General features: G+C 39.4%; 1 protein-coding gene across 1 annotated transcript; it reads right to left on the reverse strand.

The window, feature by feature from the left end:
• Positions 1–10,822: 10,822 nt before the first annotated feature.
• On the reverse strand, positions 10,823–59,816 carry CHCHD2 (coiled-coil-helix-coiled-coil-helix domain containing 2). The gene is made up of 4 exons (XM_053707450.1): positions 59,572–59,816; positions 51,443–51,689; positions 42,095–42,248; positions 10,823–11,127 (listed from the first exon to the last, which is right to left on the reverse strand). The coding sequence occupies exons 1-4, from the start codon at positions 59,619–59,621 to the stop codon at positions 11,117–11,119; spliced, it is 462 nt and encodes a 153-aa protein (XP_053563425.1). The 5' UTR covers positions 59,622–59,816; the 3' UTR covers positions 10,823–11,116.
• Between the last annotated feature and the right edge of the window lie 12,273 nt (positions 59,817–72,089).

Below are 72,089 nucleotides of genomic sequence, written 5' to 3' on the forward strand. Positions count from 1 at the left end.
GGCACAGGCCAGATTTATATTAGTTTGCAGGGTATTATTATCAGCATTTGTAATGCACCCACAATATTGTGAAGTTCCCAAAGCACATTGTTTTACTACTGCTTTTTCCTCAATGACTGCAAAAATGTCCTTTTATTTTTTTAAGCTAAAACCGGGCTAGATCAGTGAAACACATTCTGTGAACATTCACTGCCCTTACCCTGAACAAGAAATGATATGCCAGGAACACTCCCCAATACGTGTACCAGTGATTCTCTGCACATGGCTTTGAGTTTAACCATTACATACACTTGTGTACATTTATTACCCATGGACAGATAAGGCTAATCATAATAGTTAATTTCTATTAGTGACGCTTCAAGTTGAAACTACGCCAAGATAACTTACACAGATGTGCATTTATATACTATATAATGCCAGGTAATAATACTTGTAGCATATCAGGGACCCTCAATACTGAGTTTGTCAGACTGTTTCACACATTGGCACATCATGACCACACCCCTCGGTACACTGATTCCCATTCTGTCATTTGCTGCCATTTTCATCTCATTAGCAGGCAATCTCTGGGCTAGTGTGCAAAAAAAAAGGGGAGCCTGATGCTCAGCCAAGTTACCGACCAGTTTATCACCACATCGTGCACAGCTTAGTGATGCCAGCCCTTGCGTCATCTGTTGGCCTTCACTAGATTTGGCTACTCACCTTGTAATGACATTCATGTGGTGTTGCTATAGATCAGGCAAGTACTAATGTTTTTAAATCAAATTAAACATCCTTTTTACTGCAATTATTTTTCAAACCACTATTTGCCCCTGTCATAACATTAGGATGAAGTACATTGTTTTGCACTTATCTAATACAGCCAATTAGCCTTGAGAAGACAGCAGGATGCATTTTAAAGGACCAGTCAATACAGCAGATTTGCATAATCAACAAATGAATGATAAGAAGACAATGCAATAGCACTTAGACTGAACTTCAAATGAGTAGATTTTTTTTAAAATTAAATTACAAAGTTATGTCTATTTCCACTCCCCCTGTATCATGTGACAGCCATCAGCCAATCACAAATGCATATACGTATATGCAGTGAATTCTTGCACATGCTCATTAGGAGCTGGTGACTTAAAACGTGTAAATATTAAAAGACTGTGCACATTTTGTTAATGGAAGTAAATTAGAAAGTTGTTTATAATTGCTGCTGTATCTGAACCATGAAGTTTAATTGTGACTTGAGTGTCCCTTTAAAGGGACAGTCTACCATAGAATTGGTATTGTTTTAAAAGATAGATAATCCCTTTATTATCCATTCCCCAGTTTTGCATAACCAACACAGTTATATTAATGTACTTTTTACCTCTGTGATTACCTTGTATCTAGAAACCTTCTTCCAGCCCCCTGATCACATGACTGTGACTGTTTATTATCTATTGTCTTGCATTTATCATTGTTTTGTGCTAAATCTTAAATAACCCCCTGTGCCTGAACACAGTGTTATCTATATGGCCCACGTGTACTTTCTGTCTCTTTGTGTTGTAAAGAGATTTAAAAAGCAAGTGATAAAAGGCAGCCCTCAAAGGCTTAGAAATTAGCATATGAGCCTACCTATGTTTAGTTTAAACTAAGAATACCAAGAAAAAAAAGCAAATTTGATGATAAAAGTAAATTGGAAAGTTGATTAAAATTAAAAGTCCTATCTGAATAATGAAAGTTTAGTTTATTCTAGACTGTCCCTTTAAGTTCTGAGAACTAGACTCAATTTCCAGAGCTAAATTGCAAGGCGGGGGGGGGGGGGGGGGGGGGGATAAATAATGAGACGCATATTGCAAAGTTATTTATAACTAAACATTTTAGATCAAAATCACAAGGTGCTAACTGCCCTTTAACCCCTTAATGACCACAGCACTTTTCCATTTTCTGACCGTTTGGGACCAAGGCTATTTTTACATTTCTGCAGTGTTTGTGTTTAGCTGTAATTTCCCTCTTACTCATTTACTGTACCCACACATATTATATACCGTTTTTCTCGCCATTAAATGGACTTTCTAAAGATACCATTATTTTCATCATATCTTATAATTTACTATAAAAAAAATATAAAATATGAGGAAAAAATGGAAAAAAACACACTTTTTCTAACTTTGACCCCCAAAATCTGTTACACATCTACACCCACCAAAAAACACCCATGCTAAATAGTTTCCAAATTTTGTCCTGAGTTTAGAAATACCCAATGTTTACATGTTCTTTGCTTTTTTTTGCAAGTTATAGGGCAATAAATACAAGAAGAACTTTGCTATTTCCAAACCACTTTTTTTCAAACTTAGCGCTAGTTACATTGGAACACTGATATCTTCCAGGAATCCCTGAATATCCCTTGACATGTATATATATTTTTTTAGAAGACATCCCAAAGTATTGATCTAGGCCCATTTTGGTATATTTCATGCCACCATTTCACCGCCAAATACGATCAAATAAAAAAAATTGTTCACTTTTTCACACATTTTGTTACAAACTTTAGGTTTCTCACTGAATTTATTTACAAACAGCTTGTGCAATTATGGCATAAATGGTTGTAAATGCTTCTCTGGAATCCCCTTTTTTCATAAATAGCAGACATATATGGATTTGGTGTTGCTTTTTGGTAATTAGAAGGCCGCTAAATGCCACTGCGCACCACACGTGTATTATGCCCAGCAATGAAGGGGTTAATTAGGGAGCATGTAGGGAGCTTGTAGGGTTAATTTTAGCTTTATTGTAGTGTAGTAGACAACCCTAAGTATTGATCTAGGCCCATTTTGGTATATTTCATGCCACCATTTCAACGCCAAATGCGATTATATAAAAAAAAAAGTAAAATTTTTCACAATTTTAGGTTTCTCACTGAAATCATTTACAAACAGCTTGTGCAATTATGGCACAAATGGTTGTAAATGCTTCTCTGGGATCCCCTTTGTTGAGAAATAGCAGACATACATGGCTTTGGCGTTGCTTTTTGGTAATTAGAAGGCTGCTGCGCATCACACGTGTATTATGGCTAGCAGTGAAGGGGTTAATTAGGTAGCATGTAGGGAGCTTGCAGGGTTAATTTTAGCTTTAGTGTAGAGATCAGCCTCCCACCTGACACATTACACCCCCTGATCCCTCCCAAACAGCTCTCTTCCCTCCCCCACCCCACAATTGTCCCCGCCATGTTAAGTACTGGCAGAAAGTCTGCCAGTACTAAAAAAAAAAGCTATCCTTGATAAAAAATAAATTAAAAAAAAGGCATATTTACATATGCTGCTCTGGAGGATCCCCCCTTAGCCCCCAACCTCCCTGATACCCCCCAAACAGCTCTTTACCCATCCCCCTCTAACTTATTAGTAGCCATCTTTGGTACTGGCAGCTGTCTGCCAGTACCCAGTTTATAGTAAAACATGTTTTTATTATTTTTTTTAAATAATTTTCTGTAGTGTAGCTTGCCCCCCCCAAAAAGACCAGCCCACCACCCCTCCCAGATCTCTTAGATCGACATATATTTAAATATATTTGGCAATCACTGCCACTTTTCTCCCATCATTTTTCTGTAGTGTAGCGGTTCCCACCCGCTTCCTACCCGCGCGCGCACCCGGCGTTCCCACCCCCCTCCACATCATACGGCCCATCGATGGCCGCCCACCCGCCTCCCAGACTGGCTCCCACCCACCAACGAAACCGGCCATCGATGTCCGGTACAGAGAGGGCCACAGAGTGGCTCTCTCTGCATCGGATGGCCAAGGGGGGTTATTGCAGGATGCCTCGATGTTGAGGCATCACTGCAATAACCGGATCGCTTCCAGCTGCTTTCCAGACCAAGGACGTACGCCACACGTCCTCGGTCATTAACTGTATTTTTTTTGAGGACGTGTGGCGTACGTCCTTGGTCGTTAAGGGGTTAAAATAAGAGTGCCATTTCCCCCCTGGCCCACATCCTATATTTTTTAAAAGACCAGGTATGTTTGTCCGATGCAGCCATGCGCAGTAGAGTCTGCAGCGCGAGACAAACATAAAGGGACACTCAACACCAAAATGTTTGATTTTTTTTAAAAGATAGATAATCCCTTAATTACCCATTCACCAGTTTTGCATAACCAACACCGTTATAATAATACGTTTTACCTTTGTAATTACCTTGTATCTAAGCCTTTGCAGACTGCCCCCTTATTTCAGTTATTTTGACAGACTTGCATTTTAGCCAATCAGTGATCACTCCTCGGTAAATTCATGTGCATGAGCTCAATGTTATCTAAATGAAATACATGAACTAACACCCTCTAGTGGTGAAAAACTGTCAACATGCATTTGGAGGCGGCCTTCAAAGTCTAAGAAATTAGCATATGAACCTCCTAGGTTTATCTTTCAACAAAGAATACCAAGAGTACAAAGCAAAATTGGTGATAAAAGTACATTGCAAGTTGTTTAAAATGACATGCCCTATTTGAATCATAGGGAAAAAAATGGACTTGGCTGTCCCTTTTAAGACTAGTATATCATATTGGAGTAGTTTATTTTTAAATGCTTGTTCATACAATTAATACGTTTTTGCAATCATTTGCTGCCAATGATTGACATCCTTTGCTGCGATAAGTTAAAGGGACAGTCAACACCAAAATTTTTACTGTTTTAAAAGATAGATAATCCTTTTATTACCCATTCCCCAGTTTTGCATAACAAACACAGTTATAATAATAAATGTTTTACCTCTGTAGTTACCCTGTATCTAAGCCTCAGCAGACTGACCCTTATTTCAGTTAATTTGACAGACTTGCATTTTATCTCCTCGGTAAATTCACGTAAATTCTAGTGCTCACTCCTCGGTAAATTCACATGCATGAGCTCAATGTTATCTATTTGAAACACATGAACTAATGCCCTCTAGTGGTGAAAAACTGTGAAAATGCATTGAGATTAGAGGCAGTCTTCAAGGTCTAAGAAATTAGCATATGAACCTCCTAGGTTTAGCTTTCAACTAAGAATACCAAGAGAACAAAACACAATTGGTGATAAAAGTAAATTGGAAAGTTGTTTAAAATTACATTTCTTATTTAAATCATGAAAGTTTTTTTTTGGACTTGACAGGTTGTTCATCAAAAATGGGCCGGCATCTAAACTTACATTCTTGCATTTCAAATAAAGATAGGAAGAACATTTGATAATAGGAGTTAATTAGAAAGTTAAAGGAACAGTCTAGACCAGAGCTTTCCAAACTTTTCATGTTGGCGACACACTTTTTTTAGACCTACATCATTTCACGACACAGTAATTCAGTTGTACTAGCAACCAGGAGGTTAAACTAACTTGTTTTAAGAGATACGGACACATACATAAATTATATAACAAAATGTAATGCAAGTAACAGTAAGTATGTGCAAGAACTAAAAAAAAGTTTAATACCACCAATAGCAACTTACTATTTTAATAAAATGTATGAGGTTGATGGGATGAACACAGTTTCTGAATATTTGGTATATATTTCCATATATCAGGAGCAGTAATGCACTACTGGGAGCTAGCTGCAGGGAAAACAAAACCTTGACTTCTGATTTCAGCTCAGCATTTAAGCTGCCACCCATAGCAGTGCGGGCAGTAGTCAGTGCAACTTGCAGAGCTCTAACACACTGCTATCCCACTCACTGACTACATGTGCAGTCACAAGCCGATTGAGGAGACTACACGTGCAGTCACGAGCCAATGTGCAGTCAATGGGAATAGTCTCAGTTTCCACTGAGCTGCACCAATAGGTTAAGATGATCTGTGACGCACTAGGTATCAATCACGAGTCAACCATGTGATATGCGTAGCAAGCAGGCGCAAACAAAAAAAAAAAAAGTAAAAATAATTTTAAATTAAAAAAAAAATTGTGTTGAAGAAGGGACACACCTACACACTGCTGCCGACACACTAATGTGTCATGACACACAGTTTGGAAAACACTGGTCTAGACCCAATACTTGTTGTTTATTACTTGTTGTATACCAGACAAGAATCTTGCAACGGGTTCCACATATATAAGCTTGTAAGTAGTAGAAAACATTTAAATCTGTTAGCAGCCGAAAATGTCCTCTAAGCTCCGCCCACAGCTTTCTTCTTGTCCAGTTAGCGGTTTTCTTGGATGACAGTTTAGCAGTGCACATTTTTCTCTATAGCTATTTCAAATTGCACATGCACAAATCACTGTTTCAAAGTAAGAAAAAATTTTCATGAGTTGATCATGATTGGAGAAACTCAACATACCAAAATATACATGCAATAAGTGGGTGGAGCCTAGTGGCCATTTTCATCTCCTAACAAACAAATACTTAAAGGGATATGAAACCCACAATTTCTTTCATGATGCAGATAGAGCATGCACTAATTGGCTAAAATGCAAGTCAATAGAAAATAAAAAGTCGTGATCAGGGGACTGTCAGAAAATGCTTACATACAAGGTAATCACAGAGGTGTCTATCTTTTAAAAAGAATAAAGATTCTGGAGTAGACTGTACCTTTAAACAACTTTCTAATTTACATCTACAGTATTATCAGTTTTTCTTTGTTCTTTTGTTAAAAAGCACAGACGTATGCTAAGGAGCCAGCCCATTTCTAGAACATTATATGACAGCAGTTTTGCAAAAATACCAGATGCCTACCTAGGTATCTCTTCAATGCAGAATTTCAAGGGAATAGAGCAAATTTAAAAAACTTTGTTAAAATGATATGCTCTGTCTGAATCACAAAATAGTGTTTGTGTTTCATATCCCTTTAAATGTTTCATGTAGCTTATAAATGTGGGACCAGCTGTAGGATGCTTCTCTGGTATGTAATTAAAGGGACACTGAACCCAAATTTTTTCATTTGTGATTCATTACTCCTATTATCAATTTTTCTTTGTTCTCTTGCGATCTTTATTTGAAAAAGGCACCTAAGCTTTTTTGGTTCAGTACTCTGGACAGCACTTTTTATTGGTGGATCAATTTATCCACCAATCAGCAAGAACAACCCAGGTTGTTCATCAAAAATGGGCCGGCATCTAAACTTACATTCTTGCATTTCAAATAAAGATAGGAAGAAAATTTGATAATAGGAGTTAATTAGAAAGTTGCTTAAAATTTCGTGATCTATCAGAATCACGAAAGAAAAAAATGTGGGTTCAGTATCCCTTTAAGTAACCAAAATTATATTTTGGGTCTAGGCTGTCCATTTAAGTGATTGTTTTTTTGTTTTTTTTTAAAGATAAACACTTTCTGCAGCATTTTTTTATTTGTAGTTCGACACTAATGAGTCTATTTCTAACTCTATCCAGAGTCTATTGTGCATAACTACAGCTCCAGTGGTTGTGTAGCTTGGTAGGGAGATATATTAAGTCCTTTTATAGATAAGGGGGGAATCCATAACAATTTGATGCGCAATTGGGATTTTATAGATAGCTTTATTTTTGTAATTTAAAAAATGTATTCATAATTTAATTATATTAAATATGTGGTCATTATAAAAATCAGTTGATGATTTGATTGTTAGATGTCCTATATTTTGTGATGTTCATACTATAACTATCTAAAGCATTAAACCATCAACAATGAAAAAGGCCCGTATACAGGCTGAAATAAAAACCGTAAACAGATGCAGAGGTTCCAGATTATCAGTCGAGAATACTTGGAGGATGCGTCTCTGCGACCAACCTAGTTATGTATGAATGTCTGTATTTCTGTGCTGTGACTGACTCACATTTGATCAGGGTCTCTTGTGTGTAGTCGCAGATATTTTTTTTTTTTTTTTTTTTTAATTTATCTTTGTATCCCCACTGGCCTTTAAATATATTCCCACATAATTGATCATTCTTTTTAATAATCGATTATTGAAATACTTTTTAACTGTAGAAGATTGTGCCCCTTATCCTCCAATTCCCTTCTTTCCACTCAGATTTATTCTTTTTTTTCCTCTCCTCACCCCCTTTTTTTTCCCCACTTATTTGTTGGCGCTCTACAAATACCTAATGATAATAATAACACATATAGTAGGAGTGCAGCACCCAAAGGAATTTACCAGTTCTCTTCACTTCAATATACACAGTGCCAGTTATACTTACATTATTATATTTATTGCTGTGCAATAATACATTTTCTTAGTACTATAGTAGGTTAAAGATCTCTGTAGTTTTCAATACCATATAATTATTTGAGAATTAACAGTATTTTATTATCCTCTGCTGCTGTTATTTATTGCTGTGCAATAATACATAGTTTTTCTTAAAGGGACACTGAACCCAATTTTTTTTCTTTCGTGATTCAGATAGAGCATGCAATTTTAAGCAACTTACTAATTTACTCCTATTATCAATTTTTCTTTGTTCTCTTGCTATCTTTATTTAAAAAAAGAAAGTCCAGAACCTTGGACAGCACTTGTTTATTGGTGGATGAATGTATCCAGAAATCAGCAAGAACAACCCAGGTTGTTCACCAAATTGGGCCAGCATTTAAACTTACATTCTTGATTTCAAATGAAGATACCAAGAGAATGAAGAACATTTGCTAATAGGAGTAAATTAGAAAGTTGCTTAAAATTGCATGCTCTATCTGAATCACAAAAGTAAAAATTTGGGTTCAGCGTCCCTTTAAGGGATACTACAGTAGGCTAGATCTCTATAGTTAATTTCTGTTTTTAATAACAAATATTTCTCTCTGAGATAAGATTTTTATTTCCCCCATATGGGACACTACAATATACTTATTAATGTGCTGGATTTTTTTTAGGTTCTAGCAAAATGTTTCCCTCTATGTGATACGCTAATATTTTACGTATCTTTTGTGGGTTTTATTTATTGCTGTGCAATAACTTTTTCATTTTTGAGATATTTATTTAATAGATCTTATTGTTTGTCTCCATGCAGATGATATGGATTTTTCTCTTAACCATATATTGGGGGTTGTGGCATTCCAATCTTTTCCATACTTTTTGGATGACCTACAAACTTGTCCGTTTTTATGGCAGCACCCGTGCTTCGCTGTTCTTATTCTTTTATAGATAAAGACTGTTTGAGGATTCTTTTCATATTAGGTATTTTTTTAGGGGGATTTTCATTCTCTGGTGGTTTATTAATTTTACCAGTTCTTTCCATATTTGTTTTCCTCTTAGGAGGTTGGCATACCTTTTGGTTACTACAATATTCTGTCCCTGTCAGATTTGGTTTTCTTTGTATATGAAGCCCCATGTATGGTAGCTTTTCAACTTTACAGTGGTTACATATTCTGGATTTCATGTTTGGAAATAAAACAGATTGTGTTTTTATGTGTTCTTGCATGGGGCCTTTTGCCGTTTAAAGCTACTAGTTTTCTTATATCTAGTTGCAAGAACAAGCTTGGTATCTGTGATTCTCATTGATCCTGCGAGATTGTGCAGGTTTTGTTTTTCAGAGCTCGTGAGCATGTCTTCTGTTGCTCCCTGGAGATTGACTCAGAAGAGGGACCTTCTACTTCCAGGTCTGTTTTCGTTATAAAATAGCTCTCTGTAGCTGTCTGCGTGGAGATTGGACTAGTGTTTTCCAAGAGAGGGTTCTCTGCTATCTAGGAATTTCCAACAGTCTTCCTTTTCCTTTTGTGTAAGGTAAGCGCAAAGGTCAAAAGGCCTTTGACTACTCTTTCCTTTTGGTTGACAAGTCTCATTAAACTGGCGTATGTTGAGACAGGACAGCAGCCGCCTGGGATGATTTTGGTTTTTTCATCCTGGATAGCGTCTTCTTGGTAAGAAGCTTTTTTTGGAGCAGATTTGTAAGGCGGCTACCTATTCCTCTGCATATTTTTTTCAAAGTTTTACAAATTTGATGTTTTTGTCTCTGCAGAGGCTTCCTTTGGGAGTTAGGGCTTCAGGGGTGGTGCCTTCAGTTTAGGTCCGCCCTGCCTTATTTTCCTTCCCGATTCATTCTGTGTCCTCTCTAGCTTGGGTATTGGATTCCCAACAGTAATGAATACATTTGTGGATTGTCAGTGCCATTGCAAAGGAAACAAAAAATACATGCTTCCCTGATAAATTCTTTTTTCCTTGCAGGGAGAGTCCACAAACCCGCCTGATTGTATTTAAAGGGACATGAAACCCAAACATTTCCTGATTCAGACAGATAATGCAATTTTAAAACATCTTTCCAAATTACTGTTATTTAATTTGCTTCCTTCTCTTGCTATCCTTTGCTGAAATATTTATCTAGGCAAGCTCAGAAGCAACAAAGAACCTAGATTCTCGCTGCTGATTGGTGGATATAGATATATATATATATTTTACACACACAGATAGTCATTGGCTCATCCATGTGTTCAGTTAGAAACCATTAGTGCATTGCTGCTCATGCTACAAATGATACAAAGAATGAAACAAATTAGATAGAAGTAAATTAGAAAGTTGTTTAAAATTGTATTCTCTATCTAAATCATGAAAGATAATTTTTGGGTTTCATGTCCCTTTAAGGCAGCATTTTTTCCTTATCTTCTGGCACCTCTATACCCTTAGTGCTTCTCCTAGTTTTCCTTATTTCTTCGGCTGAATGACTGGGGGAGTAGGGGAAGTAGGAGAGATACTTATAGCTTTGGCTGAGGTGTCTTTGCCTCCTCCTGGTGGTCAGGTATTTAATTCCCAACAGTAATGAATGAATTCATGGACTCTCCCTGCCAGGAAAGAAAATAATTTAGTAGATGAGCATAATTTTTTTTATGTCCCTTTAATGCTAAATCCATTCTTGTGATTTTAGGCAGTTTCATTAAAGTATGTTAATATACTTCCAATTCAACCAATAAAAAATACAAAAAGAGGTGGGGGAAAAAAAAAACAATGATTCCTGGTATCACAGACAAATTTAATAAAATAAAATACAAATGATAATTGAAGGACAGAGTTTTAAATATTAATTTGTACATCTTCCTGTTTTCTCAATCTTCTGTATTTTTACCATATCTAATTCATTGTTAGCATAAAAGGGGTTTTTTTTTTTTTTTTTTAAACGTATAGTTTCAACAATATGATCCACTATTTAATTCAGATTAAATGTCTTCGGTCAGGTTTTCCAATTGTTCAAACAGTTCATCCAAAAAAAACTTGCAAATTCTCCTTGTATTCTGGAAGCAAATTTTTACTGTAAACCTAAAGAAAATAAAAGTAAAACAAAATTAAGTATAAACAGATTTTTAACATGAATCACATGTCTGTCCTGAGCAAGGAACCTTGTAGAGACAGACCACTACCTACCACTGTAGCCATGGGCGCTTTACTTAGCCAGTGATTAAACAGTCCCAGAGATTGTGTACAAATGTGTTATCCAGTAAGTTTAAAGGGACTTAGTCATTTTGGAAACAAAATGTTTAAAACTTACAATTGTCATGCATATTTTAACAATAGGCATCTTCATTTATGGTGTTTTAGAGTTATTTAAACTTCAAATGCTGAACCTTTTCAGTGCCCTCAGAATTTCAGCTTTAAATGTTCAATACGTACGACCATATAGCAGTCATACGCCCATCACAACTATGTGCCACATTTCTAGAGCCTGCAGCAGGATTCAGAGGCTGTGAGCAGTTGTATGTATGTATGTATGTATGTATGTATGTATGTATGTATGTATGTATGTATGGGGTACTTGTAAAGCACGGCTAATCACCCTTAAAGGGACACTGTACCCAAAAATTTTCTTTCGTGATTCAGATTGAGCATGAAATTTTAAGCAACTTTCTAATTTACTCCTATTATCAAATGTTCTTCATTCTCTTGGTATCTTTATTTGAAATGCAAGAATGTAAGTTTAGAAGCCGGCCCATTTTTGGTGAACCTGGGTTGTCCTTGCTGATTGGTGGATAAATCCATCCACCAATAAAAAAGTGCTGTCCAGAGTACTGAAACCAAAAAAAAGCTTAGATGCCTTCTTTTTCAAATAATGATAGCAAGAGAAGGAAGAAAAATTGATAATAGGAGTAAATTAGAAAGTTGCTTAAAATCGCATGCTCTTTCTGAATTACAAAAGAAAAACATTGGATACAATGTCCCTTTAAGGGTCTCAAGGCGAAGAAACTGCACCAATCAACAGAGGAGCTGTTCTCTGAATCAAGTACATGGCTCAGCCATTTCCTAGACAACAAGCAAGCCTCCTTTTGGTCCACAGCTCATAACCTGAGCAGATACAAGTGCAGTCAGTATAGTTGTGTGCTGGGGAGCAACAGCAGTGTATTCCTTTTCTTTTTTTCTAAACAAAGTTAAAAATGCTGCAGCTCTTAAAATAGAAAAAGCAAAGATCAAAGTACTGTCTGCCCACTTCCAAAATCAACTATTAAGGTGGCGGTTTGCAAAACTTGTTCCAGTTTAGGAAAACTTTTTTCAATGTTGTGTTGGTAGATGTTCTGTATAATTTTGTATGGGATGGGGGCTATAAGTAAAGCTGTATACACTCACTGACTCCTCTCACATATTGGTTTAATTTTTTTTTATCCCTTAGCTTCCTGAATCAGAGCACAAATGCCAAGAGTTTGAACGTTTACATAGCTTTAAAAACATCCGTGTAGTTGTGCAGAGCTATATTTTTCAATAGTGATAACAGCATTTAGTAAGATTTGTTTAAGAAATAAATGGAATCTAATGCTGCAGTTCTCACAAAAGAAAAAGCCAAGTTTATGCAGGTCTGCAATGCAGACAGGATTCCTTATTTCTTATTTCTTTGGCAAAGACATTTCTTAGTCGCCTAGGCAATTAGCTTGCCTCCCCCACTTGTCGCCATGGAGCTATGACGCAATGTACTACAGGGAGTGCAGAATTATTAGGCAAGTTGTATTTTTGAGGATTAATTTTATTATTGAACAACCATGTTCTCAATGAACCCAAAAAACTCATTAATATCAAAGCTGAATAGTTTTGGAAGTAGTTTTTAGTTTGTTTTTAGTTATAGCTATTTTAGGGGGATATCTGTGTGTGCAGGTGACTATTACTGTGCATAATTATTAGGCAACTTAACAAAAAACAAATATATACCCATTTCAATTATTTATTTTTACCAGTGAAACCAATATAACATCTCAACATTCACAAATATACATTTCTGACATTCAAAAACAAAACAAAAACAAATCAGTGACCAATATAGCCACCTTTCTTTGCAAGGACACTCAAAAGCCTGCCATCCATGGATTCTGTCAGTGTTTTGATCTGTTCACCATCAACATTGCGTGCAGCAGCAACCACAGCCTCCCAGACACTGTTCAGAGAGGTGTACTGTTTTCCCTCCTTGTAAATCTCACATTTGATGATGGACCACAGGTTCTCAATGGGGTTCAGATCAGGTGAACAAGGAGGCCATGTCATTAGATTTTCTTCTTTTATACCCTTTCTTGCCAGCCACGCTGTGGAGTACTTGGATGCCTGTGATGGAGCATTGTCCTGCATGAAAATCATGTTGTTTTCTTGAAGGATGCAGACTTCTTCCTGTACCACTGCTTGAAGAAGGTGTCTTCCAGAAACTGGCAGTAGGACTGGGAGTTGAGCTTGACTCCATCCTCAACCCAAAAAGGCCCCACAAGCTCATCTTTGATGATACCAGCCCAAACCAGTACTCCACCTCCACCTTGCTGGTGTCTGAGTCGGACTGGAGCTCTCTGCCCTTTACCAATCCAGCCACGGGCCCATCCATCTGGCCCATCAAGACTCACTCTCATTTCATCAGTCCATAAAACCTTAGAAAAATCAGTCTTGAGATATTTCTTGGCCCAGTCTTGACATTTCAGCTTGTGTGTCTTGTTCAGTGGTGATCGTCTTTCAGCCTTTCTTACCTTGGCCATGTCTCTGAGTATTGCACACCTTGTGCTTTTGGGCACTCCAGTGATGTTGCAGCTCTGAAATATGGCCAAACTAGTGGCAAGTGGCATCTTGGCAGCTGCACGCTTGACTTTTCTCAGTTCATGGGCAGTTATTTTGCGCCTTTGTTTCTTCTGTTAAGTGTGATCAGTCCACGGGTCATCATTACTTCTGGGATATTACTCCTCCCCAACAGGAAGTGCAAGAGGATTCACCCAGCAGAGCTGCATATAGCTCCTCCCCCCTACGTCACTCCCAGTCATTCTCTTGCACCCAAAGGATTGATGCTATAACTGAAATCTAACTTCTCTGAAGCTGACTGCTTGGAAATTGAACGCTTGATTTTATCAAAACGTGGTTTTTCTGAGTCAGTTATTGATACCCTAATACAGGCTAGGAAGCCTGTTACCAGAAGGATTTACCATAAGATATGGCGTAAATACATATATTGGTGCGAATCCAAAGGTTACTCTTGGAGTAAGGTTAGGATTCCTAGGATATTGTCTTTTCTACAAGAAGGTTTAGAAAAGGGTTTATCTGCTAGTTCATTAAAGGGACAGATCTCGGCTCTGTCCATTCTGTTGCACAAACGTCTGTCAGAAGTTCCAGACGTTCAGGCTTTTTGTCAGGCTTTGGCCAGGATTAAGCCTGTGTTTAAAACTGTTGCTCCGCCATGGAGTTTAAACCTTGTTCTTAACATTTTACAAGGCGTTCCGTTTGAACCCCTTCATTCCATTGATATAAAGTTGTTATCTTGGAAAGTTCTATTTTTAATGGCTATTTCCTCGGCTCGAAGAGTCTGAGTTATCAGCCTTACATTGTGATTCTCCTTATTTGATTTTTCATTCGGATAAGGTAGTTCTGCGTACTAAACCTGGGTTCTTACCTAAGGTAGTCACTAACAGGAATATCAATCAAGAGATTGTTGTTCCTTCTTTGTGTCCAAATCCTTCTTCGAAGAAGGAACGTCTTCTGCACAATCTGGATGTAGTTCGTGCCCTAAAGTTTTACTTGCAGGCAACTAAGGAATTTCGACAAACGTCTTCCCTGTTTGTCGTTTACTCTGGTCAGAGGAGAGGTCAAAAGGCTTCTGCTACCTCTCTTTCTTTCTGGCTTCGTAGCATAATTCGTTTAGCCTATGAGACTGCTGGACAGCAGCCTCCTGAAAGAATTACAGCTCATTCTACTAGAGCTGTGGCTTCCACTTGGGCCTTTAAGAATGAGGCCTCTGTTGAACAGATTTGCAAGGCTGCAACTTGGTCTTCGCTTCATACTTTTTCCAAATTTTACAAATTTGACACTTTTGCTTCCTCGGAGGCTATTTTTGGGAGAAAGGTTCTTCAGGCAGTGGTTCCTTCTGTATAAAGAGCCTGCCTATCCCTCCCGTCATCCATGTACTTTTGCTTTGGTATTGGTATCCCAGAAGTAATGATGACCCGTGGACTGATCACACTTAACAGAAGAAAACATAATTTATGCTTACCTGATAAATTCCTTTCTTCTGTAGTGTGATCAGTCCACGGCCCGCCCTGTTTTTTTAAGGCAGGTAAATATTTTTTAAATTATACTCCAGTCACCACTTCACCCTTGGCTTCTCCTTTCTCGTTGGTCCTTGGTCGAATGACTGGGAGTGACGTAGGGGGGAGGAGCTATATGCAGCTCTGCTGGGTGAATCCTCTTGCACTTCCTGTTGGGGAGGAGTAATATCCCAGAAGTAATGATGACCCGTGGACTGATCACACTACAGAAGAAAGGAATTTATCAGGTAAGCATAAATTATGTTTTTTCCACACGCTTCTTGCGACCCTGTTGACTATTTTGAATGAAACGCTTGATTGTTCGATGATCACGCTTCAGAAGCTTTGCAATTTTAAGAGTGCTGCATCCCTCTGCAAGATATCTCACTATTTTTGACTTTTCTGAGCCTGTCAAGTCCTTCTTTTGACCCATTTTGCCAAAGGAAAGGAAGTTGCCTAATAATTATGCACACCTGATATAGGGTGTTGATGTCATTAGACCACACCCCTTCTCATTACAGAGATGCACATCACCTATTATGCTTAATTGGTAGTAGGCTTTCGAGCCTATACAGCTTGGAGTAAGACAACATGCATAAAGAGGATGATGTGGTCAAAATACTCATTTGCCTAATAATTCTGCACTCCCTGTATTTTCTCCCTAAAAAGTTAAATCTTTATTAGTTATACTTGTTTAAATTGCTGTTTGAAAGCCATTCACATATACAGCATAAAATGTACATTTGCAAAAAAGGTACTTTTATTATAGAACCTTTAAACGCCAATGTAAACAGATTATAACTATTATAGGAATGAAGCATACACTTGAACAGGAAATATTGGTAGATTCTGGACCTTCTAGCTCTTATGTACCATCAAATGCTATGTGCATATTTTTTTTTTTTTTTTTAAAAAGGCAGGTCTAGTCATTTCATTCTTTTTTAGAAACATTTTACTCTAGTACTGCCACTAGGTGGAGGTATAAATTCGAAACTAATTTTTGGAGGTTGGCGTTGTAAAGCTGGTAAAAAAAAAAAGTCATAGTAAAAATAACTAAAAAAAAAATAATTTTACAAACATATGAAGCTTTTAATACTATGAAGCTTTTAATACTAATAAAGGAACAAGAAACTATTTTTCCCTTTCATAATTTACATAGAGCATTCAGTTTTAAATAACTTTCATATTTACTTCTATCTAATTTACTTTATTCTCTTGGTATCTTTTGTTGAAGGAGCAAAAATGCACTACTGGGAGGTAGTTGAATATATCTAGTGAAGCAATGAAAAACAAAATTTATGTTTACCTGATAAATTTCTCTCTTTCCGGGCATGGAGAGTCCACGATTCATTCCAATTACTAGTGGGATATTCAACTCCTGGCCAGCAGGTGGTGGCAAAGAGCACCCCAGCAAAGCTGTGAAGTGTCACTTAGCGATAACCCCCAGTCATTCGGCCAAAGGGAAATGGAAAAAGATGATAAGGGTATAGAGGTGCCTGAGGTTTGTACAAAAAAAATTTGGCATCTTAAATTTAAATAAGGGCGGGTCATGGAGTCTCCATGGCATGGAGAGTCCACAATTCATTCCAATTACTAGTGGGAATAACCAAGCTAGAGGACACAGAATGAAAGGGAGGGAGAAGACAGGCCTAAACAGAAGGCACCACCGCTTGAAGAACCTTTCTCCCAAAGGAAGCATCAGCCGAGGCAAAAGTATAAAATTTGTAGAATTTGGAAAAGGTATGCAGAAGACCATTTTGCCGCCTTGCAAATTTGCTCAACAGAAGCTTCATTATTGAAAGCGCAGGAAGAGGAGACAGCCCTAGTGGAATGAGCCGTATTTCTCTTAGGAGGCTGTTGTCCAGCTGTCTCAAGCTAACCGGATAACACTTCCAGAGAGAAAGTGTAGTAGAAGTGGCTTTACGCTTACCAGAGAAAACAACAAACAGGGCAGAAGATTGCCGAAAAGTTGCTTGAAGATAAAATTTTAGAGCACGCACAACATCCAAGTCATGCAAAAGACGTTCCTTCTGGAAAGGAGGACTGGGACGGAAAGAAGCCACAACAATTTAGTGATTAATATTGCGATCCGACACTACCTTATGAAGAAATCCCAGCTTAGTACGAAGGACCGCCTTATCCCCATGAAAAATAAGGTAAGTCGAAACCCCAGAAACTCTGCGAGCAGAAGAAACAAAACCTTCCAAGATAATCTAATATCAACAGAATGCATCGGCTGAAATGGAGCCGCCTGCTGCAAAACTTTTACTCCAAGGAGGAACAACAGGTTTAAACACTGGCCTGATTCTGACAGAGCCTGAACAAAAGATTAGACATCTGGCAGATCTGCCAGACTTTTGTGCAAAAGAATAGAGAGTACAGAAGTCTGACCCTTCAGAGTAATGACTGAAACCCTTCTCCAGGCCCTCATTAAGACAAAATTCTGGGTACCCTTACCTTGCTCCAAGAGAAACCCTTCGATTCACACCAATAAAAAGGTATTTGCGCCATACTTTATGGTAAATCTTGCGAGTAACAAGCATGGTATCAATGATCTTTTCAGAGAAGCCATGCCTAGCCAAAACTAGGCGTTCAAACTCCAAGCAGTCAGCTTCAGAGAACCCAGATTTGGGAGGAGAAAGGGACCCTTAAACCCAAACATTTTCTTTCATGATTCAGACAGAAAATATAATTTTAAACAAAATTCCAATTTACGTCTATTATCTAATTTGTTTCAATATTTAAATATCCTTTGTTAAAGAAATAGCAATGCACAAGGGTGAGCCAATCACATGAGGCAAATATGTGCAGCCACCAATCAGAATCTACTGAGCCTATATAGATATGCTTTTTAGGAAGGAATATCAAGAGAATTGTATTCTCTATCTGAATCATGAAAGAGAAAATTTGGGTTTAATGTACCTTTAAGTAGAAGGTCATTCCTCAGAGGTAACCTCCAAGTTGGAAGAGATGACATCTTCACTAGATCCGCAAACCAGACCCTGCGAGGCCAGACAGGAGCTATTAGAATCACAGATGCTTTCTCCTGTTTGATACGAGCAATGACTCATGGATGGAAAGCAAACGGAGGAAACCGAAGTTCCAAGGAACCGCCAGAGCATCTATTAGAACGGCTACTTTGGAAGTTTGGTGTTTTGACGCAACGCTATCAGATCCAACTCCAACTCCGGAACCCCCCACCTGAGGGTTATCATTGAGAAGATCTCCAGATCAAGAGCCCACTCCCCGGGATGAAAGGTCTGCCTGCTCAGAAAATCCGCTTCCCAGATGGCAGACAATCGTGAGATTCTGCCCACTGAAGAATGCAGGTCACCTTCATTGCTAAGGAACTCAAAGTTCCTCCCTGGTGGTTGATGTAAGTCACCAAGATGATGTTGTCCGATTGAAATCTGATAAATCAGACCAAGGCTAGTTGAGGCCAAGCTGTCAAGGCATTGAAAATTGCTCTCAACTCCAATATGTTTATGGGAAGAGAGGACTCCTTGAGTTCAAAGGCCCTGAGCTTTTAGGGAACCCCAAACTGCCCCCACAGCCTAACAGGCTGGCGTCCGTGGTCACAATCACCCAAGAAGGTCTAGGGAAGCATGTACCCAAAGGGGGGGGGGGCATAACTGCAGAGGTCTCAGATGGAACGGAGCAAAGGGAATGATGTCCATGGAAGCAAACATCAGACCAATCACCTCCATGCATTGAGCCACTGATGGACGGATAGAAGACCGAAATGAAAGGCAAAAAGCAAGAAGTTTGGATTTACCGACATCCATCAGAAAAAGTTTCATGGATAGAAAATCTAGAATTGTTCCCAAGAAACACACCCTTGTGTCTGGAACTAGGGAACTCTTTTCCAGATTCACTTTCCACCCGTGGGAACGTAGAATAGACAACATCTCTGTATGAGATCTTGCTAGTTGAAAAGATGACGCCTGAACCAAGATGTCATCCAAGTAAGGCGCTACCGCTATTCCTTGAGATCTGACGACTGCCAAAAGGGCCCCTAGAACCTTTGTGAATATTCTGGAAGCCGTAGCAAGGCCGAAAGGAAGGGCAAAAAAACTGGAAAGGCTTGTCCAGAAACGCAAAGCTTAGAAACTGGAAATGTTCCCTGTGAATGGAAACATGAAAATATGCATCCTTCAGATCTATGGTCGTCATGAACTGACCCTCTTGGACCAAGGGAAAAATGGAACGAATAGTTTCCATTTTGAAGGACAGAACCCTGAGGAATTTGTTGACACTTTAGGTCTAGGAAGGGACGGAAAGTTGCCTCCTTTTTGGGGACCACAAAAAGAATTGAATAGAATCCTTGACCCTGTTCCTCTAAGGGAACTGGAACAATCACTCCCAGGGAAGATAGGTCCTTAACGCAGTATAAGAAAGCCTCTTGCTTTACCTGGTTTGCAGATAACCTTGACAGGATAAATCTGCCCCTGGGGGGGGCAAGACTTGAATCCTATTCTGTAACCCTGGGATACTATGGCCAAGGCCCAAGGATTTGGGACATCGCTTATCCAAGCCTGCCGAAAAAAAGGAAGGCCTGCCCCCACTTGATCAGGGGCAGTCCCTTCATGCCGATTTAGAGGAAGGCGACTTTGGTTTGCTTCCCTTTATTCTAAGGCTGACTAGACCTCCGTGAGGTCCTGGATTGCTCTGGCTTGGAAGAGGAGCGGGAAGACTTCTTTCCTTTGAAGTTAGGAAAGGAACGAAAAATTGTGTCAACCCTTAGATCTATTCTTCTTGTCCTGAGGTAGGAAAGATCTCTTTCCTCCCATAATTTTGGAAAGGATCTCTGCAAGGCCAGGACCAAATAAAGTCTTGCCCTTATAAAGGTAAAGACAGGAGTTAGGACTTGGAAGATACATCTGCAGACCATGATTTTAATCACAGAGCCCTGCTATCTAGAACAGCAAGGCTAGAAATCTTGGCTCCCAGTCTAACCACTTGCATGTTGGCATCACAGATAAAAGTATTGGCCAGCTTAAGAGCCTTGATCCTATCCTGGATCTCTTCTAAAGTAGTCTCTTCTGAAATCAGGTCAGACAAGTCATCACACCAATAAGATGCTGCCCCCGCAACCGTGGCAATGCTTGCAACTGGTTGCCACTGTAATCCCTGATGAATGTACATCTTTTTTAAATAAGCCTCTAGCTTCTTATCCATGAAATCCTTGAAAGAACTATCCTCAATAGGAATAGTAGTTCTCTTGGCTAGAGTAGATAGCACTCCCTCTACCTTGGGCACTGTGCGCCACGAGTCATGTAGAGAGAGTCAGCAACAGGAAACTTTAAAAACAGGTTTAAAAGTAACTGGAGGTGTTCTAGCTTAAATCTAAAATGAACCTCCTCTGAATCTTTAGAATTTTCCAATATAGAGTCAGTCTCGAGATCTCGCCCTCAGAAGCTATGGAGGTTTCCTCTTCAGACAATGTAGATAGGCTGACTAACACAAGAGTCAGAACCGCTACAAAACAGAAATATTTTTAGATTTCTTCTTACACTTACCAGTAACAGGAAAAGCTGATAAGGCTGCAGAAACTGCAGAAGTTATTTGCGCAGCAAAATCCCCAGCTAAAAAAAATAAATAAAAAATCACCTGCCGGAGGTTGTTGAGAGGAACCGCAGGACACTGCATGAGAAACTGTAAAAGATTGGTACGTTTGAGGGGAAAGGTGAGGCATAGCTTGGACAACATTATCCTGAGAGACAAAAGGATCTGAGGGAGAAATATCATCTTTAAATAATAAAGTCTTATTTAAACAAGAGGAGCAAAGCTGCACAGATGGAACTACCTGAGCCTCCAAGCAAAACAAACATTTGTCAACTCACAAGATTAAAACTTTCATTGGTGTCCTTAACAAAACACAAAATTGAAGTTTGCAAGAAAAGTAAAACAAACTAGAACTCTTAGGATCCCAGACAAAGGCTCTACTTTTAGCTATAGAACTTAAAATTGGAAAACCAAAAATAAAAATAAAAACTAGCACCATAAACCTCAGGCTCTGCTGAGGGGCATGCTATACTGCTCCTTGGACCAGCAGAGAAAGTCTCACTAAGGAATCTTGAACTCTTTTCTAGCTGCAGATGAAACAGGAGACCGTAATATCTACCGCTGCAAAACGCCAGTCTGACACAGAAGCCGGATAGAGGAAGAGTGGAGAGCGGTCATGTGACCACCAACTGAAAATGGCGCAAAATAACTCCTTTTGTTTCACACAGATATAGCAGAAACAATCATATCAGTAAAGACCAAATCTTTCTAAAAAATTCTCCTATTAAAGTTCAAAAACCGCTGAACTATAACACCTCTCATAACTGTACAGGAGGAATCTATAGTTGTCCCAATTATAACAGATCCCAGGCAAACGTATAACACAACGTTATATCCTAAGTCCATTCTTTGTCAGCCTCATAAAATCTCTGCAGTGCCTCCAAGATCTGCCCTTTTTTAAATGAATAGGTCCTTATATAGACAAATTTCCCCTGAAGTAAGATCCTCAGAAATCCTTGTTTTATTAACACTTTAGAGTGCTGGTACCTTCTAACCTAGAAGGGAAAGCACTTACCTGTGAAAGTGGCTGTCAGGCAGAGAATAGCTTCTTAGGTGTGACCGATTTCTCCACTTCGGACATTGACCTGTAGAAAAAGAAAAAACAGAGTAACCAACTCTGGTTTTCTATAAAGGGGTAGCATTGTTATTAGTAATAAAGCAAGGACCACCTCGCCGCCTTCTAACTGCTAAAAGCCACCCTTACTCTTACTAAAGAGATTGACATGGACACAGAATAGCCCCAATCCTTGCTTGCAGGGAAAAGTACCCATTAAAGGATTAAATCTTCTCAGACACTCATCTTTGCCATCCTCTCGATCATAGAGGCAAATAATGACTGGGGGTTATGGGTAAGGGAAGTGACACTTAAAGGACCAGTCAACACTGTACATTTGCATAATCAACAAATGCATGATAAGACAATACAATAGCACTTAGTCTGAACTTCAAATGTGACATCCATCAGCCAATCACAAATGCATATACGTATATGCTGTTAATTCTTGCCCATGCTCAGTAGGAGTTGGTGACTCAAAGTGTAAATCTAAAAAGACTATGCACATTTGGTTAATGGAAGTAAATTGGAAAGTTGTTTAAAATTGCATGCTGTATCTGAATCGTGAAGTTTAATTTTGACTTGAGTGTCCCGTTAACAGCTCTGCTGTGGTGCTCTTTACCTCCTCCTGCTGTCCAGGAGTCAAATATCCCACTAGTAATTTGAATGAATAGTGGACTCTCCATGCCAAGGAAAAGAAAGAGGCATATTTGTGTAGACACCAATCAGCTATCCCCCAGTAATGCATTGCTCCTCCTGAGCATACCTAGGTATAAAGCAAATTAAAAAAAAAAAAAAAAGTACAAACTGGAGACAAATACTGTGTTATTTAATTTCATCCCGTTTCTGCAGCTCTTTTCAAATACGTTTGGTTTTAATAGCTTAAAAGTGCCATATACTCTTTACTTGTTATGTATATTTTCAACTGCTCTATCTACCCTGGCTAGTGAGACATTGGGTTAGATTATATTTGTAATCTACTCTTGTACATATATTTCACCCCATACGACCACGTGCCTGATATCTTAGCTAGATATTAAGCAGGCTGACGAATATATACCAGTTCTCCTTGCCACGTTATAGAAAAGGGCTTTCAGTTATTAGGATGTTATATATATATATATATATATATATATATATATCTTTGCTTTTGATGTTTTGCCTAGGGGCTAGATTCTATCTGCAAATTGCCCATCTACATAGCTCAGACCCCAAAGATCCACGGGCCCACAAATCTGCTAAGATTATACCAGGCTTTTGCTCAATTTGATTTTTCCCTGTATTTCCCTCATAAGCCTACTTGTTATCTTAGAAATTTTACTCCCCTATATGACAGCAGAGTTAATCACAGCGTGGTTATGCGTAAGTAATTTAGTACATGGGAAATTAATACGTATTATTGCAATCCTAGGCAAGGGTCACAACATACTATAGCTTAACACAGATAAGTTTAGCCTTATTTATTCGGACTACTAGAAATCTAAATATGAACCTCTCTGCCATTATCTGCTAGGTAACTCCTCAACTATTAATCCTTTTGGCTTTTAAACTTCAATTGCATGCACTTTATGTCCCACTATATATGCATCACTGAGTATATCTGCAACTCCCAAAAGAGGATTATATTCTGGTCTTCAGAGTCTATGCATTTACAAATCAATCTCGTGTGGAGACCACCCCCCACTGAAGCTTTTAGAAGGAGTCCACATGCCTGACATCCACCTTTTGGAGGCTATCTTGTTAGAATATAAGTAGTTTATTTGTTAACGGTGGCACATCCTTCTATTTGGTCAGAACATATTACAGACTGTACATATAGATGTGTAGATGCTTAGATCTAACTCCATACCACACCGTCCTATATCTTGATACCATTTATTATAATTTAACAATCCCTCTGACTGGTATAGCGACAGTCCGTACTATTTTCCAATTATGTTATTTACATCCATTACCCCTATTTGACCCCTCTCCTCCCTTTCCCGCTGGCATTTCTTTCCAGCGGGTCATATCCCTTCTCTTTTTCCCGCATTGCCTATAGCTGGCATATCCCCAGGAGAGGGGTTCATATAGTAGCCCCCCGCTTCCCATACATATTCAACTATCCCCCCCCTGATCCTCTTCTTAGGAAAATCTCTACCTCTACATTTCCTAGTTCGAATTCACTCATGACGTATATAGAGGCTTAAAACGACCCGGGCCAGCTTAAGAGGCGACATCCATATGAACCCCCACATAATATATGCCCAAGATGCATGGTATCGCCTGTTGGTCAATGTATGTATATATATATATATATATATATATATGTATATATATATATATATATATATATATATATATATGTATATATATGTATATATATGTATATATATGTATATATATGTATATATATGTATATATATGTATATATATGTATATATATGTATATATGTATATATATGTATATATATGTATATATATGTATATATATGTATATATGTATATGTATGTATGTATGTATGTATGTATGTATGTATGTATGTATGTATGTATGTATGTATGTATGTATGTATGTATGTATGTATGTATGTATGTATGTATGTATGTATGTATGTATGTATGTATATATATATATATATATATATATATATATATATATATATATATATATATATATAAATAACTATTTCTCCGATACTAAACTAGAGCCCCTTCAACTATTAAGATTAATAGCCCATTAGTCTATTTTTTTACCATACTAGCTGGCTCCGCCCTCCATTTCCCCCCCATTACGAGCGGCTCTTGTCCGCTGCACCCCCCGATATACTCAGGCCTTGGAGAGGTCAGATAAAAGTCTATTCCCTATCTCCTATTATTCTTGGTTTATACAGTATCTCTTTCTCGAGATAGGGAACATTAGCTATATAATATAAAAACTGAGGTTTCATTAACATATGTTCCAGTCACCTATGTTCCATATATATAGTTTTACATTTTCTTCTCATGATGAACTGCTCCACTAGCACATCAATGATCTAGTCCACATTTATTGCTTGCATGTGAAACGTATAAACGCTATTACTACTTTGGGTCCGTGCCTGGACATATTGTTTACTTTACTGTTATTACCTATTACCTCAATAAAAAGAATTTTTCAAAATTTGTACTGGGGGCTGCCACCTTAGAGCTCTGTGACAGAAGCAGTGCACACTCACAGATCAGATTGCCTATTTTTTTTACAGCTGTATAATGTGCTTCAGGTTAGTGTACATGATGAAAAGCAGGAGTTTTTTTGCCTAGGCTAAATTTTTCTATATTATTGCTAGGTGATTTTTAAATATATTTTGTGTATCTGTAAAACAGTGCAAAAACGTAAAGCTCACATGATGTATCATTCACACTAACCTGAAGCACGTTGTACAGCTGTAAAAGAAAGTGGACAATATCACTGAACTATGAGTGTGCACTGCTTTTGTTGCAGGCTGTGAGAATACCTGAGGTACCAAGATGGTGGCGTACAAAGAGGCGGTGCTTCAGTATCTGTCACCTTTAAGCTAAACAGGAGAATAGATTTGTAAAGAGCTGCAGAAACAGGATGATATGCAACATAGTGAGTAGTTAACTATTTTATAGTTGTGCACAGCAGTTCAACGTCCCTTTAAATAGAAGCAAACTGGAAAGTTGTTTAAAATAAAATGTTCTGTCAATCAAGAAAAAAAAAAAAAAAAAAAAATCATATAATGCTTACCAGATCATTTTCTTTCCTTCTGTATGGGTAGAGTCCACAGCTGCATTACTTACTTGTAGAAATACTGAACCTGGCCACCAGGAAAAGGCAAAGACACCCCAGCCAAAGGCTTAAATACCTTCTCCACTTCCTCATAACCCCATTCATTCTGCAGAGGGAACAAGTAACAGTAGGAGAATTATCAGGGTGAAAAAGGTGCCAGAACAAAAAATTTAAATTTAGGGTCTCCCATCGGAGAACACGGGCGCAAGCTGTAGACTCTTCCCATACAGAAGGAAATTATCTGGTATTTATGTTTTCCTTCTTAATATGGGAAGAGTCCACAGCTGCATTCCTTACTTGTGGGAAACATACCCAGGCTCTAGAGTACACGGAATGCTAACTGGAGTGAAAAGAGAGGCGGACCCTAATCTGAGGGCACCACAGCCTGCAAAACCTCTCTCCCAAAGGCTGCTTCAGCAGAAGCAAACACATCAAACTTGTAAAATGTGGAAAAAGTATGCAAGGAGGACCAGGTATCTGATCCATAGAGGCCTCATTTTTTAAGGCCCAAGGCAAAACCACTGCTCTCTTAGAATGAGCCGTAATCCTCAGAGGCGGCTTATGTCCCGCTGGCTCTATGCTAAATGGATGACGACACTCAACCAAAAAGATAAGGAAGTCGAAGGGGCCCTTTGACCCCTACACTTCCCGGAAAGGAGAACAAACAGAGAAAGAAGTTTGTATAAATTCCTTCGTGGCCTGAAGATAGAACTTCAAGGCCCAAACCACATCCAGAACTAAGTTGTTTACGACATAAGAAAGGTGCCATAATCTCTTGATTGATGTTGAAAATTGACACAACTTCAGGAAGAAAACTTAACATGGTTCCGATGAACAGCCTTATCAGCATGGAAAGCCAAATAAGGAGGGACGCATTGCAAGGCAGCAGATACTCTGCACGCAGAAGCAATAGCCAGTAGAAAAGGAAGCTTCCAAGAAAACAAGTTAATGCCTACTTCATATGCATAGGCTCCAACGGCACCCGTTGCAAAACTTTAAGAACAAGATTTAAACTCCAAGGAGGAGCATTAGATCTAAACACAGGCCTGATCCTAGCAGAGCCTTAACAAATGACTGCACACCTGGAAGCTCATCTTCGCAAACACTTGGGATGGAGAGACCATTCCCCCGGATGAAAGGATTGTCTGCTTAGGAAATCTGCTTCCCAGTTGTCTACATCCGGAATGTGTATCGCTGACGGCGAACAAATGTGGGTCTCCGCCCACTCCAGAATCCAAGATACTTCCCTCATAGCTAGGGAGCTTCTCGTTCCCCCCTGATGGAGGATTTAAGCCACCAAGATAATATTGTCTGATTGGTATCTGATAAACTGGGACAAACCCAGCAGAGGCCAAGCCTTCGGAGCATTGTATATTGCCCGAAGAGCCAAATGAGATCGGGAGGGATCTTTCCTCCTGAGTCCACAGGCCCTGTGCCTTCCTGGCACCCCAAACAACTCCCCATCCTAACAGACTCGCAACCCTAGTCACAATCACCCAGGGTGGTCTTAAGACGGACGTCCCTCAGGTCAAGTGAACCAGACAAAAACAGAGCAATTCTCTCGATCGCTTGTCCAGAGAAATCTGTTGAGACAGAGCCGAATGATCGCCGTACCACTGCTTCAGCATGCACAGTTGCAACAGTCTGAGGTGAAACCTGGCAAAGGAAATGATGTCCATGCTGGACACCATGAGACCAAACGCCTCCATACACGAGCCACAGATGCCCTTAAAGAGGTCTGGAGGGCAAGACATGTTGAAGCTAGCTTGCAATGCCTCTGGTCTGTTAGAAATAATCTCATTCTATTATAGTACCCGTGAATTCTACCCTGGTACTTGATACAAGAGAACTCTCTATATTTATCTTCCATCCATGGGATTGAAGACAGGAGAAATTCCGAATGGTCCACTCTTCAAAAAAATTTCTTAGAGCCGTAGCTCAACTAAAAGGAAGTGCAATAAACTGGTAAAAAAAACAGAATTTATGCTTACCTGATAAATTACTTTCTCCAACGGTGTGTCCGGTCCACGGCGTCATCCTTACTTGTGGGAATATCTCTTCCCCAACAGGAAATGGCAAAGAGTCCCAACAAAGCTGGCCATATAGTCCCTCCTAGGCTCCGCCCACCCCAGTCATTCGGCCGACAGGAGGAAAAATATAGGAGAAACCATATGGTACCGTGGTGACTGTAGTTAGAGAAAATAATTCATCAGACCCGATTAAAAAACCAGGGCGGGCTGTGGACCGGACACACCGTTGGAGAAAGTAATTAATCAGGTAAGCATAAATTCTGTTTTCTCCAACATTGGTGTGTCCGGTCCACTGCGTCATCCTTACTTGTGGGAACCAATACCAAAGCTTTAGGACACGGATGAAGGGAGGGAGCAAATCAGGTTACCTAAACGGAAGGCACCACGGCTTGCAAAACCTCTCTCCCAAAAATTGCCTCCGAAGAAGCAAAAGTATCAAATTTGTAACATTTGGCAAAAGTGTGCAGTGAAGACCAAGTCGCTGCCTTACATATCTGGTCAACAGAAGCCTCGTTCTTGAAGGCCCATGTGGAAGCCACAGCCCTAGTGGAGTGAGCTGTGATTCTTTCAGGAGGCTGCCGTCCGGCAGTCTCATAAGCCAATCGGATGATGCTTTTAAGCCAAAAGGAAAGAGGTAGAAGTCGCTTTTTGACCTCTCCTTTAACCAGAATAGACAACAAACAAAGAAGATGTTTGTCTGAAATCTTTTGTAGCCTCTAAATAGAATTTTAGAGCACGGACTACGTCCAAATTGTGTAACAAACGTTCCTTCTTTGAAACTGGATTCGGACATAAAGAAGGTACAACTATCTCCTGGTTAATAGTCTTGTTAGAAACAACCTTTGGAAGAAAACCAGGCTTAGTACGCAAAACCACCTTATCTGCATGGAACACCAGATAGGGCGGAGAACACTGCAGAGCAGATAACTCTGCAACTCTTCTAGCAGAAGAAATAGCAACCAAAAACAAAACTTTCCAAGATAGTAACTTAATATCTATGGAATGTAAAGGTTCAAACGGAACCCCTTGAAGAACTGAAAGAACTAGATTTAGACTCCAGGGAGGAGTCAAAGGTCTGTAAACAGGCTTGATCCTAACCAGAGCCTGAACAAATGCTTGAACATCTGGCACAGCTGCCAGTCTTTTGTGTAGTAAGACGGATAAAGCAGAGATCTGTCCCTTTAGAGAACTTGCAGATAATCCTTTCTCCAAACCTTCTTGTAGAAAGGAGAGAATCCTAGGAATCTTTATCTTATTCCATGGGAATCCTTTGGATTCGCACCAACAGATATATATTTTCCATATTTTATGGTAAATCTTTCTAGTTACCGGTTTTCTGGCCTGAACCAGAGTATCTATCACAGAATCTGAAAACCCACGCTTTGATAGAATCAAGCGTTCAATCTCCAAGCCGTCAGCTGGAGGGAGACCAGATTTGGATGTTCGAATGGACCCTGAACAAGAAGGTCCTGTCTCAAAGGTAGCTTCCATGGTGGAACCGATGACATATTCACCAGGTCTGCATACCAAGTCCTGCGTGGCCACGCAGGAGCTATCAAGATCACCGAGGCCCTCTCCTGTTTGATCCTGGCTACCAGCCTGGGAATGAGAGGAAACAGTGGAAATACATAAGCTAGGTTGAAGGTCCAAGGTGCTACTAGTGCATCTACTAGAGTCGCCTTGGGATCCCTGGATCTGGACCAATAGCAAGGAACCTTGAAGTTCTGACGAGACGCCATCAGATCCATGTCTGGAATGCCCCATAATTGAGTTAGTTGGGCAAAGATCTCCGGGTGGAGTTCCCACTCCCCCGGATGGAATGTCTGACGACTCAGATAATCCGCTTCCCAGTTTTCCACACCTGGGATGTGGATCGCAGATAGGTGGCAGGAGTGATCCTCCGCCCATTGAATTATTTTGGTCACTTCTTTCATCGCCAGGGAACTCCTTGTTCCCCCCTGATGATTGATATACGCAACGGTCGTCATGTTGTCTGATTGGAATCTTATGAATCTGGCCTTTGCTAGTTGAGGCCAAGCCCTGAGAGCATTGAAGATCGCTCTTAGTTCCAGAATGTTTATCGGGAGAAGAGACTCTTCCCGAGACCATAGTCCCTGAGCTTTCAGGGATTCCCAGACCGCGTCCCAGCCCACTAGACTGGCGTCGGTCGTGACAATGACCCACTCTGGTCTGCGGAAACTCATTCCCTGGGATAGATGGTCCAGGGTCAGCCACCAACGGAGTGAATCTCTGGTCTTCTGATCTACTTGAATCATTGGAGACAAGTCTGTATAGTTCCCATTCCACTGTTTGAGCATGCACAGTTGTAATGGTCTTAGATGAATTCGTGCAAAAGGAACTATGTCCATTGCTGCAACCATCAACCCTACTACTTACATGCACTGCGCTATGGAAGGACGTGGAACAGAATGAAGAACTTGACAAGTGCTTAGAAGTTTTGACTTTCTGACCTCTGTCAGAAAATTCCTCATTTCTAAGGAATCTATTATTGTTCCCAAGAAGGGAACTCTTGTTGACGGAGACAGAGAACTTTTTTCTATGTTCACCTTCCATCCGTGTGATCTGAGAAAGGCCAGAACGATGTCTGTATGAGCCTTTGCTTTTGACAGGGACGACGCTTGTATTAGAATGTCGTCCAAGTAAGGTACTACTGCAATGCCCCTCGGTCTTAGAACCGCTAGAAGGGACCCTAGTACCTTTGTGAAAATCCTTGGAGCAGTGGCTAACCCGAATGGGAGGGCCACAAACTGGTAATGTTTGTCCAGAAAGGCGAACCTTAGGAACTGATGATGTTCTTTGTGGATAGGAATATGTAGGTACGCGTCCTTTAGATCCACGGTAGTCATAAATTGACCTTCCTGGATAGTGGGTAGAATCGTTCGAATGGTTTCCATCTTGAACGATGGTACCCTGAGAAATTTGTTTAGGATCTTCAAATCCAAAATTGTTCTGAAAGTTCCCTCTTTTTTGGGAACTACGAACAGATTTGAATAAAATCCCATTCCTTGTTCTTTAATTGGAACTGGGTGTATCACTCCCATCTTTAACAGGTCTGCTACACAATGTAAGAACGCCTTTCTCTTTAATTGGTTTAAGGATAAGTGAGACATGTGGAACCTTCCCCTTGGGGGTAGTTCCCTGAATTCCAGAAGATAACCCTGAGAAACTATTTCTAGTGCCCAGGGATCCTGAACATCCCTTGCCCAAGCCTGAGCAAAGAGAGAGAGTCTGCCCCCTACTAGATCCGGTCCCGGATCGGGGGCTACTCCTTCATGCTGTTTTGTTAGCAGCAGCAGGCTTCTTGGCCTACTTACCCTTGTTCCAGCCTTGCATCGGTTTCCAGGCTGGTTTGGGTTGTGAGGCATTACCCTCTTGCTTAGAGGATGCAGAATTAGAGGCCGGTCCGTTCCTGAAATTGCGAAAGGAACGAAAATTAGACTTATTCTTGGCCTTGAAAGGCCTATCTTGTGGAAGGGCGTGGCCCTTTCCCCCAGTGATGTCTGAGATAATCTCTTTCAATTCTGGTCCAAATAGAGTTTTACCTTTGAAAGGGATGTTAAGCAATTTTGTCTTGGATGACACATCCGCTGACCAAGACTTTAGCCAAAGCGCTCTGCGTGCCACGATTGCAAACCCTGAATTTTTCGCCGCTAATCTAGCTAATTGCAAAGCGGCATCTAAAATAAAAGTTAGCCAACTTAAGTGCGTGAACTCTGTCCATAACCTCCTCATATGGAGTCTCTCTACTGAACGACTTTTCTAGTTCCTCGAACCAGAACCACGCTGCTGTAGTGACAGGAACAATGCACGAAATGGGTTGTAGAAGGTAACCTTGCTGTACAAAAATCTTTTTAAGCAAACGTTCCAATTTTTTATCCATAGGATCTTTGAAAGCACAACTATCCTCGATAGGAATAGTAGTGCGCTTGTTTAGAGTAGAAACTGCCCCCTCGACCTTAGGGACTGTCTGCCATAAGTCCTTTCTGGGGTCGACCATAGGAAATAATTTCTTAAATATAGGGGGGGGGGGGGAACAAAAAAGGTATGCCGGGCTTTTCCCACTCCTTATTCACTATGTCCGCCACCCGCTTGGGTATAGGAAAAGCGTTGGGGTGCACCGGAACCTCTAGGAACTTGTCCATCTTGCATAATTTCTCTGGAATGACCAAGTTGTCACAATCATCCAGAGTAGATAACACCTCCTTAAGCAGTGCGCGGAGATGTTCTAATTTAAATGTCACAACATCAGGTTCCGCTTGTTGAGAAATTTTTCCTGAATCTGAAATTTCCCCATCTGACAAAACCTCCCTCATGGCCACTTCAGATTGGTGTGAGGGTATGACAGAACAATTATCATCAGCGCCCTCCTGCTCTTCAGTGTTTAAAACAGAGCAATCGCGTTTTCTCTGATATGTAGGCATTTTGGATAAAATATTTGCTATGGAGTTATCCATTACAGCCGTCAATTGTTGCATGGTAATAAGCATTGGCGCGCTAGATGTACTAGGGGCCTCCTGCGTGGGCAAAACTGGTGTAGACACAGTAGGAGATGATGTAGTATCATGTTTACTCCCCTCATCTGAGGAATCATCTTGGGCAATTTCATTATCTGTGGCAGTACTGTCCTTACTTTGTTTGGACGCTATGGTACAATTATCACATAAATTTAAATGGGGAGACACATTGGCTTTCATACATATAGAACAGCTTATCCGAAGGCACAGACATGTTAAACAGGCTTAAACTTGTCAATAAAGCACAAAAAAACGTTTTAAAACAAAACCGTTACTGTCTCTTTAAATTTTAAACAGAAAACACTTTATTACTGAATATGTGAAAAAGTATTTAGGAATTGTTCAAAAATTACCAAAATTTCACCAGTGTCTTAAAGCATTAAGAGTATTGCACACCAATTTTCAGAGCTTTAACCCTTAAAATAACGGAACCGGAGCCATTTACAAATTTAACCCCTATACAGTCCCAGCTATAGCCTTTGCTGTGACCTAACCAAGCCCAGAGGGGAATACGATACCAAGTGACGCCTTCTACAAACTTTTCCAGCTACTTTCAGATCCTCACACATGCATCTGCATGTCTTGCTCTCAAAAACAACTGCGCAGTAATGGCGCGAAAATGAGGCTCAGCCTACAACTGGGAAGGCCCTCCCTGACTGGAAAAGGTGTCTAACAAAGTGCCTGCCGTTAAAAAACGTTCCCCAAGTTTATAAATGTGAATTATCAGCATAAACATGTATAAAATGCCCAAATAAAGCAATCGATTTAGCCCATAAAAGTGTCTACCATTTATAGCCCATATTAAGCCCTTTATTCGGTTTGCTTGACTAAGAAAATGGCTTACCGGTCCCCATGAGGGGAAATGACAGCCTTCCAGCATTACATGGTCTTGTTAGAAATATGGCTAGTCATACCTTAAGCAGTAAAGTCTGCTAACTGTTTCCCCCAACTTAAGTTACTTCATCTCAACAGTCCTATGTGGAAACAGCAATCGATTTTAGTCACTGTCTGCTAAAATCTTCCTCTCACAAACAGAAATCTTCATCCTTTTCTGTTTCAGAGTAAATAGTACATACCAGCACTATTTTAAAATAACAAACACTTGATAGAAGAATAAAAAAACAATTTATGCTTACCTGATAAATTCCTTTCTCCTGTAGTGTGGTCAGTCCACGGGTCATCATTACTTCTGGGATATTAACTCCTCCCCAACAGGAAATGCAAGAGGATCACCCAGCAGAGCTGCTATATAGCTCCTCCCCTCTACGTCACACCCAGTCATTCGACCGAGAACCAACGAGAAAGGAGAAGCTAAAGGGTGCAGTGATGACTGGAGTATAATTTAAAAATTTAGACCTGCCATAAAAAACAGGGCGGGCCGTGGACTGACCACACTACAAGAGAAAGGAATTTATCAGGTAAGCATAAATTATGTTTTCTCCTGTTAAGTGTGGTCAGTCCACGGGTCATCATTACTTCTGGGATACCAATACCAAAGCTAAAGTACACGGATGACGGGAGGGACAGGCAGGATCTTATACGGAAGGAACCACTGCCTGAAGAACCTTTCTCCCAAAAACAGCCTCCGAAGAAGCAAAAGTGTCAAATTTGTAAAATTTGGAAAAAGTATGAAGAGAAGACCAAGTTGCAGCCTTGCAAATCTGTTCAACAGAGGCCTCATTCTTAAAGGCCCAAGTGGAAGCCACAGCTCTAGTAGAATGAGCTGTAATTCTTCCAGGAGGCTGCTGTCCAGCAGTCTCATAAGCTAAACGTATTATGCTACGAAGCCAAAAAGAGAGAGAGGTAGCAGAAGCTTTTTGACCTCTCCTCTGACCAGAATAAACGACAAACAGAGAAGACGTTTGTCGAAAATCTTTAGTTGCCTGTAAATAAAATTTCAGAGCACGGACTACATCCAGATTGTGTAGAAGACGTTCCTTCTTTGAAGGATTAGGACACAAGGATGGAACAACAATCTCTTGATTGATATTCCTGTTAGTGACCACCTTAGGTAAGAACCCAGGTTTAGTACGCAGAACTACCATGTCTGAATGAAAAATCAGATAAGGAGAATCACAATGTAAGGCAGATAACTCAGAGACTCTCCGAGCCGATGAAATAGCCATTAAAAACAGAACTTTCCAAGATAACAGCTTGATATCAATGGAATGAAGAGGTTCAAACGGAACACCCTGTAAAACGTTAAGAACTAAATTTAAGCTCCATGGTGGAGCAACAGTTTTAAACACAGGCTTAATCCTGGCCAAAGCCTGGCAAAAAACCTGAACGTCTGGAACTTCTGACAGACGCTTGTGTAAAAGAATGGACAGAGCTGAGATCTGTCCCTTTAAGGAACTAGCAGATAAACCCTTTTCTAAACCTTCTTGTAGAAAGGATAATATCCTAGGAATCCTAACTTTACTCCATGAGTAACTCTTGGATTCGCACCAATGTAAGTATTTACGCCATATTTTATGGTAAATCTTTCTGGTAACAGGCTTCCTAGCCTGTATTAAGGTATCAATAACTGACTCCGAAAAACCATGCTTTGATAAAATCAAGCGTTCAATTTCCAAGCAGTCAGCTTCAGAGAAATTAGATTTTGGTGTTTGAAAGGACCCTGAATTAGAAGGTCCTGTCTCAGAGGCAGAGACCAAGGTGGACAAGACGACATGTCCACTAGATCTGCATACCAGGTCCTGCGTGGCCACGCAGGCGCTATAAGAATCACTGATGCTCTCTCCTGTTTGATTCTGGCAATCAATCGAGGAAGCATCGGGAAGGGTGGAAACACATAAGCCATCCCGAAGGTCCAAGGTGCTGTCAAAGCATCTATCAGGACCGCTCCCGGATCCCTGGATCTGGACCCGTAACAAGGAAGCTTGGCGTTCTGTCGAGACGCCATGAGATCTCTCTCTGGTTTGCCCCAACGTCAAAGTATTTGGGCAAAGACCTCCGGATGAAGTTCCCACTCCCCCGGATGAAAAGTCTGACGACTTAGGAAATCCGCCTCCCAGTTCTCCACTCCCGGGATGTGGATTGCTGACAGGTGGCAAGAGTGAAACTCTGCCCAGCGAATTATCTTTGATACTTCCATCATTGCTAGGGAGCTTCTTGTCCCTCCTTGATGGTTGATGTAAGCTACAGTCGTGATGTTGTCCGACTGAAACCTGATGAACCCCCGAGTTGTTAACTGGGGCCAAGCCAGAAGAGCATTGAGAACTGCTCTCAATTCCAGAATGTTTATAGGCAGGAGACTCTCCTCCTGAGTCCATGATCCCTGAGCCTTCAGAGAATTCCAGACAGCGCCCCAACCTAGTAGGCTGGCGTCTGTTGTTACAATTGTCCAATCCGGCCTGCTGAATGGCATCCCCCTGGACAGATGTGGCCGAGAAAGCCACCATAGAAGAGAATTTCTGGTCTCTTGATCCAGATTCAGAGTAGGGGACAAATCTGAGTAATCCCCATTCCATTGACTTAGCATGCACAATTGCAGCGGTCTGAGATGTAGGCGTGCAAAGGGTACTATGTCCATTGCCGCTACCATTAAGCCGATCACCTCCATGCATTGAGCTACTGACGGGTGTTGAATGGAATGAAGGACACGGCATGCATTTTGAAGCTTTGTTAACCTGTCTTCTGTCAGGTAAATCTTCATTTCTACAGAATCTATAAGAGTCCCCAAGAAGGGAACTCTTGTGAGTGGAAAGAGAGAACTCTTCTTTTCGTTCACCTTCCATCCATGCGACCTTAGAAATGCCAGTACTAACTCTGTATGAGACTTGGCAGTTTGAAAGCTTGAAGCTTGTATCAGAATGTCGTCTAGGTACGGAGCTACCGAAATTCCTCACGGTCTTAGTACCGCCAGAAGAGCACCCAGAACCTTTGTGAAGATTCTTGGAGCCGTAGCCAATCCGAATGGGAGAGCTACAAACTGGTAATGCCTGTCTAGGAAGGCAAACCTTAGATACCGGTAATGATCTTTGTGAATCGGTATGTGAAGGTAAGCATTCTTTAAATCCACTGTGGTCATGTACTGACCCTTTTGGATCATGGGTAGGATTGTCCGAATAGTTTCCATTTTGAACGATGGAACTCTTAGGAATTTGTTTAGGATCTTTAAATCCAAGATTGGTCTGAAGGTTCCCTCTTTCTTGGGAACCACAAACAGATTTGAGTAAAACCCCTGTCCGTGTTCCGACCGCGGAACCGGATAGATCACTCCCATTAGAAAAAGATCTTGTACACAGCGTAGAAACGCCTCTTTCTTTATTTGTTTTGTTGACAACCTTGACAGATGAAATCTCCCTTTTGGGGGAGAGGATTTGAAGTCCAGAAGATATCCCTGAGATATGATCTCTAACGCCCAGGGATCCTGGACATCTCTTGCCCAAGCCTGGGCGAAGAGAGAAAGTCTGCCCCCCACTAGATCCATTCCCGGATCGGGGGCCCTCACTTCATGCTGTCTTAGGGGCAGCAGCAGGTTTTCTGGCCTGCTTGCCCTTGTTCCAGGACTGGTTGGGTCTCCAGCCTTGTCTGTAGCGAGCAGCAGCTCCTTCCTGTTTTGGTGCAGAGGAAGTTGATGCTGCTCCTGCCTTGAAATTACGAAAGGAACGAAAATTAGACTGTCTAGCCTTAGGTTTGGCTCTGTCTTGAGGTAGAGCATGGCCCTTACCTCCAGTAATGTCAGCGATAATTTCTTTCAAACCGGGCCCGAATAAGGTCTGCCCTTTGAAAGGTATGTTAAGTAATTTAGATTTAGAAGTAACGTCAGCTGACCAGGATTTTAGCCACAGTGCTCTGCGTGCCTGAATGGCGAATCCGGAATTTTTAGCCGTAAGTTTAGTTAAATGTACTACGGCATCTGAAACAAATGAATTAGCTAGCTTAAGAGTTTTAAGCTTGTTTGAAATCTCATCTATAGACATTGAGTCAAGAGTCTCTTCCAGAGACTCGGACCAAAAAGCGGCCGCGGCCGTGACAGACGCAATACATGCAAGGGGTTGCAATATAAAACCTTGTTGCACAAACATTTTCTTAAGGTAACCCTCTAATTTTTTATCCATTGGATCTGAAAAGGCACAGCTATCCTCCACTGGGATAGTGGTACGCTTAGCCAGAGTAGAAACCGCTCCCTCCACCTTAGGGACCGTCTGCCATAAGTCCCATGTGGTGGCGTCTATTGGGAACATTTTTCTAAATACAGGAGGGGGGGAAAAGGGGACACCGGGCCTATCCCACTCCTTAGTTATTATCTCTGGAAGCCTCTTAGGTATAGGAAATACGTCAGTACTCGCCGGTACCGCATAGTATCTATCCAGCCTACATAATTTCTCTGGGATTGCAACGGTGTTACAATCATTCAGAGCCGCTAATACCTCCCCTAGCAGTACACGGAGGTTTTCCAGCTTAAACTTAAAGTTAGAAATGTCTGAATCCACTCTATTGGGATCAGAACCGTCACCTGCAGATTGAAGCTCTCCGTCCTCATGTTCTGCATACTGTGACGCAGTATCTGACATGGCCCTAATATTATCAGCGCACTCTGTTCTCATCCCAGAGTGATCACGCTTACCTCTAAGTTCTGGTAATTTAGACAAAACTTCAGTCATAACATTAGCCATGTCCTGTAATGTGATTTGTAATGGCCGCCCTGAAGTACTCGGCGTTACAATATCACGCACCACCCGAGCGGGAGATGCAGGTACTGACACGTGAGGCAAGTTAGTCGGCATAACTTTCCCCTCGTTGTTTGGTGAATGATGTTCAATTTGTACAGATTGACTTTTATTTAAAGTAGCATCAATGCAATTAGTACATAAATTTCTATTGGGCTCCACTTTGGCTTTAGCACATATAGCACAGAGATATTCCTCTGAGTCAGACATGTTTAACACACTAGCAATAAACTAGCAGACTTGGAAATACTTTTCAACTCAATTTACAAGTAATATGAAAAAACGTACTGTGCCTTTAAGAAGCACAGAAAAGTTATGACAGTTGAATAATAATGAACCGGAGAAATTATAAATTCAAATTCTTTCCGGTAAAAACACAATTTAGCAAAGGATTGCTCCCATAGTAATGAATAACAAACCCTTACATAGCAGAAAAAAAGTACATAATAAAAACGTTTTTTATCACAGTCAAAGCACAATCTCACAGGTCTGCTGTGAGTGATTACCTCCCTCAAAATAACTTTTGAAGACCCTTGAGCTCTGTAGAGACGAACCGGATCATGCAGGGAAGAAAACAGACTTGTGACTGAATTTCTGATGCGTAGCAAAAGCGCCAAAATAGGCCCCTCCCCCTCACACACATCAGTGAGGGAGATCAGTAAACTGTCTTAAATTAAATAAAACTACCGCCAAGTGGAAAAAACAGTGCCCAAAACAATTTTTCACCCAGTACCTCAGATAATTAAACGATTTAACATGCCAGCAAAACGTTTAACATCAATAAATGAAGTGTCATTAGAAAGCCTGTTGCTAGTCGTTCCCACTACAAGTTAAGCTAAAAAATGTTATGCATACAGTATTATCCCAGTGAAGTACCATTCCCCAGAATACTGAAATGTAAATATACATACATGACAGCCTGATACCAGTTGCTACTACTGCATTTAAGGCTGAACTTACATTATATCGGTATTGGCAGTATTTTCTCAGTCAATTCCATTCCTCAGAAAATAATATGCTGCTACATACCTCATTGCAGGTGAACCTGCCCGCTGTCCCCTGATCTGAAGTTTACCTCACTCCTCAGATGGCCGAGAACAGCAAAATGATCTTAACTACGCCGGCTAAAATCATACAACAACTCAGGTAGATTCTTCTTCAAATTCTACCTGAGAAGGAACAACACACTCCGGTGCTGTTTTAAAATAACAAACTTTTGATTGAAGATATAAAAACTAAGTATAATCACCACAGTCCTCTCACACATCCTATCTATTAGTTGGGTGCAAGAGAATGACTGGGTGTGACGTAGAGGGGAGGAGCTATATAGCAGCTCTGCTGGGTGATCCTCTTGCATTTCCTGTTGGGGAGGAGTTAATATCCCAGAAGTAATGATGACCCGTGGACTGACCACACTTAACAGGAGAAACTACATTTAAAGACCAAAAAACTCTTAACCATCTCCGTGGAGATGTTGCCTGTGCAACGGCAAAGAGAATGACTGGGGTGGGCGGAGCCTAGGAGGGACTATATGGCCAGCTTTGCTGGGACTCTTTGCCATTTCCTGTTGGGGAAGAGATATTCCCACAAGTAAGGATGACGCCGTGGACCGGACACACCAATGTTGGAGAAAAAGAATCCAATCCTGTCCCATTCAGTCTTAATGTTTGCCATCTAACAGGAGCATGGAAGGATAAGGTACCACCCTGTTCCTCAAACCTTTGATTCCTAAATTGGATTATCAGGCAATTTGGCCTCTGGAACCTCTTAATTCGCCAAAAACTTCCTTTAGAAGCGCAAATTCCTAAAACTAAAGTCTGGTTCCTCCGCAGCCGGTGGTTTAGAGGCAGCAGACTCCGACCCAGAATGTTCATACTCTGAAGTCTCAGAAAGAACTTCATCTTCGGATAACCCTATCAGTTAAATACAATACATTATCTGATGTACTCTGGGAATGTGTGCAATATGTAACCTTTCGTTTGTGCTTAGCAGGGCGAGGTAAAGCATTAAAGGCCGCAGACACTGCCGTCTGAACTGCAGATTGAGGATCAGCAATGCTACGGGAAACTGCATGTGTAGAGGGATAAGAATTAGGGTACGCACATCACTGGACGACAACTCCTCAGAGGTGGACAGCTCAGTGGTATCAAACATGCTTGATATTATCACATTATCAAGGCATAAGGAACATAATTGAGAGGGCAGATCTAAGGCCTCCTCAAAATATAAACAGGAATTACTCTTTAGGAATAGAGGGAGAACCATCTCTAGTAACAGAATTCATCGCTTGTGCAATAACCAGAGAACTATAGAAATAATTTTCTTTTTTTTTTAAACACAAAAAAAAAAAAACCACACAAACAGCACCTTATACCCCAATGGCTGAGGCACTCACCACCTCCTATGACCCAGACAGTACAAATATTTATGACACCTCTCTGATAGACACCCAGTCAGGAAAGAGGGAATGAATCACATGGTGCACAATGCAGGACCGTCCCTGCTAAGAGAAATAGTGCGCCAAGCTTGTAAGCTGCACAGCTCTCAAAGTGAAACCTGTATATTCCATGACAGCCTATGAGCTCATAACATCTCACACATAAAAGCAGCATAAAATCAAACATATAAGATTATTCCCCACTGTTCAATAATCCCCCTCAGGAGATATTAACTATACAGATAAAAGGATTCATACTGTGACCCTTTCTTCTTGCGTTATCATACATGTATAAAAAAAAATGAAACGATCTTACCAGAATCTATGCCGTGGAACAGTAACACGGTCCTTCAAGTTTGACAGATAGTAGCGTTGCTTCTGACATGGACTTGAGTGAAGAAAGCAGGCAGAGAAACTCGTCGTCAACGCCGATTGCTTATGGAGCTTTTAATATGAGTCAGGATGGTTTTTGCATCTCTGGACTCTAACTTTGATCCGTGCTCTCACTGAGAGGCTGACAGGACTACTTAAAACTCCAGTCCTATCTCGAAGAGTACTACCCTCCATAAGAGGCTACTCAGAAATCTTCTAACACTTCTCTGCCAACCTCCTGTGTCGAAAAGGCAAAGAATGACTGGGGTTATGAGGAAGTGGGTGAGGTATTTAAGCCTTTGGCTGGGGTGTGTCTTTGCCTCCTCCTGGTGGCCAGGTTTAGTATCTCAACAAGTAAGGAATGCAGCTGTGGACTCTTCCCATATGAAGGAAATTGGATTTCATGTCCCTTTATTAGGCAACTGTGAAATTTCGGAATTTGTCTGCAAAATGAATACCGAATATGTATTTGCACAAGTTGCTGTGTGGTGCACTTTACTGCCAAAAATAGCCGCATGCTGCTGCCATATTCCACCCATGCCTACTTTATATGTTAGTAAAATTACTTTAAAAACTAGACTTATAAAGCAAGGGGTTAATGAATCTCTGAACTTTAGCTACATTTTTTTTATAGGTAAAAGAGAACCAAATATTGGAAATTGTGTACACTTGTTCCAAGCATTAACTTAGTGCACTTATTCATTTCTCTAATCTTACAATATCTGCAAATAGTTGTATATACCTGTAAACCAATCTGCAGAAAACAGAGGCAATACATAATAGAGTTAGAGACTATGTATTTTTCAAAGATTGTAATCAGAGCTCACTCATTTTGCTCTGTATAAGGGGAGCTTATTCTGCTCTGTATATGGGCAGGTGGCATGGTTTCTAATTGGTTGTATTATAATCCAAGGGGGGTAGATCCAATACTAAGGGTGGCCGACAGCACTGTGTAAACAACAAGTACCCAAGCAGGTGATCAAAGGTTCCATTGGGAAAAGGGGAAAAAATGCGAGGCAATATGTAACTATTGCATAAAACAAACATACTTCTGACTGCATGTATAAACATTTTAAGGTTTACTGGTCCCATCTCTGAAATATGTAAATGTAGAGTCAGACTGCATGCACTCTAAGCATAAGTACATGCACAAGATTTGAAGCCTGACAATTTACTATCCACAATCTAAAGCTGATATGCATAGAATATAATTAAATTTACTAAGGCCCTAGGCCGATCTCAATAATAAAATCATAAAAGACCATTTTTTAGTATCCTACTATAACACAAATATCAACCTGAGAGAAAATACTTACCATTAGCAAAGCGACACTGTTTTAGTACCTCTCCAAAACCTTCACAGAGCTTTAGGTCACTCTGATTCTGAGCACATTCTATAAATTGTTTAAGCTCATACTGGCAGGGTGTGTACTGGGACTGCTGCTGCTGATACATAGGCTGTGCGGGTTCCTAAAGGAGAAACAATAAGTTACCAAAAAATAAAAAGCATTTTATACAAAAGACATTAATAGCACAAGCTTTTTTAGATATATTTACTATCACTCCATTAAAAAAATAAAATAAAAAAAAAAAGTTATTTCTGTTTAATTTACCTATCAAAGGTATTGGTATATACAGTGCCACCATTTCCCCGCCAAATTCAATAAAAAATAGGAAAGTCAAAATCAAACTTGCATGATTCAGATATAGAATGTAATTTTAAGAACCTTGCATTCACGTCTATTTTTGAATGTGCTTCATTCTCTTCATTTCCCTTGTTGAAAAAGAATATGCACATATCCTACACTAGCTGCTGATTGGTGCCTACACACATTTGTCTCTTGTGATTGGATAACTAGAGGTTTTCCGCTAGCTGCCAGTAGTGCAGTGCTGTTCATTCAGCAAAGGATAACAAGATAATTAAGCAAATTTGCTAATAGCAGTAAATAGGAAAGATGTTTAAAATTGCATGCTCTGTCCAAATCATAAGAAAATTTGGGGGTTTCCTGTCCCTTTAAAATTTTCACAAACTTTGGGTTTCTCATTGAAATTATTTAACATACTGCTTGTGCAATCATGGCACAAATGAATTTAAAAACTTCTGAGATCCCCTTTGTTCGGAAATATGCATGGCTTTGCCATTGGTTTTTGGCAATTAGGTCGCTAATTGCAGCTGCACACCACAGTTCTGAAATTCCCAGTAGAGAAGGGGTTAATTAGATGGCAAGAGAAATAATTTTCATATAACACTACCATAAAGAAAAATATGCACAGATACGGATATAAATATCCAGTATAAAAACCCTTTTAAAAACTTACTTAGAAGCTCCCAAGTTAGCACGGTTGATGAGGTTAGGCTGAAACACCCACTGAAAGGTGCCTGGAAAGCAGGAAGAGCAGACCCCCACCACCCGCATATGCAAAGACCCATTAGACAAACAGGAGCTATCAGGAATCTGCAGACATCGGTATAAATCTAAAAAAACTTAGGGGCTTTGTTAGGAGTCTGAAAATCTACACAATGTTATTAAAAAATAAGCAAAACTATACATTGTTGCAAAAACAGTCCTAGATGGGCTAGCCGCTATACAACTGATCAGCTGCAAAGTAAAATCTACTGTACAGTGTTATGTTTTTAATTTTGTTTTTTTATTTATTTCTGTAGTGGTCCCCCAACCTCCCCCATCCCCACAATTATGTAGGATTCCTCCAACCCCCCTTTTCTGTAATGCAGTGCACCATTCCTCCCTCTCCCTTTAAGTTTTTTTTTTTCTCTCTGAAGATAGGGTTCCCTTCTACTCCATCCTGCTGCTGGACCGCCCACCTGTCTTCCATCCCACTAGCACATGATTGTTAGACTGACAGTGTCACAGTCTATAACGATTAGGCTTCCATCTTCATAGCATCTCCATGTTACCATATGAAGAGAGACGCCTGCAGTTCAGCTCCCCAAAACTGCAACGTATATACACGCACGTTATGCAGTGCGATAGGCAATGTACCGCATGGCATATATATATACACTTTTTTTTTGTGTTTGAGAAGAAAAAAAAAAAAAAAAAAGTACTGAACTTTATGCTTGTAAGGCATGTTAATGTCCACTAATAAAGTAATTGGAATTCTATTTATTGGCCACGGAGGGACAGTAAGTACTTTGAGATTGTAATAAAATGTTTAATTATGTGTAATAAATAAAACTGCAGTATACTTTCATTATTTTCCAAACCCACCATTCCTATAATTTAAGTCTGAAAAGTGTGTTTTCCTGTTCTGAAAACTGAAGTGCACACTTAAAACATAACCCTGCCAAATATCTGCCTCCAAGGAAATTAATATAAATGCAAAACAATGGAACTTTTGCCAACAATGATTGTGGCTAGCCATGTCCATATTCCAGTAAAAAAAAAAAATCTGCATTGGCTCCTGCATGTAAGGGCAAGTGGGTGGTGTAGTTTAGCCACTGGAAAAAAAAAAAGAAAAAAAAATCATTTATAGTTGGGCATTTGGTTCTTTGGAATTCAAAAAAAACTGGCAAGCGCTCCAGATCCCCTGTCTTCTGCCCTGTGCTTTGAAGGAGACCGCCGTTTTTCGTCCTGCCACTTTCTCTGTACCGGAACAGCAGGGTATTCCTCACACTGTGTAAATGTGTCACTTCTTCAGGAGTCTCACGGGGAACAAAAGAGCACACAGAAAGGTGCCTCTTCAGCTGCAGGAGTCCTCACCAGCTCCCAATATCAATAAAGCAAAAATGGAATGCCATAGAGAAGAGTACTCAGTCCTCTCTGGGTGTAAGTATAAATGAAAAGCCAGATGTCTTATAATTAGACAAATTTATTAAAGGGAACCTCAACACCTGACTGACATATTCTAAACTAACTTTTTCTAATTGTGCAAAATAAACTAACAATGCTGTATGCAGTCTTTTCATCTTACTGCATTCTGTTTTTGCTAAAAGCTTTATCATTTAAACATTGATCATTTTATAAAGTAGGTTTCACAACACTGTGTCATGTGATGCACACGGCACCAGCTATTACTAAATCATAGTGAGCCCTGCAGTGTCTGACAAGAACGGCTTCAGGCACTTTTATGTTTATAAATAGAACGAGCACGGAAAGGAAGTGTGAGGGGGTGGAGAGGGAGGCACAGGGGGAAGAAAGGCTCCGGAGATCATATGTAAGGTAGAAGAATGTCTCGTTACAATTTTTATGCAGCCTGAGTTTGCTTTCTTTCCCCTGTGTCTCGCTCTCTCCACCTCTCCTCCCCCCTCGTGCTACTTATAAACATAACAATGCCTGAAGCCGTTCTTGTCAGACACTGCAGGGCTCACTATGATTTAGTAATAGCTGGCACCGTGTGCATCACGTGACACAGTGTTGTGGAACGCACGTTACAAGATGGCAGCTTGCATAGCACATCCAATGCTGCAGATCAACGTTTACATTGTAAAGCTTTAATCTACAATAGAATGCAGTAAGATAAAGACTGCATACAGCATTACAATCAGTTTATTTTGGATAATCAGTAAAAGTTAGCTTAAAGCATTTCCAGCAGGTGTTTAGGGTCCCTTTAAGTGGAATAAAGTTAAAAGAATGGTACAATTACAGGTCAAACATGTTTCGTTTGGTTACACTTTCTCAATGACCCATGTGACTGATACAAACCCTTATTTAAAGGGGAACAGACAAGTGTATGCCCTCAACTAATCAGAGTGAACACATTTGTTAATACTACATAATGACATAGCAACAAACTTAAAGGGACACTGTACCCAAAATTTTTCTTTCGTGATTCAGATTGAGCATGAAATTTTAAGCAACTTTCTAATTTACTCCTATTATCAAATTTTCTTCATTCTCTTGGTATCTTTATTTGAAATGCAAGAATGTAAGTTTAGATGCCGGCCCATTTTTGGTGAACAACCTGGGTTGTCCTTGCTGATTGGTGGATAAATCTATCCACCAATAAAAAAGTGCTGTCCAGAGTACTGAAACCAAAAAAAGCTTAGATGCCTTTTTCAAATAATGATAGCAAGAGAACGAAGAAAAATTGATAATAGGAGTAAATTAGAAAGTTGCTTAAAATTGCATGCTCTTTCTGAATTACAAAAAAAAAAAAATTGGGTACAGTGTCCCTTTAACTCCTAAAATATTATAGGTATTAATGATTACATATTTCAATGTTTGTTATTAAACATAGTCCATTTATATCTACCAACTACTGATTCCTAAATGTGAATATATGATCATCAACATATAATGTACTTACAATTTTAAATTTAAAGAGCCTATATGGACTATTATTCATCTTATTGTGTATTCTTTTACACTTTATGTATGATTCAACTTTAATTAATTTTAACACCATTCAAAAAAGTGGATTTAATACATAGATGAATGAGCCCTCATGAAGCATGCAAAAAAAATACACATCATAGATTACTACTTATTTCTCATGCAAAAAATTAAGCTCTATCATGTCAATATCTAAAGAGGTGAATAAAATAAATATATATACACACACGAATCATTTTAAGACATGCAAAATGGGGATACATGCATATCAAATTACTCCCTATTTAAAATATGCTACTGAATTGTAAAGTAAAAAAAGGGGAATATTACATTGCACATATAATAGCATTATAGGTGATAACTATTCCATCCCCAAGAATTTATGCTTCAATAATGAAATGTTAATCCACAAATAGTTTCACATCCCAATCTGAGTTTAATCCATTTGGAACCCTAGTTTCCAATTGGAATATCCAATAAACTTTTTGACTGAGAGTTTTGAGTCTATTGCCACCCCTAGCATGTCTCCCTACATGTTGTATACCCTGGAATTGCAAAAATTTGCTCTCACTATTATGTTGGTTATGAAAATGAAGGGCTACTTAATAAATATGTCTAATTTTAAGACATCTGACGTGTGTGTATACATACACATACATACAATATACATATATATATATACACATATATACATACACACACAAACCGCATATTTATTTTTTTGGAAAAAAATAATGTATAAAAGAGAAATAATTCACATTTAATGACCTGTAAACTCAAATATCATTCCACCGACTTTTGTAAAGTATTGTGCTTCAGCGTTGTGACGTGCAGAGTGGCTTGTACTGCCCTGCACGTCATAGCGTTTAGTTAACAAAATGGATTGACAGGCTTCATAAGAGATCTTTACTCAGTACACGTTCACAATAATTTACCGCACATGATCAAAACTCTTACATATCGTTCAAACCATTATAAATTTTCCATTATAACTATTAAAAAATGTGATTGTCCCTTATGCATTGGTTATACTCCCTTGTTAATGAAACGTGAATAAATGCTTTCCTCCTTCTTGACACAATCTTTCTGGATAGATTCCAAGTAAACAATGAATCGTAGTATTCAGTGTTTACTTAAATGTCACTTTGTGCTGCCCCGACCACTAACGCCCAAGTGTGAAAATAACGAGAAAGCGCATAAGGAGACATGAATATTATTGGACACTTCCATTGCTTGTAAAAGAACATTTTGCGCATGTGTGTATCAAGCCATATACTTTTACATAGGCTGTCAATTGACACACAATTTGATTGGATATAAACGAAAGGCTGTAGAGAAAAAAAAAAAAAAAAAAAGTACTGTTGAGTAAGGCCAGAGGGCGAACGGTGCTTAGAACATCCTACAGAGCAATATTGTAAGTAATAGAAGGTACAAAATAAAGGGGGGAAAATTAATAATGTTTATTTATAATCTGCTATCATTTGACACTTCAGCATTGTTTACCATCACTTTAACAGAAGAATGTCGTCAATCAACTGTATATATGTCAATGGAAAATGCATTTCAAAGACTATGTTATTTTGTTTTTCAAGACCAGAAGCCTCTCACGTATCTGTTTAAAAAGACTAACAAATTAGAATAGTTGAGTTCTGCATTAGAATGAGCATGTTATTTTTGTTTTAGTGTCCCTTGCTAACTATGCATTTAAAACCTGCAAAGGGTTATAAAGCATATACAGTATCCCACAAAAGTGAGTACACCCCTCACATTTTTGTAAATATTTTATCTGTATCTGCTCAATAGCTTTCCGCTTGAATGTATTAACATTCTTACAATGGAACTCCAAGAAGTGTCTGGAGAGTGTTGAGCAAGGTCTCTAACCTGTGATATAAGACAGGTGTTCTCGAATTCGGGTACCCACCTCTCCAGTGGTTCTACCCACATATGCCTTCTTACATTGGGTGCATTCAGTCAGGTAAATGACATACACTCTTGCGGTTTATACACCCCTTAGTAGGGAATTCTTCCCCTGTCAAATGTAATGTGAATGACTTGGAACCCTGTATGTAGTCACATGATGCACTTGTGTTTCTCCCACATCTATAGGTTCCAGAGTGGTGCAGCCAGGAACTCCCAGAAGATTTACTTTTTAAGAGACAGGGGGATAGTATAGGTTCCAGAGTGGTGCAGCCAGGAACTCCCAGAAGATTTACTTTTTAAGAGACAGGGGGATAGTATATTCCCTAGTGTGGCGTTACATTTTGCAGAAAAGGAACATCCCCTTTCCACTTGTTTTCTCAACTTCTTATCTCCCATTTATATGGGCAGCGTTATATTTATAATCTTTCAGACCTTGTCATATTGGTCTGAAAAATTGGTTACAAAGCTGGGTTGGGAGTATTCAGAGTGTTATTTCTTCTGTAAGCTCTTAGACTCGTCCAAAAGCATTATTTCACGATTCATGTGTAACTTCTTTATAGGCTCTATCAACCACTTTTCTCGGATAGCCTCTCTCTCTTCAACTGAGGTTTTCACTCTCTTGCTGGAAGGATACCTCCAGGGTACAATTACCTTTTGCTGCATAAATTGCCCTTTGGCTATGCCTCTAAAGACCAGCCCAGGATGAATGCTGCAGGCATGTAATAGGCTGTTCCCTTCAATAGGCTTCCTAAAGAGAGTGGAGACCACTTTTCCTGGTAAAGCTAACACTCTTAGGGACACATCCAGATAATTAATACTTTCCTTCTGCCACTCATAGGTAAAATGAATGCCCACAGTGTTTAAGTTTAAGCTGTCTACAAAACTTCTTGACTGATCTTGGTCAGACAACCAAACGATAAAGGAGGTCATCAATGTACCTGGATATATTTTATTATATGGTCCGTAGGTACGCCAGTACCTCCATAGATGTGGCACCTCTCCCACCAACCCATGAACAGGTTGGCGTATGATGGGGCAAATTTAGCTACCATTGCTGTGCCACGCCTCTGGAGGTAGTAGCGTCCCTGGAACATAAAAAAAATTGTTCCAGCAAAAACTTCAATCGTTTTAGTAAGGAATATTCTCATCTCATATGATAAATCTGTGTACAGGTCCAGAAAGTATCTAATGGCTGTTAGGCCATGTTGGTGAGGAATATATGAGTACAGGGAGACCACATCTATGGTAAGCCAACTTTACTCATCTCTCCAGTGGATACTCTCCATCACCTGTAGAGTATGGGTGGTGTCCCCTACATAACTAGGCAGTTTAAGTATGAGTGGCTATAGAAAGGAATCCACCCATTTTGACTAAGGCCCTAATACTCTCCAAAAATGTAAAGAACTAAAATTCATCAGATTCTACAAGAAAATAAAATCCCATACCGTTGGGGGTTCCTAGTTAGCATAATTGATACCAAAAAGGGAGAAACCGCAATATACTGAACACCAGACAGTAAGACATTCGGTCTGGATATAGCCTTCCCATCTGATTCATGCCTGCAGGACTCACTGCTTTTGGAGAAAACAACAACTGCAGAAGCAGATGACACCCCAAATCAACTACCAACCACAGGGACATTTGCCTTGTCAAAACGATGATCACAAGCCCTGAATAACTATCTTCTGCAGTTAAGGACAGATGAGTATATGAATTATAATACATATATGTTATATTAAGTAATCTTATTCTTATAGTTATGTTAAAATTTTTATCCTAGATAATATGTTTATAAAGTTCACAGTTGTATTGTTCCAAATATTCCCCCACCTATACATACCCTCCCCTTGTTACCCCACTCATAGTTATTCTTGAACAACCAATCACTAATATATAGCCATACCCACACCAAAAACCTCCCACCCAATATACATTACTACACCCTATATTTATCTACCCATCCCCTTTTCACCTCCATCCTCCCCTTTACGGATCATAAATTTCTCCCCCTTCTCTTTTCTTTCCCTTCCCCTCTCAGACCCCCACACCGCCTTGGCCACGAGACTTTAATATACAATCTTATTTGAATATATATTTAAATGTACAAGAAATAACTATGTTATACTTCTTGTTAAGATCATTTATAACACAAGGTATTCTTAGTTACAATGTTTATGACATGGACATTCTTAAATTGCTCACTGGACTGAAAGAAGTTCTCCCTTATGGGACATCCATCACTAAATCCGCTCTTAGACAGACTCTAAAAAGGAGAACTTTAACTGCTATAACTTAATGTTCTGTACCAATCCAATAACATCTATGTTCACGGTAAACAGTTTTACATCAAAAAAATGTAAATGTAAATGCCCTATTCATGAAAGTTTATTTTGGACTTTACTGTCCCTTTAATGCTACAGGATACAAGAGATATTTTTAGACAATTAAGTGCTTCCAAATTTGAGACAACAGTTTAGATATACTCTTTCCTGTTCCAGTATGAATCTGCTGCTGTGCACAGTGAGGTTCATGAAGACATGGTTTTTACAAAGTTTAGAACAGAAAGAACGAGTGGCCTGCACAGAGCCCTCACCTCAACCCCACTAAACACCTTTGGAATTAGATTGGAATGCAGATGGCTTCAGAGCCTGAGCTCACAAATGCTCTTTTGGTTCATACTCCACAATCTTGTGGAAAGCCTTCCCAGAATGGAGACATTTATAGCCGCAAAAGGTGGGGTGGGAGGCAAATCCATATTAATGCCCATGGTTATGTAATAAGATTCCAACAAGCTAATATAGGTGTGATGGTTAGGTGCCCACATACTTTTGGCCATATAGTGTATATTATACACAAATTGTTCTTCATCCCTAGAAAATCCCAGGCTTCTTTATTCAAACGAAAAATTAAAACAAAGTCTTACTTCTGTAGCAGTGTCGAACTGTTGCAGAATTCTCACTTTTTAAACTGATTAAAGGGATAGGAAAGTCAAAATTATACTTGCACGATTCAAATAGAGCATGGATTATCAAAACCCTTTTAAATGTACTTCTATTTTCAAATGCGCTTAGTACTCTTGGTATCCCTTGCTGAAAAAGAATATGCACATATCCACTAGTGGTAGCTAACCACTGATTGGTGCCTGCACACATTTGACTCTTGTGATTGGCAAACTAGATATGTTCAGATAGCTGCCAGTAGTGCAAAGCTGTCCCTTCAGCAAAGACTAACAAGCAAATTTGAGAATAGAAGTAAATTGAAAAGTTGCTTAAAACTAAGTTCTACCCGAATAATGAAATAAAATTTGGGGGGTTCCTGTCCTTTAATTTCCATATTATACTTTTTTATGGGGGGACATCACTCTCTATAAACACTTAATTAATGGTTTGTTAGTTTTTATACCTTGCATGGGAGTTCAACACATTAGTATTTTTCATATGCCGGTAGTACCTGGTAAGTGACGTCTGCTCTTGATGGCTCAGCACTGCTTCCTCCTCCAAAGCCTCCTGTGATAGCATGGCCTAAAGTGTGACCTACTGCAGAACCCACTGCCACTCCAGCAGCTGTGGTAGCCATCTGTGCCATCAGACCCGGCTGCCTGGGTGCTGCTGTTGGACCAAGTGAAGACGGAGGTGGTGCCATAGGGGCTGGTGGGCGTGCTGCAGGTGGTGGCGCTGATCTCATAACAGGTGCTCGGCTGTGGGAACAAGTGAAAAGCAAAAAGTAACTTCTTCAGGAATTGGCTACTTATTTCCAACAAGTTTATGTTCTCTGAATCACTGCCTTTAAAAATGAATGGTCAATGAGGTAATAAAAAGACAACCCACTTAAAAGCTTATCAATCATAGACCCTTCCTCAGAGATGCTGTCTTTTTGTAGGAACTCAAGGCTTTGTCTAAACCATAAATGCAAATTTGATAGCTATATTTTTTCCCTTAAATTGAAAATGTAATTTTTTCAAGCACATGGCACAATGTACAAATGTATAATGTCACAAAGCAGAAAAAAAAAATTAAATACATCCATGATTTTAAAGAGAGCTGTAGGTAAATAAGGAAATGGAATAGCATGGTGAGTAGTAATGTTACAACTACAGTAACATCGTTACTACTTACCATGCTATTCCATTTCCTTATTTACCTACAGCTCTCTTTAAAGGGACAGTATACTGTAAAATAGTTTTTCCCTTAATGTGTTTACAATTGCTTTTTTTACCAACTGCAGAGTAAAAATGTATGAAAATTAGCTTTTTAAGGCTTATTTCTGTATATTAAAGCTCTGATTTTGTGTTTTGAAGCCACAGCCTAATAAAATAGGTTGAGCTTGTAGGTATAATCGGATCTCATTACTGTATCACATTGTGCACATATACCTGCTTCTTTATCTTATATCTGTCCTTAAAACAATCACCAGTACTTTGAGAGAACAATGGAAAAATCAACATTTTATTACATTATCTCTGCTATATCGCACTGGGAGTGTAATTTCTTCTGCTGGCTGTGTTTACAAAGCTTATCTATAGCTGGTACGCGCGGCCACAAACTTTCAGAATAGGTGGGGATACCACATGCTAAATCAACAGTTTCAAATGCCAATATAAGGGTAAAGGAGATACTTGTAAACAATTTAATACACTCCAGCAGGTAAAGTGGATCATTGGGAACAAATTAAAGGGGAGAAAATTTTTGAGTAAACTGTCCCTTTAAAGTGGCTCTTATTTTAACTCACTACAGAATCCAGCTGCTAAAGCTCTGCATCTTTATACTGGGCACCGCATCTTGTAGCACACTTATTGTTGCATCCTGTGACAGAAGTAGTGCAGTTACACAGATCTCAGATCAGTGTTAAGATGCAGAGCTACACTGATAAATGTGAGTGGTTACAATTAGCAAACGACTTTGAAGACAGCTGCAGTCAAAGGAGTAAAGGCATGGTGAGTAGTAACCATGTTACATAGAAACATAGAATTTGATGGTAGCCAAGAACCAAAAGGCCCATCAAATCTGTCCATATTAAATTTTACTATATTCTTAGGATAGCCTTATGCATGTCCTAGGAATTATGTTACAGTCCCTGTGTTTACCACATCTATTGGAAGTTTATTCCAAGGACCCACCATCCTTTCTGTAAAAAAAAAAAAAAAAAAATGTTTCCTTATATTTCTTTTGAACCTGCTACCATCTAATTTGTGAGATTGTGACCCCTTGTTTTGGTATTTCTTTTTTGTGGAAAATGCTTTCGGGTTCTACTTTATTAAGTCCATTTATATATTTAAAGGTTTCTATCATGTCACTTCTTTTCCCTTCTCTATATATTTAGCACTGCTTACATGCCTCAGGTTCTCAAAGATAGTCATTATTTTGAAAAAAACATCTACACTTGTTACAAAATGATGAGATTTTAGCACCAATAAACACTGTAGATTTGTCAAAAAAAAAAACAAAACAAAAAAAACTTTGGGGTCAAAACTTTCCCCAAGTGTGATAACTGGCACTAGAACAGTGCAACACACTTGGCTACAGAGGAAATGTAATTATAAATGTAACTATCTGTGATGTCTTACATGTAAAACCATTAGAGTTGATGACAAGTTTCGGTACACTACTGGTGAAGTTTGACATATTCTCGCATTGCACATGTAGAACCAGATGGGTGATATATATGTTAGTGTAATGTGTCATCACCAATGGGACAAACCGATTGTTAACTGCGTGATAGAGTCAGGGAACATAAGAGATGTCAAGAACTTCAAGGACTCTGCAGTGGCTAAACATTTTAATAATGTGCATTTAATGAATGCGCCTAACTTTTCAACTCAAATCATAGAAGTAGTAAAAAAACACTACAGAGGTGGCGACAGTCATAACAATTTGACCAAAAGGGAACTATTTTAGATATTCAAATTGGGTACTAGATTCCCATACGGCATGAATTTTGAATGGGACATTTCATACTTCATAGAATAGATCAAAAAATATTTTTCTGTATAGATCTTAGTCATTTGTAGTAACATTTATAATAAAAAGTAGAATGAGTATAAATTACAATTGGGAACAACAAGTAGTAACGTAACTACAAAGTTTAATCATTAACTTGGGATCATTGTGTTTATTATCAATTTATGCTTCTGTAAATGCTCACTATTTTTTTTTTTTTTTTTTTAAGCTGTCATCATACAAAACTAATGTGAGGGAAATATTTAGGTTACAATTGGCACGTAACAATTTGAAAAGATAGTAGCAGGCTGCATTAACATGAAAATCAATGTCTTATGGTTCTGAATATTTACTCGCATTTAGTTAGGTTAGTTTACAAATTAAACTGAAAGAAATAAAATGTATTTGGAAATTTAATATGTATTCAAAGTTAGACCGTAAAGTCGAAATTAAACTTAAATGATTCATATAGAGTATGTTATTTTAAACAACCTTCCCATTCACTTCTATAATCAGATTTACTTTGTGTTTCTAGTATCCTTTGTTAAAGAGTAATTCTAGGTTGGTTCTTCATATGGGCGCAGGAGCATGAACGAGTCTTTACTGCTCTATGGCAGCAGTGTTTTGCAATATTGTATGTAAAGTAAATTGAAAGCTGTTTAACCCCATAACGACCCTAACGTACCCTGTATGTTGCTGGACGTTTAGGGATTGTTAGTGGCGAGACAACGCTAATAGAAAAGAGCAACCCCATAGACGTACAGGGTACTTCGCCGGTCATTAACCCCTTAATGACCGCAGCACTTTTCCATTTTCTGTCCGTTTGGGACCAAGGCTATTTTTACATTTCTGCTGTGTTTGTGTTTAGCTGTAATTTTCCTCTTACTCATTTACTGTACCCACACATATTATATACCGTTTTTCTCGCCATTAAATGGACTTTCTAAAGATACCATTATTTTCATCATATCTTATAATTTACTATAAAAAAAATTATAAAATATGAGGAAAAAATGGAAAAAAAAACACTTTTTCTAACTTTGACCCCCAAAATCTGTTACACATCTACAACCACCAAAAAACACCCATGCTAAATAGTTTCTAAATTTTGTCCTGAGTTTAGAAATACCCAATGTTTACATGTTCTTTGCTTTTTTTGCAAGTTATAGGGCCATAAATACAAGTAGCACTTTGCTATTTCAAAACCACTTTTTTTCAAAATTAGCGCTAGTTACATTGGAACACTAATATCTTTCAGGAATCCCTGAATATCCCTTGACATGTATATATTTTTTTTTAGAAGACATCCCAAAGTATTGATCTAGGCCCATTTTGGTATATTTCATGCCACCATTTCACCGCCAAATGCGATCAAATAAAGAAAATTGTTCACTTTTTCACAAACTTTAGGTTTCTCACTGAAATGATTTACAAACAACTTATGTAATTCTAGCATAAATGGTTGTAAATGCTTCTCTGGGATCCCCTTTGTTCAGAAATAGCAGACATATATGGCTTTGGCTTTGCTTTTTGGTAATTAGAAGGCTGCTAAATGCCACTGCGCACAATACGTGTATTATGCCCAGCAGTGAAGGGGTTAATTAGGGAGCATGTAGGGAGCTTCTAGGGTTAATTTTAGCTTTAGTGTAGTGTAGTAGACAACCCCAAGTATTGATCTAGGCCCATTTTGGTATATTTCATGCCACCATTTCACCGCCAAATGCGATCAAATAAAAAAAAAAACGTTAATTTTTTCACAATTTTAGGTTTCTCACTGAAATTATTTACAAACAGCTTGTGCAATTATGGCACAAATGGTTGTAAATGCTTCTCTGGGATGTCCTTTGTTCAGAAATAGCAGACATATATGACTTTGGCGTTGCTTTTTGGTAATTAGAAAGTCGCTAAATGCTGCTGCGCATCACACGTGTATTATGGCTAGCAGTGAAGGGGTTAATTAGGTAGTCTGTAGGGAGCTTGCAGGGTTAATTTTAGCTTTAGTGTAGATATCAGCCTCCCACCTGACACATCCCACCCCCTGATCCCTCCCAAACAGCTCCCTTCCCTCCCCCACCCCACAATTGTCCCCGCCATCTTAAGTACTGGCAAAAAGTCTGCCAGTACTAAAATAAGTTGTTTTTTTTTGTTTTTTTCTAAAAGAAAAAAAAAAAAAAGCATATTTACATATTCTGTGTTTAGGATCCCCCCAACCTCCCTGATCCCCCCAAAACAGCTCTCTAAGCCTCCCCCTCTGCCTTATTGGGGGCCATCTTGGGTACTGGCAGCTGTCTGCCAGTACCCAGTTTGCACACAAACAAATGTTTATTTTTTTTTTTATTTTTATTTGCAGGGCACCCCACGGTCCCCCACGGACCAACCCCCACCACCTAAATGACTCCTAAGGTTTTTTTTTACATTCTAAGTCCCACTTTTATTTTGTTTTGGGACACATTTTTCTGTAGTGTAGCAGTTCCCACCCGCTCCCTCCCCGTGCACGCGCCCGCCCCCTCGTGCACGTGCGCGCGCCCGCTCGCGCCCCCGGACTCCCCCGCCCACGATCCACATGACCAGGGCCATTGATGGCCGCCACCCACCTCCCACACCGGCTCCCACCCACCAACGATACCGGCCATCGATGTCCGGTGCAGAGAGGGCCACAGAGTGGCTCTCTCTGCATCGGATGGCCGTAGAAGGTTATTGCAGGATGCCTCCATATCGAGGCATCACTGCAATAACCGGAAAGCAGCTGGAAGCGAGCAGGATCGCTTCCAGCTGCTTTCCACACCGAGGACGTGCAGGGTACGTCCTCAGGCATTAACTGCCTTTTTTCTGAGGACGTACCCTGCACGTCCTCAGTCATTAAGGGGTTAAGCAGTTAAAATTGCATATTCTACCTAAACGATAAAAGTTTAAAGGGCCAGTAAACACACCAAATAATGTTATATAATTCTGCACAGAATTATATAACACTAACCTAGCGGCAGCTTTCTAAAGCAAAGTATTAGGTTAAAAAAAAAAAAAAAAAAAAAGGACACGCTCAGAACCAGGAGCAGCGGTCTGTAAATTTAATTTTCGTAGGTAAATATCTCTGAAATACTTTGCTTTAGAAAGCTGGCGCTAGGCTAATGTTATACAATTCTGCACTATGTGCAGAATTATATAACATTATTCGGTGAGTTTACTGGCCCTTAAAATGCCACAAGACTCAAAAGTTAAAGCAACCAATAGATGCTCAATATACTTTAACAAGTTGTCTCAAGTAAAACATACATTTTAAAAATGACAAAACTAGAATGTGCCCAATATCACCAGTGTTAAAATTATCCTACTGATGTTAACAGACAATTTATAGTTTAAAGGGACAGTCTACACCAGGATTTTCATTGTTTTCTAAGATAGATAATCCCTTACCCATTCCCCAGTTTTGCATAACCAACACTGTTATATTAATATACTTTTTACCTATGTGATTACCTTGTATCTTCTGACAGCCCCCTGATCAAAAGACATTTTATTTGTTATTATCTATTGACCTGCATTTTAGCCAGTTAGTGCAGTGTCTGCCACATCCCACGGGAGTGATCACAATGTTATCTATATAGCTCACATGAACTAGCACCCCACTGTTGTGAAAAGCAAATAAAAAAGCATGTGATAAGAGGTAGGCCTTCAAGGACTTATAAATTATCATATAAGCCTACCAAGATTTAGCTTTGAACTAAGAATGCCAAGAGTACAAAGCACATTTGATGATAAAAGTAAAATTGGAAAGTTCTTTAAAATTACATGCGCTATCTGAATCATGAACGTTTATTTTTTACTTGACTGTCCCTTTAAGAATACATATCTTTTGGTAGACTCCTCCAAACGCACCACTAGCCATTACACATAGGCCGTGTTTGACAAGCGCTCAGAGCCAGCACCGGGCACATCTGCTCCATCGATGACGTGGCGCTAGGAGACGTCACAAGTAAGGGAGGTTAGAAAAAATGTTTGCATGCGCAAAGGGATCTGCTGCACAATAATGGAATACACATATATAATTCATATGTGAGACGCTTCAATTTGCATGCAATATTTCTAATACCTTTTAAGTATTAGAAATATTGCATGCAAATAGAAGCGTCTCACATATGAATTATATATGTGTACTCCATTATTGCGCAGATCACTTTGCGCATGCGAACGTTTATTATAAGCTCCCTTACTAGTGAAAGTTATTACATTTACAACACTATAAATATACACATATATACAGTATATATATATATATATATATATATATATATATATATATATATATATATATATTTTATTTATTTATTTTATTGTAAACATGGCAGCCTCCACAAGCAACACGTGTGTGTATGTAATATATATATATATATATATATATATATATATATATATATACACACACACATACATGTTGCTCGTGGAAGCCGCCATGTTTACAAGCGTCTGAGCTTGCTCTAAAAAAGCTGTCGCCAACCAGTGGTCCATGAGAAGAAGATGGTGGTCCTTGACACCATCAAGCAGGAATTAATCTCCTCTGATGATGTCACCCCCATCGCACCGCAACTACCTACAGTGCCTGACTGGACATCAGTGAAAACCGACGGAGAAGTTAAATTACAATCTCTGTACGCACATTGCGTAGTATTGTTAGATTAGCTAGATTGTATTTTTAACTCCTCCCGCCCGGAGTGCTACTCAGAGAAAAATGTTTCCAATCTAAAGCCAGCAGAGGTTAGTATAGTCTTGGCTTGAAATAGTGGAATTAAAGTATATAAAAAAGAAAATCTTAAAAAAAAAACTATTTCTCTCTAATAAACACATAGAGGTTTGTACCTTTTTTTAAAAAATTCATGTTAATGGTCCACGGGATTCAAAATTGTGAGTTTAGTGGTCCCTGAGGTCTGAAAGGTTGGCGACCCCTGCTCTAAAAAGTCTCAGCTTTACCAGCAAACTTTGAAGTGTTCTCAAAACGCTCCAAGCAAGCTCTGAGTTCGCTTCGAGAGCTTGCAGAACGCGGCCTATATAGTATGTACTGCAGCAAATAACTGTTAGACCATCTTTGGATTGGCTGCAAATAAGCTGATCTACAGATAATACAGAGTAGCGTACATCTGGGGTCCAATAGAAAGCTTTTACAATAAAATACCTCTCCAGAAAGGCATGCATTTTTTATACTAAATAATTAAATCATTAAAGTGATATCAAATTTATTATAAACTTTTTTTTTTTTAAATCTCAATAAGGAATCCTTCCGGGTTTAAAAAAATATTATAGATTCTGAATATGAATAATATTCAATCAGTATAATTTACTGAAGTCAATGTGCTTTCTCCAGAAGATTGTTTTCAATTACTACAAGAACCCCTTTTAATACTTGACAGTGCAGATGATAGTTTCATTTATCGGTTTTATGAAGTTCATTTACATTACTTTAATCCGTGTAAAATAAGTGTCACTACGTCTAAATGGGTTCATAGCTCTGCAATGTTCTCGCTACTACAACAAAATAAATAATACCTACATATTACAAAATTATTGTCTGACCGTACCAGGCCTTAACATACACACAACTCAATATGACTATACATGATTATTGATGCCCTACCACGCCAGACGACTACTCACCTAGCAGGCGGTGCCACCCGTGAAGTACGGCTTCTGCTTCCCCTCGGCATGGCTTACTTTCTGTAAAAGCTGTGCTCAGAAAGAACCCGGTCTCAACGAAAGCAATGAAGGACTAATTGCGTCACTGAAAGTGGCCTCAGCTTTTATAACCTTGGATAGCAATTAAACCAAATTGACGCGCTAGCTAGATGTTTCTTCAGATTTCTAGTGGGACTGTGTGAAGGTCACCGCCGTGACGCAGCAAAAGCGCCTTACGTAATGATATCACGTGACTGCAATCAGCCACATGCATGATGGAACTTGTAGTGAAGTGAACAATGTGCAAACGCTGAATAACGGAGTACTTGTATTTCATTATATATTATATTATTTACGGTATACAATTTTTATACCAAGTTATTATATACAGCTGGTCGAAAATAGTTCTGAGCGAAACCGGAAGGTGGGGAAAAAATAATGTCACCAGGAAAATAATTTAGCACACTGTCGACATATTATATAACCATTAGAGGCCAACATTTAAAAAATAAAAAAAAAGTCCAGGGACACTTTGCAGCTATCAATTACCTGCATGAAAATGTTTACCACACTCCCTACCCTAAAGTCCCGCCCACTTTGACAAACCCACATAATTAGCATTATTTAGCACCCCCTATTATGTTTTTTTTTTTTTAACTTGACTGTCCTTTTAACCCTTTGATGACAGGGTTAATTTGTCTAAATCGGAACAACGTTTAAATCCTGCGATCGTGCACTTGATCGCAAGATTTCAATGATGGGATCGGGTCAGGGGGGCGTCCCTGTGACGCTAGGCACGCCCTCCAGACCGCAATCACATCATCTGAAGTGCATTTGGCTTTAGGACAGCCAACGGTTATGACATTCTATTCCGTCGTAACGGCACTAAAGCCCAGTTACTAGAACGGAATAGAACGGCATAACGGTGATAAAAGGTTAAGGCCCAGTTGCATTGACATATGCTTCCGTTTAGCGTCTAGATCAAAATAAACAACTTTACCATTTATACAGTGAATTTTTGTATGCTTTATAGGAATGTAGATTTTGTTTTCCTTTTTACTGTAGTATGCTTATTGTTTTGTTGAGTCTTAGTGAAAAAAATGTGTTTAAAGGGACAGTAAACGTTTAGAATAATGTTATATAATTCTGCACACCGTGCAGAATTATATGACATTGTTCTAGCGGTAACTTCAAAAATTAAAAGTATTTCTAGATTTCAAAGTGTAACGTTGGACTCCGCTCCAGGATCTACTGAGTGGGTCTTGGATATCCAAAGCGCTTTGCGGGCTTGCTGGCTTGTCAAAGCGCTTTGCGGGCTTGCTGGCTTCGCTATTGGACTAAATGTAGCTTGCTCCTGCTTGAAGACCAGAGCGGGAGCAAGCTACATTTAGTCCAATAGCATGACCGGGCGTGCTGTGACTAGCCAGCAAGCCTGCAAAGCGCTTTCAATTAGGGACAGTAGGGAGGTCTGTTTTATGTGTGCATATATATATATATATATATATATATATATATATATATATATATATATATATACACAGTATATATATATATATATACTATATTATTATTAAAGGCCAGGTATGTTTGTCCGATGCAGTCATGCACAGTAGAGACTGCAGTGCGAGATAAACATACTTGGCCGTAAGGATCAGTGACTGCCGACTGGGATGCGTACGAGACAATGCGCAAGATGACCAGCGCCGGGGGGGTTAGGAGGGAGGCGGGTGGGCGGAACCTTGCTGGAGGGGGGCGGGAGCGGGTGGGACCATTACGCTACAGAATTTTTTTTTAACATACCAGTGCCGGGAGGGTTAGAAGGAAGGCGGCTACAAACAAGCCTGACACATTTTGGCCCGTGTACACAGGCTTTAACCCCTGACCGACGACGTGCAGGGTATGTCCTCCAGAAAAATACAGTTAACGACCGAGGACATACCCTGTACGTCGTAGGTCTTTGAAAGCGGTGGAAGCGATCCTGATCGCTTCCAGCCGCTTTCCTGTTATTGCAGTGATGCCTTGATATTGAGGCATCCTTCAATAACAGTTTTTAGCAGTTCAATGCAGAGAGAGCCATTCTGAGGCCCTCTCTGCATTGGCCATTGATGGCTATGTTTGTTGGAGGGTGGGAGCTGATCCAGGGAGGCGGGTGGGCGGCCATCGGTAGAGGAGGGGGGCAGGATTGCGTGTGGATGCGAGTGCGTGCACGTGTCCGGGAGCGCACGGGCGGGTGGGAACCCTACACTATGGAACAAGTTTAAGGTGGGACTCGGTGGGAGAGAGGGTGGGAATAAAAAATATTAAGCGATCGGGGAGAGGGTGGGGGGTTGGGTGTTGAGGGGGGGCAGCTACAGTACAGAAAATGTTTTTTTGTTTTTTTAAATTAAAAATAAAAAACAAAACATACTTGATTTCAAACTGGGTACTGGCAGACAGCTGCCAGTACCCAATATGGCGCACAATAAGGCAGAGGGGGGGGATCCTACACAGCAGAATTATTATTTAAAAAAAAAAAAACTTTTATTTTAGTACTGGCAGACTTTCTGCCAGTACTTAAGATGGCGGGGACAATTGTGGGGTGGGGGAGGGAAGAGAGCTGTTTGGGAGGGATCAGGGGGTGTGATGTGTCAGGTGGGAGGCTGATCTCTACACTACAGCTAAAATTAACCCTACAAGCTCCCTAATTAACCTCTTCACTGCTAGACATAATACATGTGTGATGCGCAGCGGCATTTAGCGGCCTTCTAATTACCAAAAAGCAATGCCAAAGCCATATATGTCTGCTATTTCTGAACAAAGGGGATCCCAGAGAAGCATTTACAACAATTTGTGCCATAATTGCACAAGCTGTTTGTAAAAAATGTCAGTGCGAAACCTAAAGTTTGTGAAAAAGTGAAATGGTGGCATGAAGTATACCAAAATGGGCCTAGATCAATACTTTGGGATGTCTTCTTAAAAAAATATATACATGTCAAGGAATATTCAGGGATTCCTGAAAGATATCAGTGTCCCAATGTAACTAGCGCTAATTTTGAAAAGAAGCGGTTTGGAAATAGCAAAGTGCTACTTGTATTTATTGCCCTATAACTTGCAAAAAAAGCAAAGAACATATAAACATTGGGTATTTCTAAACTCAGGACAAAATTTTGAAACTATTTAGCATGGGTGTTTTTTGGTGGTTGTAGATGTGTAACAGATTTTGGGGGTCAAAGTTAGAAAAAGTGTGTTTTTTCCCTTTTTTCCTCACATTTTATATATTTTTTTTATAGTAAATTATAAGATATGATGAAAATAATGGTATCTTTAGAAATTCCATTTAATGGCGAGAAAAACGGTATACAATATGTGTGGGCACAGTAAATGAGTAAGAGGAAAATTACAGCTAAACTCAAACACCGCAAAAATGTAAAAATAGCCTTGGGGGACTTCCGGTGGGCGGACCTAGAAGATGGCAGCAGGAACCCTTAGCTCTGCAGAAATCCTCAGCTAATATCTGCAAATCTGCCTTCTTTCTACGCCATCTGCATCTCACTTGACAGGCAAGCTGTCCGTGAACCTTAAGCAGATAGAGGCCTCTCTATCGCTTCTCCCCTGGAAGTCAATTGACTTGACTAAATTAAAGTCCTTGAGGGACTGTTGCCTGATACAGATTCTCCGATATAGCTCCAATGACAGTAACTATGCTAACTGGGGATGACCAGGTACAAGATGTACTCTCTACTCTAAAGACCCTTCTCCTTCCAGGGCTCACTAGACTGGATGCAGCCATGCAGCGCTTACTGTTTGAGACGCAGGCTTCTAAGCCGCCATCTTTGGGGGCTGACCGCCATCACCTTACAGAGCCTCTACAGCGCAGAGATGGTTCGAGTGAAACGCAGGCACCTACAAACCTAGAGCAAGGCAGGCAAGAAGTGGAAACTGCTGCTGGGTTCTTTAAAAAAATGAGTGTACCTATTATCTTGGGCACGCAAATAAACAATAGCTTACAAGATGATATCGCACCACAATATGGAGGACAGCATCTCTGGCGGAAAGATAGTGATCTGCGGAAAATGGCTGTGGCCTCTCCCTCGCTGCATTTGCGAACCTCACGCTGCTACCTTGCCCTATTCAATGAGCTTCTCACTACTCCTTACAGACCCAAAGCTGCTTACAGGAGCAGACGCGATCCCCACATACCCGAAACCGGACAACAGCCCGCCCAAACAACCGGTATGTTGGGAACAAACAGGCTGGTTCAAACACAATTTATTAGAGGGAGTCGGCTGGGCCTCCGCTGTCCTACTGGAGTCGGTTGACGCACGGTCTTACGGAGGTGACGCTGGTGGCACAGTATTAGGCCATATGAGATTTCTCTTCATAGTCACTGCTGGACTTGGCTCTGTTGCAGACGGTTAACACCTATGTGAATCTGAACTCGCAGTGGCACTTGACTCTGGCCCGGTTGGCCACCTGTTTTGTTTAAAACTGTTCTAAATTGTTTTACGGTACCCGCAGCAGAGCCAGGTCTATGTAGACACATGTGTTTATTCCCCTTTTGCGCGCATACGAGTAACATTGTGGACACAGTGGGGATTGTTCAAAACGGGACATTGAATACTGCCACCTATACTAACTTTGAACTACATAATTCTCCTATGCTATATAGACGCTGCAGCTCTCCCAATATTTGCCGCAAAGCTATGTTTATTCAGTCTTGCTTGTATGTGAAACAAATTATATGCATTTCTTGTGTGGGCAGATGGTTTTTAGTTAAAGGCACTGCAATTATTTCTGACAGTTTTTCTGTTTATTGCCAACGTTCACATCGCAGTATGTTTTCTCATTTACTTATTCTATTTTATATATTCAGTCTTGTCAATGTTACAGCCCAGGTTGCTTGTATATATAAACTTGGAATCGTGTCCTTACTCAGATAGTGGATGTACTGCTTGTTAGAAGCATTTTGTTTTTATTATATTCTAACAGCTGACAATTTAGCTATTTTCAATACTATGCTTACCAGCCATATCATTGGGAAGGTGCAGCACATTAGCAAGTTGTTGTTTAGTAGATTTCCACTAACAAGATCCCAATTTTAGGTTACAGTTTATTTGTATCGTACCTTTAGGTGGTTTACATCTCACTCACACAAGTTTACTAACAACATGGCCCCTCCTAATTTTGCTTTTACTGGACATTAATGTGCAGAATATAAGGTTTAAACATTGTACTAACTAGGGGTTGAATTGGTCAATCCAAATGCACCCTGGTAGATTAGAGATTCATCCACATCTATGTGTAATTCAGTAACAAATGGTTATTTATTCTTAACAACATACATTGCCCTATTGATCTCTTGTTATGGTTATCTTATATATGCCCTGATTGCCCCCAGGGAAGTGAAATACGGCAAATATTGCAAACCACATGTGGTGCAATCTATACAAGACAATTCACCCCCATTGTAACTAAGTCTTGCTCATGTTTCTCAGTAAAAGCATACTTGGGCTGACAATACGAATATCGCCAATATCATTCCTCTCAGACATTTCTAGGAAATTAAAACATCTTTGAAAAACCCATTCAACTGTCAAGTTATACAAGTCACTTCACTCTAAATAGACGGGGACCCTCACATATTATATCACACAGTTATATCTTCTAATTTAAATGCTGACCCACTGTTCACTGTAAAATGTTATACAAGGTAACTAAGCTTTTAGTATGACTATCCCACATGGGTCCTGGTTATCCCCAGTGGCGTGATCTTTTGTGCATGTTGTATACTATTTCCAGTACAATCTACACGCGATAGTCGCAATACACCCCCACTGCAAGTTAGCCTTTCCTATTTCTTCTAGAAAAATCATATTTAGGTTGATGGTGTGTATATCGCCAATATCTCTTCCCTCAGATATAGCCAAACAACTAACCCATTCCTGGAATAACCCATTCCAACAATAAGCCATATAAATGATTTATCTCACTCTAAGCGGGTTAGGGCCCTCACATATCACTTTGCACAGTCATATCCTCTTATCTAAGTGCTGGCCCGCTATTTGTGGAGGGTAAACTATTAGACAAGACAACCTATTAATAGAATCAGGCGTGTCTCTCTAAGGAAACTATTATTAATGGAGCTTTGGCAGACCCTCTATCACTTTAAACGCATAAGCTTGTTTATTTCGCATTGCTGGGTGGCATATACGTTATCAGCTCGTCCACATACCTACAAAAGGGAAGACGTACCTATCAAATTTGAAAGTCAACTGGGATTGTGTTTAGAATATGTATTTAGTTTGGATAAGTTGTTTTGTTTATTGTTTGTTTGTTTGTTTGTTTGTTTGTCTGTCTGTCTGTGTGTCTGTTTAAAGAAAAATTAAGGAACTCAGGTGACCTTATTATGGGTTGCTCAGGTATTTTAATTCTCAGTATATGTTGAAAGCATTACTTCCACTCATAAAAAGTGTATCCCATAACCATGCCAACCTTGAATCTAGTGGAACTGTATATATCTCACATGTTTTAGTAATCTGCACATTTAATGGATCCTGCAGCTCTACAAGTTGTAATAACTCACCCTGTAATGTTATCTCCTTGCATGTGCATTTGACCTAATGGTTGCTCTATGCTCTTCACTGATTTATGTATTGTGACTATATTTGCTTTTGTATTGCACCTGTGTTCCTTGAATAAAAAGAATTTAAACAAAAATAGCCTTGGTCCCAAACGGTCAGAAAATGGAAAAGTGCTGTGGTCATTAAGGGGTTTCCTTTTGTGATTCAGATAGAGCATGCAATTTTAAGCAACTTTCTAATTTACTTGTATTATCAATTTTTCTTTGTTCTCTTGCTATCTTTATTTGAAAAAGAAAGCATCTAAGCTAAGGAGCCAGATCATTTTTGGTTGAGTACCCTGGACAGCACTTGTTTATTGTTGGGTGAATTTATCCATCAATCAGCAAGAACAACCCAGGTTGTTCACCAAAAAACTTACATTCTTGCTTTTCAAATAAACATACCAAGAGAATGAAGACAATTTGGTAATAGGAGTCAATTAGAAAGTTGCTTAAAATGGCATGCTCTATCTGAATCACAAAATAAAAAATTGGATTCAGTGTCCCTTTAAGACTAGTATGTTATACTTTATGGTTTAATGTCATGTATCCTTTTGCTGAGTCAGCAGCTCTGGCAGGGTGTTTCTAAAGTAGATACGTCTATTTCCAAATTATACAAATTCTGGTTCCTTGAAAAGATTGTTCTTCTTTGAAAGTTCACATGCCAAGAAAATTCTGATTATCCTAGCCTTAGTATAGGTATAATCTGAATTTTATTACCAGACCGTCTAAAGCCAACTAATAAATGAAAGAAGAAGAGGCATGTGAAATAGGTTTGAAGTAAAATTGTGGAAAGGTGGTATGAGAATACAAATCTGCAGAGTTAAAGGGACATAATACTCATATGCTAAATCACTTGAAACTGATGCAGTATAACTAAAAAAAGCGGACAGGAAAATATCGTCTGAGCATCTCTATGTAAAAAAAGGAAGATATTTCCACGGCACCAATACGCTCGCCTAACATTGCGACCGCGGACCTGAATACAATCTCCATATTTATAAACAAGCCGTCAAAAAGCCGCACCAAGTACGGGGAAATGAGGAGCAGACTGTTGTTAACTAACAGTCATCGATCTTGCTGCTATTCGGCTTTTTACCAACTTTATTTATACCCTGTCACTAAACACCGCCACTATACTAAAATGTTTAAACCCTATTCCGCCGCTCCCGGACCCCACCGCAACTAAATAAAAGTATTAATCCCTATCCCACCGCTCCCGGACCCCACCGCAACTAAATAAAAGTATTAACCCCTAAACCCTAAACCCCTGGCCTCCCACATCACTACCACTAACTAAACCTATTAACCCCTAAATCGCCAGCCCCCCACATCGCCATAAACTAAATTAAGATATTAACCCTTTAACCTAATAACCCGCTAACTTTACATTAAAATTACAACATCCCTATCTTATAATAAATTTAAACTTACCTGTAGAATTAAAATAAACTATATTAAACTATGAATTAACCTACCCTATTATACTAAAATTACATTAAACTATATTAAACTATTAATTAACCTACCCTATTATACAAAAATTAAATTAAACTACCGTAAATTAAACTATTAATTAACCTACCCTAACTATTATACTAAAAATACATTAAACTACCAATTAAATTAACTATATTACATATTTAAAAACCTAACCCTAATCAAATTATTTAAATCTACAATTAAAAATTTCTTTTTTTTTTTTTTAAATATTTATTTATTTAACACACAATAAGTGTACTCATAACAAAAATCCACCTCTTTCTGCCACGCAGGGCTGGGTATAACATGATATAAAAATAAAACAAAACAGTTAACAAAACAAAGTTGATTCATTTTGACAAATTACCAGCCCCCTTGTAGGAAATATAGTACACTAATCTGCGTCATCATTTCCAAACTTTTCCTTTTTCTCTACCTTCCCTCTTTTTAACTCAATTCTTGAATAACACCTATTGTACAACAACCTAACTAAATATGCAATCTAACCAAAGCACAAAATATCCCTAAAAAGAAAGTCACATAAAATAAAAATATTGCAAAACAAAGACAAAAGAAGAGAAAAAAAAAAAAAAAAAAAAAAGGGAAAAGGATTGCTCCCCTGCCGGACCCTATCTCCCCCCACCCTAATCAATCCCTATCCCGTATTATACCAAATTTGGGGAAAATGACCAGCCAATACCTGGAGTTGCATATATGAGGTTTCCCTGAAAGGTTTGACCAGCCTAACCTGTACTTCAACTGGAAGAGAAAAAATGAATGGTCCCCAATGCTTAAAGAACTTGGCTAGCCTTCCCTCCGACACGTCCTGTAAGTTCCACCGTTCTTGTGTGAAATGGATCACCAACGCATTTTTAAGCTCAATTAATTTAGGTGCTGCTTTTGCCTTCCAAGCTCTCAGTATTATATTACGGCCAAGAAATATAATCTGATTGAGTAATTTAAAGTTTCTAGGGGCGATTTGTGGCTGCACCAAAAAAAATATCTGCATTGGTTGAAAGTGAAACTCTATCTTGAGAGAGGCCTGTATCCAGTATTCTACCCTGCACCAAAATTGCATAATCATAGGACAACTCCAAAAGCAATGTAGTAAATCAGCAGTGTGAGAGGAACATTTGGGACACATCGTCTGTGACCTATACCAGTTAGTCAACCTAATAGGGGTCAAATATGTCATAAAGATTAGTTTGATTTGAGTCTCTCTCCACGTCGTCAGTACCCAGCTTTTCCCAGTTATTTTGAAGGTGTTCTCGATGGCCTGACTATTCACCGCTGGAAAGAACCTATTCCATTTTGCAGCTATGAACTCTCTTTGAAGACCTGAAGGCTCCTGATTCAGAAGGCTGTAAAAAGGCGATATTGAATATAGGCCGACCTGAAAGCTATTAATTTTCACTTGGAATGCCGAAAGAGACCATTCTACTCCATAATTTTGTTTTAACTCAAAGAAAAAATGTCTTAACTGGAGGTAGGCGTAGAAATCTTTATTCTCGAGCCCAAATGCTTGCTTTAGTTCAACAAAGGTTAAGGGCACGAAATTCGCATCTAGTATTTGGGCGACAAATACCAATCCTTTAGAAGACCATACCCTAAAAACTTTATCTGACAAACCTGGTGCAAAATTAGGGTTCCCCGTAATGGATAGATATTTTGAGACATAGGGAGAACAGCCCACAAGGGAGCAACATTTTTGCCATGCTAAAATGACATACCTATAAGTATTGAGCGCAAAAAGTGAGGATGGAAGTGCATTCATAGGGCAATGTAGGATAGCATCCAACCGAAAAGGGGCCACCAGAGCTGTCTCCCAAAGTACTGGCGAAACCTGATCACATTGGGTTAACCAATCAACCGCTACCTTTAGCCGAGCGGCCAAACTATAGAAGTATAAATTAGGAAGAGCTAAACCTGCCGCTTCTTTATTACACATGAGACGTACAGCAGAGATACGCACTTTGGCACCCTTCCAGATTAAATTAGAGCATGCCCTATTGTAATTTTTTATATCCCTGTTGTGAATAGGGATTGGAAGATTTTGTATGAGATAGAATAATTTGGGGAACAGAATGGTTTTTATAAGTGTGACCCTAGCTGTTAAGGAAATAGGTAAATTCTTCCACCCTTCCATCTTATCTATACAATCTGAGAAACATTTACCGAAGTTTAACTTATACCACTCATCTGGGTTCGCACTTAATTTAATACCAAGATAGGATATCTGTGAAGTCTCGGCAAATGGATGATTAATATGACCATCTTTCCTATTGAGCCATAATAGTTCGGATTTAGTGAGGTTGATTTTGTATCCCGAAATCACGCCAAACGTTTCGATTGCTTCAAGTAAACAGGACAGACTATGTTTAATATTGCTCAAACCTAAAAGTATGTCGTCGGCATACAATAATAATATTAATTTCTGATCTCTGACCCGAATCCCCTCTAGTTTTTCCCGCAGTAAGATAGCTAGGGGTTCTAGTGATATATTAAACAGCAGCGGAGATAATGGGCAGCCCTGGCGCGTGCCCCGCTGTAGAACCATCCGTTGGGAAATCTGCCCATTAATAAGTAGAGATGACATAGGGGAGGAATATATTAGCTGTATAAATTTATGGAAGTGTCCTGTGAAGCCAAATTGTTCTAGAGAATAGAATAGATGTCTCCAGGCGATGCGATCGAACGCCTTCTCTGCGTCTAATGTTAATAAGGCAAGATCCACCGTATCCCTATAACTTGTTGTTCTGAACTTATTCCAGAAAAAATCTATCAGGGTCATGACCTTTCGTATATTCCTAGAGGGGTTTCTTCCTGCCATGAACCCAGATTGGTTTTCATGGATGATTGAGCCAAGCTGTGATTTTAATCTATTTGCTAGGATAGACGTTAACAATTTATAATCCGTATTTAATACGGATATTGGTCTATATGATTCTGGAAGATCTGGTTCTTTGTTTTTTTTAGGGATTAAAGATATGACCGCAGCAGTAAAATATGATGAACACTTATTATTCCCAATGAAATAAAAATTAAACAGTTTTTCCAGTGTTGAAATAACATGTGGTTGAAGAATCCTATAAAATTCAATGGGAAGACAGTCAGGTCCCGCTGCTTTATTCGTTTTGGCAAACTTAATAGCTGCCATAATCTCTTCCATCTCGATCGGTTTATTTATCTCTGCCAGACTTTCTGGGGATATTTTAGGAATCTGAAGCTTATCCCAAAACGCTGTCTGCTTATCTATTGAATACTCTTCGGCTGTATAAAGGGCACTAAAATAGTCAAAAAAGATCTTAGTAATGTCTGCATTATTAGTAAACCTGACTGTATTAGATCTAATAGCAGTTATGGGGTTCCTATGACTCTTTTTAGTGAGCCTAGCCAAAAATTTGGCAGATCTGCCCATAAACCCTCCGTACAAGGCTTTTTGCCTCTGAATATCTAACGCAGTTTTTTGTTTAATAAAAATATCTCGTGCCGTTTTGGCATCTATATACTTTCGCCACTTATCCCTCGTGTGATCATTCAGGTATAATCTATACGCATTTTTTACTTGGTTGCTCAGTTGGGTTTCTTGCTGTCTGATTCTTTTCTTGAGTTTACACATATAGGCTTTGATATTACCTCTTATTACGGCTTTGGCTGCTTCCCAATATACCTCTGGCTTATTTTTATAATCTTTGTTAATAGTTTCATAGTCTCTCCATTGGTTGATCAGCCAGTTCTGAAAGTTGATATTGTTCACTAAATATCTGGGGAAAAAAATATTCTGATTAGAAGTGCGTTGACACTGCTGTGTATTGAGTGATAGTGTAATCACTGCATGATCTGAAATTGTTATCTCTTTTATGTCTGTTTCCCATTCTAAACCGGTCATAGAATCTGCCACCAGACAAAGGTCTATCCTGGACAGGGATTGCTGGCCTTTTGCTAGACATGTGAAAGCTCTCACATCTGGATTTTGAATGCGCCAAATATCTATTAACCCTAATTGCGTAAGAAATTTTTTAAGAATATGCGACTTTCTGTCACGAACGGCCTTGTGATCTTTACTTGCCCTGTCCAGAATAGGGTCCGCTGTTATGTTAAAATCCCCCGCCACTATAAGATTCTGACCTATGAATTTGTGAAGATGGAGAACCATCTTGTCCCAGAATGCCTTATCCGTTTTGTTTGGCCCATATATATTGCAAAATACAAAGTGTGTTTTGTTAATAGTGATTTCTGCGATTATATAGCGACCTTCCTTATCTATAATTGACAACTCTATTTTATATTCTAAATTTTTATTTAAAAGAATAGCTACTCCTCTTTTACGTGCATTGAATGGCGCCGCTATTACTTCCCCTACCCAATTCGTTTGAAGTTTCCCCATTTCCGCACTTTTCAGATGAGTCTCTTGTAAAAA

The sequence above is a fragment of the Bombina bombina genome, chromosome 3, assembly GCF_027579735.1.
Source record: "Bombina bombina isolate aBomBom1 chromosome 3, aBomBom1.pri, whole genome shotgun sequence".
Taxonomy (NCBI): domain Eukaryota; kingdom Metazoa; phylum Chordata; class Amphibia; order Anura; family Bombinatoridae; genus Bombina; species Bombina bombina.

Excerpts from the sequence above, each read along its gene's own strand:
- CHCHD2 (XM_053707450.1), bottom strand. The coding sequence starts at position 59,621 with ATGCCGAGGGGAAGCAGAAGCCGTACTTCACGGGTGGCACCGCCTGCT. Across the intron at positions 51,690-59,571 it reads CGGGTGGCACCGCCTGCTAG|CCGAGCACCTGTTATGAGAT; the intron begins GTGAGTAGTCGT and ends TTGTTCCCACAG. Across the intron at positions 42,249-51,442 it reads GAGCAGACGTCACTTACCAG|GAACCCGCACAGCCTATGTA; the intron begins GTACTACCGGCA and ends TTTCTCCTTTAG.